Here is a 72089-nt window from a genome sequence, read left to right as displayed (position 1 = left end):
CAGTTTCTCTTCGAAAATCCTTCCATGTCTATTATGCATACACACCCCCACATCTCATTTCTCTCTCTCTCTCTCCATGTATACATATGAATTATTTTTCCAAAACCAATAAGTAGTTAACATAATATCATTGAGTTTCATCTTATAAACTAGTTTGACAAACATCTTGACATTTGCTCCCAATTCTAGGGTCTGTCTTGATATATCTGTGAGATAGCGCTTGTCTCCTCAATCTCCTGTGTTTTCTCTAACTTATAAACTCTCCTTGTCATCTCCTGTTACTAAGTTTTTCCAGCACATCATGCTCTTCTCTTGTGTTCCATGTATACTCCAATTATGCTTAGAAAAATTCTGTAAACTAATTTATGAAAAAAAGTGAATAATCAATACAAATTAATATGGTACCTCTTAAGGGGACTATCTCTTTTCAAATGGGAGAAAATCCTCAAGTTCTATGCAGCTCTGATGTTTACACGTCAGAAATGTGGTACTTTAAAATATGTAAATGAGAGCAAGATTCTGGTAGCCATCCTAATGGGTTGTTAGGATATCCTAGGAATCTTATCATGGTTATGTCTCCAAAATCATGATATTGTCTACTGTTAGCCTTATTTTATACCCTTTTGATGAATATACTCAATCTAAATGCTTAAATATTGTCCAATAGTTTCTACCAGTAAAAATTAGCTAGTTTCTATAGTTCCTGTAATGTGCAAGCTATATCCTTCTAGAAGAGGGATTGTACTTCCCTTTTGGTTGTTAATTCTGTCCTTATACACTATGATGGTTAATATGAGTGTCAACTTGATTGGATTGGTGGATGCAAAGTATTGTTCCTGCGTGTGTCTGGGAGGTAGTCGCCAAAGGAGATTAACATTTGAGTCTGTGGACTGGGAGAGGCAGACCCACCTTCAATCTGGGTGGGCACCATCTAATCAGCTGCCAGCATAAAAGCAGGAATGGAAAGAGCAGACTGGTTGAGTCTTCTGACCTCATCTTTCTCCCGTGTTGGATGCTTCCTGCCCTCAAACATCACACTCCAAGTTCTACAGCTTTTGGAGGCTTGGACCTACACCAGCGGTTCGCCAGGGGCTCTCAGGCCTTCAGGCACAGACTGAAGGCTGCACTGGGGGTTTTCCTACTTTTGAGGTTCTGAGACTCAGACTGACTTCCTTGCTCCTCAATTGGCAGACGGCCTACTGTGGGACTTCACTTCGTGATATGTGAGTCGATACTCCTTAATAAACTCCTTTTCATTTATACGTCTATTAGCCCTGTCACTCTAAGGAACCGTGACTAATATGCTTATCCTAGAAGCAATGAGGAAAGGCAGGAAAAGTTCTTTAATGAAAATAAGCTCCATCTTATTAAATGTCTGTTTCAGGTGAAGTCATTTCAAGGTCACCATTCAAGAAGAGGCTTATTTTCTCTAACAAAGGAATGAGGGGCAGCTTCTGCTGAAACAATATATTTAGTGAAATTGAGAATTCAAATCTGTTAGATTTATCCAATCATATTCTTCATCATAGATTTTAGGTTTCTACTCTTCTAAAAACTCACACTGACAAATGGGAGTTTTTGAAATTGCACACTTAATCACATCATGCAGTCTTACAGTCTTAAAATTTGATTCTGTCCTGATATTGCAGTGTCTAAAAATTGAATGGAAGCTACTCACAGTACACCATGAAATGGCATTTGATACCCAGATATTGGAGGTAGTGGCTGTTGAGAATCCCTTAATGGATTTAGATTCCATCCTGTACGTCAGCCAAATTACTATTAACAGTTTTGGTTCTATTCCTTTCCAGTGATTATACCCACCATATCTACCATCAGTAATGGAGCCCTTGATTGCTGTCAGAACCAGTAATTCAGACCCGTACTGTCATCCTGAGTTATGCTTTCTAGGGTCATATCTAACATCAGTGGTCTTAACTTGAATTTCCCCAGAAAGCTGAGCCTGAGGAAAGGTGTATGTACTAGCACTGTATATACTGTATGTATACACTGTATATACCTACTGTATAAGGGAATACAATCCTGGCCTGAGTGAGGGGAAAGGGGAGACAGGGAAGGAAAGAAAAACAGACAACATATTGCTACTATGTTTTTTTTCTTTTTTCTTTTTTTGAGACGGAGTCTCGCTCTGTTGCCCAGGCTGGAGTGCAGTGGCGCGATCTCGGCTCACTGCAAGCTCCGCCTCCCGGGTTCCCGCCATTCTCCTGCCTCAGCCTCCCGAGTAGCTGGGACTACAGGAGCCACCACCTCGCCCGGCTAACTTTTTTGTATTTTTAGTAGAGATGGGGTTTCACCCCATTAGCCAGGATGGTCTCGATCTCCTGACCTCGTGGTTCCCCCGCCTCGGCCTCCCAAAGTGCTGGGATTACAGGCGTGACCCACCACGCCTGGCCGGTACTACGTTTTTAATTGGCCACTGCATGATGTGAAATCACTCTGACTGCTTTCAGAGCTGTCTTGCAAGCTGGTATATAACTGTTGCCTGAGACAATCAACCCAAAGGGGATGGAGAGGTTTCTTTCCTGAGTCTTTTTTCTCTTTATTCAAAGGTTTGCCTCATGATACATTAATTCCTCTGCACTGCTGGCTTGTGAATGCATGGTGCCCGGTGGTTCCCATGTTTAACATCTCAGCCTTGACAGGGAGATCCCAGAAAATAAGGCAAGGGATGTGCAGTATGAGTATGAGAAAAAGTGTGCTGTCAATCTAGACCTGCAGAAAGTTGGACAGAGTCCATGTAAAACTTTGCTGTACAATGTTGACTGGAGTTGGAACCAGTCGCCAAAGGTTCTTTGATCTTAGGTTCTTTGAATCTAAGAGAATTAAGAACTTCATAGGACGTGTCTGATACATTCCTCGAGACCCCTCAAATGGCTCAAGTTACTTAGTAACTGCTTCTGCCTACTTTTCTTATAGCCAAATAATTTGGACTTAAATAGGTATGGATGCATATATATTCATTATGCTTTGTTATAAGACATATGTTATAAGATATATGTATATATGTACATATATATTTACATATATGCATGTATATCTTGAAAGTAGGAATATTTTTGACCTTTACTATAGGTAACTTTGTAGGAATTATTAAGGAATATAAGATTTAATTTTTTAATTAAGTTTCATAATAGAACTCACTACCCTCTGTCACTACCAGTTTGCTTGTTTTGTCCACGACTTCTTTCAGATGCTATTCTGTGTAAGCATAGGCACACTAATTCTGCCATTAGTCTTTGTTTCAGCTCTTTTATTTCATATCATTTTTTTTCTCTTTTGTCTAATAATGAAAAAATAAAAAACCTGATACCCAAAGAAAACAGGTGATTTTTCTATTTCTGTACAGAAAATGCCTAAACCAGGAGTCGATCCCAAGCCTCTTGAATTCTTCCCAAACACAGTGTGAAAATATTACCAAGATCACTGGAAAGGTCATGTTATTGCAAAGGTCATGCTGACAACTAAGAATATCTGTTCAAACACAGATACAATGAGTATATCATATGTAGTCTAAATATCAAATTTCAGATCAGTTCACTGGGTGGCCTTGGATCAACCTAGTTCTTCCCTCTTTCTTGCTTGCAGTTTTCAAGAATGACTGTAAAATATGCTAGAGTACAACATTCTGAAATAAGGAGGAAGTGACTGGAATAGCCTCAGGGTCTGTTCCAGTCCCTCCTAGAAAGAATGTCCTTCATTGCTTTAATTCCATTCATCATACAACCCCAGAATGTAAAACCCAACATGGGGCTGGGTGCGGTGGCTCACGCCAGTAATCCCAGCACTTTGGGAGGCTGAGACGGGTGGATCACTTGAGGTCAGAAGTTCAAGACCAGCCTAGCCAACATAGTGAAACTTCGTCTCTACTAAAAAAAAAAACCAAAAAACAAAAATCAGCCGGGCATGGTGGCAGGCACCTGTAATCCCAGCTACTTGGGAAGTTGAGGCAGGAGAACCACTTTAACCTGGGAGGCGGAAGTTGCAGTGAGCCGAGATTGCACCACTACACTCCAGCATGGGCAACAGAGTGAGACTCTATTTAAAAAAAAAAAAAGAGATCCTAGCGTGGGATACTGTCCAGGGTCCTTCAGCTTTGGTGCAAGTGGAGCACATGCACATGAGACTCCACCTGCCCCAGAAGCTTTCCTGATCCTTGTGGTACTGGCTCATCATGAATCCTAGGCTTCTGATTCTCCTTGCTGTCTCTCAGTAAATACTGAGCCCACATCATGTAAACTGTTGTGCATTTCAGTGTTCTGTCTCACTGGACTCAGGCAAGTAGTAAAATTGCAGCCTAAGATGCAGTGAGTTGAAGTAGTAATGACTGTACTGCACAGTTACCCTGCTTCACACAAATGGATTTCCTTTCTTCAGAATCTAGAATTGAGATATGGACTGTAGAATGGAGAATGCGTGTGTGCACGTATGTATGTGTGTGTGTTTACATTATGTTATTATCTATGTATTATTAAGTTATTCTTTATAACTAGGTATTATTTAATTATTATTGATTGATATTAAATCTTTAAATAATCCACATATTTGCACCTACTTAGTGTTGAGGTACTGACTCAAAAAGAAGGTGACTGCATTCCCAGTAAATATGTAGGGAAGACTGTAAACTCTAGCACCACAGAGTCTGTAGTGAGACCATCAGAAATCTATACATGTTCCCCATAAACTATATTTTTAAATATAATGAGAGAAAGTGAAGCATCACAGAAGACAAGATAAATTGGAATTTCTCCCGAGCAAAGGGTCCTTCTCTCTTTGATCTGTATGTATGGTTTGATAAACTCTGAATAGCTACTGAAGAACAGCAGTCATGTTGGGGCCAGAAATATGTCTGTGAATGAGATCTTAAAATTCCATTTGTGATTTGAATAGACTCGTGTCAATCAATGTTCTTACACATATGCATTCAGAAAAATTAAGGAAGAAAATCTCTCTTGGTGGTGGCTCTAATTCTCTTCCCACCATAAACACTAATAGAAACCTACATATCTGTCTATAGTATTTGATTAGAATAGAAACTAAAAAAAAAGTATTGTTTTGCTAACATATAAGAAATTAAAAATCCATGTACATAGGTCAGTTTATCCTTCTACTTGTTCTCCTAGATATTTATATAATCAGCTTATCTGAACTTTTTCATCTGTTTCTGAAACTGTTATATAAAATGAGATGAGTATAGTATTATACTTTCTAGCTGTCAATATAAATCTTAAGACATAAAAAGTAACAGTAAAAATGTAAATTAAATATAATAAAATATAAATTAAATATTTCCACTGTTAAAGACAGTGCCAACATTTATCATGAATTATATCTACATGATGTAATGAATTAAATCTATATTTATCATGAATTACATCTACATGAATTACATCTATCATGAATTATATCTACATCAAATGTTATATTTTCAGAGAGAAGACTACTGAATATTGTACCAGTTATTTTTAAATTTTAAACATTTCATAATTTAATTGTTGGATTTTCTTTATGACCCAAATAATCTCCCTTACCTTAATAACTTCGCTTATATATTTATTCTTGATTCTTATTTGAACTCCACTATACTTATGATTTGCCCATGACTGTCTCCCTAATACTTATGAATGGCTCCTATAATGCTCTAGGGAGCCATGTTCTTACATTTAAATAACGTTGCTTAGGAAAAAAACACAACTTCATAAAACCGATCCCAATAATTTCCTTCTCTTGCTTTCGCATAGAACCGCAGAGAGAAGTTCTCACAGAGTTGCAAAATTTGACCAGGAATTTTTGTTAGATTTTTTGTTTTTACTGATGACTCACCAAATGAATAAATTTACCAAACCCTGGGTTTATAATTGAAATAAAGGTGACTAGAACAACATATGCAGAAGCCGTATATCTATATCATTTTTCTTTGCTCTGAATTTGACCAGGCAAATACAGTACTCTTGGGAAATCCACTTTATACACCTGCAAAATTGTGTTGAGTAAATTTGTATTCCAAAGAAACTAAGACAGTTTATACATTGGCTAAGCCAAAAGCCCTGCTGGGAGAATTTAGCTGTTTTGCTTGGGCTATACCTGGCCATCTGTTATTGATCTTTACCACACTGAGTCATCCACATGGGCTCTGGCTATTGAGAGAATTACCTCACTAAATACTCAGGGCTATTGATAGAATTACTTCATTAAATACTCAGTTTTCATTCCAGTTTTTAGATACATACTGTATAAGGAATAAAAAACAGGTTTTATTATTGGTTAGTGTTGATATTCTATGTCTATAAAATTATTCAATCATATTAAAAGTCTGTGTTTTGAATTCATGTGCATGTGTGTATGTGTATATAAGTATTATGTGTGTGTGTGTGTATGTGTGTGTGTATGAAGATGTGGATGTGGTGGTTAAATATTTTTAAAATAATATTTATTTATTTGTACAGTTTTTAATAGTTGGAAAACACCATCTAAAAAAAGCAAACAATTAGCAAATTGTTTATGAAAATAGACTTTTGTCACAATCTGCTCTGAACTTTGCTGAAGTTTCAAATAATAAATGCTTCAAAATTAAAAAAATTTGGAGCAAGTATAATTTTTTATTATCAAGGATACTTGAAGATAATCTAAATTTCTCATTTATTTTCTTTGTAATGAAAAAAGTCTTTCTAGATCATCCATAATAATAATGTTTAGGTAGAATATTAGCCTAAAGCTAAGTAACCAACTTGTCTGTGAAAATCAAAAGCAGAAATAGAACAGAAATAAGTTCACAGACTATCAAAAATACATTTGTAAATTGTTAAATTATCTTCATCAACAAAAGTTTGAAGTTAATCATACTGATATTAAACACTTATTTTTAACATTGAATGTGTACCAAAGTAAGAAATTAAATTTTCTATGTTTGTAAAATTCTCAAATTGTCATACAAAATTATATTATTAGTACTATTATAACAAACTCAAGAAAATTATTTTACTGTGTGGACTATAGGCAACATGATGCTGTATATATACATATATATGTATGTATATGGAAATTCTGCCTTATTTTCTTGATCATATGATAAACATCTAGCTCGGTGCTCAGGAAAATATTATTTTTGAATACACTGAATTATCTGAATAAATGAATGGAAAGAACAAAAACAGAAACAGTTTTGATGTTATATTTCAATGATCTGCACAATTGTAAAGGAGTTATCCACCCACACTGGCATTTTCCATGTGTAGAGACTGTCCTCCCACGTTTGCCAAGAGTCAATGATAAAAAGGAATCAATAGAAGCCTGAAGGTGGATGGTGACACTTCACGACAAATTATTCTCATGGTCTCATTATCATATCCAGTCATTGCCATGGTGCCAACTCTTGCTTTTAAACACATTTTTATTTTCTCCTGCAATTCAGATAATAGATTTTATGTGGAATTTTGAAAAATGATTTATTAAATTGGAAAGTAGTTACCAATTTGAGACAACGTACCAATGAAAACCAGATATAGTTGCTTTAACAGCTTTATTTCTCTGAAAATATGCAGGGATTCCAAAGTCATTTTTAAAGTCTTCAAGGGCATTTTCAACATGAAGAAACTTTTTCAGTATTAGGATGTCATATTTTCTGTTAATTAAAGCTCAGAATGTTGAATTTACAAAAGTTGAGAGACTATCTGATCAAAAGGGTTTTTATAGTACAGCTGACACAGTTCAAATATTCCTCTTCTTTTGCAATGTGGCATTTTTTTTTTTTAAGGCTTAAGCTCACTGTGGCTCTTCTGAAAAATAATGTGGAAGAAAGCATAATGCATTTACGAAAAATGTTCACTCTGTATCGGTAAGAATGAAATGATCTGATGTTCTTGATATAACTGCCTATGATAAATTAGCCAGACTTCACAATATGCTTATTCCTTTGAATTACAGTTATTATATGCAGATTTCCAGTACTTTCAAAGATTAAATGCATTGTAGATAGATTAAAAAGTTATAATCGGCATTCTCAAGAGTATTTCGTAAGATTTCAAAAGCTCACAGTTAAACTCAATGTTTTAATTTATAAAATAAGTCATTGTATAGGGCTTAAAATATTTAATATATAGTAAAAACATGTCAAATTGATTGATAAATATGGGAAACCTATGTATAGGAATGCCATGTATTGCACCCATGTAATTAATTTTATTTATTAAAAAAAACTACTTAGATCATTGTGCTAAACCACCAATGTGCTATTTGACCATTATCTTGAAAGAAAATGATTCTCTGTTGGTGCCATTTTAAAAATAAACAGATATGTACACACATTCTTTTACAGGGTGGACTACTGAAAGACAGAAATGAGGAAAAAAATTGTGCATGACTTTGATTTCAATAAACAGGATGAACCAAGTTTATTAAGATGATTTATATAAATTATCAAATCTTATAATAAAACTTTAGTATATATTTAATGGGACTTTTCCAAAGCAACAAATTAGAGAAGTGTATTTTAAATATGAATAATATAGAGACATTTTAAAGGGAAACATTTCTTTAAATTCCTTAAATATATCTGTAGTTTTCCCAGGTGTCCATAGGTTTCAATTTGTATATATTGACTGAAGAGACTAAAGTCTGATTTTATGTAATATTCTTGCAAATGAAAACTCAGCCAAAAATGTGAAGTTTTGCCTTTATATTGATCAAATGACAACAAAAGTGTAAGTACAGTGTAAGTACAGTGCCCTAGGAAGTAAAATACAGAGTCATTTATAAATGGGGACTCATCTGACACCAATATTGTTCTTGTGAATTTTAGAGTGAGATAGACCCCACAGATTCTACATTCTCCTTCTTGCCTTGTAATAAGATATTAGGTGTTCTTTATTCACCATGAGTGAAACATGTTGTATTAGTCTGTTTTCACACTGACTATAAAAAAATACCTGAGACTCAGAAATTCGTAATGAAAATAGGTTTAATTGGATCACAGTTCTTTAGGCTGTACAGGAAGCATAGCAACATCTGTTTGGCTTTTGGGGAGGCCTCAGGAGGTTTCCAATCGTGGTGGAAAGCCAAGTGTGAGCTTGCATATCACATGGCAAAAGCAGGAGCATGGAAGAGCAAGGGAGGAGATGCAGCACACTTTTAAATCATTCAGATCTCATGATAACTCACTCACTATTGCCAGAACAGTACCACATGGGATGGTGCTAAAACATTCATGAGCAACCCGCCCCCATAATCCAATCACCTCCCACCAACGTCGGGGATTGCATTTCAATATGAAATTTGGGCAGAGACACACATCCAAACTATATCACATATTTTACCTATTAAAGACATGTGGGAAAATGTACATGTGTGTGTTGGCTTCTGCCTTTACAATGTGCTGTTTTAAATATTGACAGTGATGTATGGGTAAAAATTGAGCTTCAAGATCAATGAAAACATGGGGCATAGGTAAGAGTGATGACATTTGTCAACTTGTTATTACAGGGAATATGATGGGTCAGAGAAGAGGCAGAGCAATGGAGAAACAAGTGTATGGAGAGGAGTGGAAATCAAATAGTGAGCATCTCATATTATGTGCATGTGATAAATCTATGAAATAGGTAGAATCTTCACTTCAAAGAAACAGTAACTAAAATTCATGAAGATTAAACCATTCATCTAATCTTCAAATGTAATATTAGAAATGAAATAGTATTTTAACTTCTTATTTGACTCCATTGAACTAATCAACTATGCAGATTAATTTAAAAATAAACAAACAACAACAGAACCTACCTTTATATTGGCATTGCTTTCCTACTCTAGATACATTTTCCATTTTTAATAGCAGTAAACAACAGGTTTTAGTTTTATTTCTTTTTTTTTTTTTTTTTTTTTGAGAGGGAGTCTCGCTCTGTCGCCCAGGCTGGAGTGCAGTGGCCGGATCTCAGCTCACTGCAAGCTCCACCTCCCGGGTTCACATCATTCTCCTGCCTCATCCTCCTGAGTAGCTGGGACTGCAGACGCCGCCACCTCGCCCGGCTAGTTTTTTGAATTTTTTAGTAGAGACGGGGTTTCACCATGTTAGCCAGGATGGTCTTGATCTCCTGACCTCGTGATCCGCCCGTCTCGGCCTCCCAAAGTGCTGGGATTACAGGCTTGAGCCACCGCGCCCGGACTTTAGTCTTATTTCTTATGTCACTCTAATTTCCTCCTTCATCCAATTTCCCCCTTCATCCAATGTAAAAATGTAAAAGTATACTAATTATCATCATCTTAAAACATGACATATTTTGAATTGTGGATGTGGGAAAGTAATTAGTTTGACAACCACAGCAATAATAAAGCGATCATCTATAAGAGATACAAATGCTGAAAAGATGTGCACTATATGTTTCTCAAAGATCTATATGCCTAAACCCTCAGGAAATAGAAATACAAATGCAGATATCATTAAATTATTATTACAGATATTTATTCTCCAGTTCTGTCAAAGTTAGATTCTTCTATATGTTCCCATGAAGAAAATGCATAAACACAAACTATCAACAAATACAATTTCATATCCCTACTAAAAAGAATATGCTAACTAAAACCAAAATATAACAATTATTTAACAACATATGTATTTGATAGAAATAACTTAGGAATTGGAGCACTCTTATTGAGGACTTGTTTTGCCGCCACTTCACACCGCAATGTCACAGTCCAGAAGGAATCTGGAGGCTTGCCGCTGGAAACAGGGAAGGTGGAAAGCCTATAAATTACTCGTAATTATCAAAAAGAGAATGCATAAAGTGACTTTCACACTCTGGGGTATAAAACTCATCAATAAGTACCATTAGACGTCCTCTCACAGTTATAATTCACTCACTTGATTTTGCAGCGTTCTCAATACACCCAGTTTCCGTGGCTTACCTGTTTCTCTCTCATTATTCCTATTATTCCTCTTCCATTGACTCCTCAATTGGCACATTTCCACACTCCCCATTATACTTACAAATAATCTCATTAAAAGAGTTCAGCTCACAGAAGAGCACTTGTTTCACCAAGCATGGAACTGACATTAAAATCACGGCCCCATGGGCCATATTCAAGAGTTTCAGTAGAAATATACCCTCACTTCAGATTGCTGCTCTGTGGCTAAGTAGATAGCCACATTACTGAGATCAATTATTGATTGGCCAAGCCAGACAACAACAGCTTAAAACACGATGAGAGCGTGAAAGGAATACGCCCAGTGAGCTGGCCATTGACTGAAATATCAAGTGCCTCTTATATAAAAGTGCTAAAATTTATAATCTAACAGAAATAGTATTTCATATGCTGATTACCTGGGGATATTTATTTAGCATAATATCAAAGAAGTGTACAATCTTTGAGACTGTGGGGACCACAAAGTCCCTGTTAGCCACATAGCCAAGGAATTAAAAGATGAAATATTTCATATTTAAATTTTCATTTCCCATTTGTGATTTTGTTTACTATTTCATTTTGATCCATGTTCTCATCTCACTTTTCAATATCAAGGGAAATTGGATACACTTGTAAAATGATGATTTTTAGTTTGAAATGAAAAACACACCCACAAAAACCCTTGGTTGAACATCAGCTAACTATACATCGAAGAAGCAGACACCCACATCTTTTCATTCAACTACCTCCTTCCCACAGAATTAGTGCTACCTGCCTGCTTAGATAATAGGCTGGCACACTTTTCATAAGCATCTTTCAAGAGTGGTGGGAGATAAGGGAGAAAATCAAAAGTCAGAGGTGGAGAAGGAAAGGTTTCTCCATAGAAGTGGGGAATTGCATAAGAAGGTCAAGAGAGTAATTACTGGTTCAACATTAAATATACCTTCATAGGTATTCTGCCTATGTTAGTGGCAGAAAGGTAACATGAACAGTTCCGGCATACTAATTTTATTTTTGTCCTGCCTACCACATTTCTAAAATTACATAAAAGTACATTTGGTTTAACAGAATGCCTGCTGCCTAATACTAAACCTTTTTCCATCCTGAAAAACAGAATTTACGCTTTCATTATTTTGGAAGACAAGTAACCCTTTTTACAATCTGAAGGTTACTTGAGCTTTAAAATACAATGATATGCCTTTCTAGGAAAAGGTGACATAGTAATAAAATTATTCCACCATTTAACCATGCAAAAACAGCTAACATACTAGACCAGCTTCAGCAATCACTTTCTCAGTAATGAAAGTGGAGAGATCTATTATCCTTCTGTACAAACACATCTGGTTATCTTGAAAAAGTCTGGAAATTACATGAGTACCTTAAGCAACATTTAAGATCACTCCTATGTTTCGTCAAGCAGGCAATGCTAATTTATGGGCATCTTCTTTGAAAATCAGTCAGACAATTAAGAAAAGATCTTGAAAAAAGGTAATTATGGATCTTATTAAAACTTATTTATTCATAAAAAGCGATATAAAAGTAGGCCAACAACTGAACATAAGTGAGTTTTCAAACAAGATTGAGCTCTTTTAGTTCTGTGATCCATGAATGTTTTAATTGACCTTGTTTATAAGGTTTAAATAATGTATAATAAATTAAAGTTATATTTAGATATATCTAAATAACATTAAACCTACAAAACTTTACAGAATACCTTACAATTGTCCAACTCAAAGAATTTAGTTATATTTTGATGAGAAAAAATGATGCTTCTCTTTTCTTTAACGAAAGTTTTGTAATTTTTAATAAAATCGTGTTTTGCTTTTTTACAGGAGTGATGTAACTTCCAGAGTATTTATTAATGAATGAATTTGTGACTTTTACAGCACTACCCATGTAGTTGTGTTTACCATTGCCTGTAATTATTGTTAAGACTTTTCTTAATGTTTGCTTGGGAAAATACAATACTTTTGAGCACATTTCTCTTCCAGATGACAAAGTGAATTTTTTTTTTTCCTCTGAGAGAGCACACCATATGACAGGAAACCTCAGGTGTAATTAGAACAAATAATAGTTTGAATCCTAATAGATATAGGCGTTCATTGTAACCAATGCCTTTCAAAATCCAGATTAAAAACATTCTAGGAAACTGCATTTTCTAGAATATAAAACAGGGAGCTTTTAAAACAAATTTATGTTACTAGAATAATAAAGTTTTTCGATTGCTTCTAAGTTATATCGTTTTCACTAAATCATGTAGTTTCACCTGTACTTTTTTTGTATAGTATAAATATTACAAAGTAAAGTTATATTTTATTGACACTAAGTGAATGATTTCAAAAAGTACTAAATCAGGAGTACACTCAGCCTTGGAATTATTAAGCAATATCCATCACGAGCACAATTAAGGAGCAGGATGTCAGCATAAACCACGGGAGACAGGCAAGTGTGTGCTAATGCAAGGCACCAGCAGCGCCATGGTGGCTTGTGAACGGCCCCACCCAGCTTGGTGGGGTGAGCTATTACGGCCTGCAGCGCAGCCTGTGTGCTGGCCTGCTTTTGTGCTATGCATTTGTCTTTCAAATAGGTAACTTCGGTTCTCCAAAACATGTGTTTCTCTGGCTATCCCAGGAGCAGGGATGGAACTTTTGTTACAGAGGTAATAAACAAGCTCATAACAACTCTAAAGGAGGGTGTTAATGGAAGAATATGTTATTATATAATCATGAGATATATATTTTAAAATATTATGTTTATGTTAAATTATTATTTTTAAAGTTCAAATATAAGCCTATGAATTATTTCCTTATAATTAATTACTTTTTGTAAAAATTCTAAAACACACAAGTTTGTTCAGAGTCTTGGATTATGAAGCTGCTTTATTTTGGGGGCACAGTCAGGGATATTTACTGTTTTGGAGTAATGCCTGTCTCACTTCACCCATGCAATTTCCACTCTTGCTCTATTCCTTTGGAATTTCTCTAATAAACTTCAATAAATTATGTAGTTAAAAATAGGAATTAGAAATAGAGTAGAAATAAAGAAAGAAGTAATTTCAGTTTTAGGCCCTGCATATTTAGCATGGATAAATTTATCAAACAATATTTTTATTTTGAAAAAAGGAAAATAAAATAAAATCAGTATTAGTATGTAATTGATAATTTATTTGTGATAATTTGTTAACTTTTTGGACAAATTGCATTCCACAAAAACTTATCGGGAGAGGCCATTCTATCATTTTTATATTAAATGTTATGTAAGCTGCTTGCTTTATACAATTACATTTTACCTTTGAAGAATGTATTTTCTTCCTAATTTTCTAAGAATATGGGCAATATATATAAATAGGTCATCAAATTTACTCATAACATTAATATATTAATAACCCCATCATATTTATATATTACTATCCTAAACTCTATTGTGTGTAATAGTCTTTGTTTTTAAATATTTGGTTAATTAGTCTATATTTAATTTTATGGTAAATGATAATATTTGATATCAAAGTTTTATCTTTTCATAAAGTAAAATGTAGCACTTAATTTTCTGTGCTCTGTATCAATTTATATTAAATAAGATTTAGCCATGACTTGAAAGTTGGAAAGAATGCAGTTTTAAAATGTAGGTCTTGCATTTTCACATTTATTCTCTGACATATGTTTTCAGTTTTATCCTTAGTTATCGGTAGATTCAGATATTGAGTGAACTTTCGTAGCATACATATGTCCCAGAAAATGTTCCATTGATTTTACTTTTTCAGACATCTCAACAGAAAGTAAAGCATTAACAGCAAACTTAAACTCCAAAATAGAAAAAAAGTAATAGAAACATATGTGTTTATGAAGCATTTAAAAAACAAGAAATATCTGTTGCATTCTCCCTGCTATCACTAATAATTATCCTTATTATGTAATTTAATACAAGGAATTGAAATCTGAACAAGACATTTCAGTTTTAAGCCCTGGACGATCAGTTTGTTTGCCAGTCTTCTTAGAGAACAACAACGAAAAAGACAGCAGTTTGAATCCTCTACTGGATGATCTATGAAATGTAGCACCAGATGTCCTATTGTAATATCTGGAACCATGTATGCTTTTGAGTATTTAGGACTAGATAGCATTGTTATGGCCAGCTATAATTTTAAAGTATTCAACAAGCTAATTGTTAGATCGGTGAATAACAGATTTAAGTTGTGGTTTATTTGCAATTTAACTTAAAACTTATATCTGTTGCATTCTACCTTCAATCATAGAGTGACAAATATATTTTTGTAAAATATGTAAAATATAAACATTATCTTCTCTTTGTTTTTAAGTATGTATGTATATGTCTGTATCTACCAAAAAGTATGTGAATACAGAAAATATTAGAATAGCATATATGTCTATAATAAATACAAACATATGTCAGAATTAAAAACATGCATGTATATCACATATTATATACTCACATCTGATATATATTGAGGGCTGTGATCACATCCCAATTATATTAAAATGTAAGCAATGTAATCTTTGATAAGTTATTTATTAATACTTTCCTCATGTATACATGGTATAATAATGAACTTATCTCACGAGATTTTTGTGAGCATTAAAATGCTTAATATAGGCAATTTTTTACAGAGCAACTAGTCCTGCTGGTCATTACTTTCAATTTTTTTCTGTTATATTTACTATACTCTAATTACTCTGTTAGGTATAATAAGTAATTCAATAAAACCATTAATATACTCTAATTACTAAAATTACCAATATACTATAATTAAAAGTAATACATTTAGCTAAATACACTTATTTACTAATTTTCTTTTGTTTAACATTTACAAAACATTCTTCACTCTGGTACTGAAATGATTAAAATGATATAAATTTATAAATTAGCTATGATTAGTCATGGCTGAAAACACACACCAAAATGATATCCATGTTACTTATTTATTTGAATAGAAGATGATGGCTCCTTTTACATAAGATTTTCAATGATTACTACAATAACCCACACTAGTTCTGACATTTGTAAGTAAAAAGATGATCCATCCTTTCCAACCAAGCACTTTAGCTAAACGGCAGGATCTATTGAGTTTGTTATTTTAAACAATAGTCACAATACGGAAATGTGAATTTAAGATAATCATATTTCTTAAAAATATATTTCTTGATTTTTCAAAGTATAGGTCAAGTTCTAAATCAAATATTCAAAATATAAACATATAGAATAATAATTCCTTTTTTCGATAAGCTCTATACTTATTACTATATATACCATATATTACTATATAATATTATTATAATACTATACAATATAGAACTTTATTACTTAAAGTAATAAATACTTTAATACTTTAAGTACTTTAAGTACACTTAAAGTACATTGATTTTTTTAAACTAAGCACACTTAAAGTACTTAAAGTTTTAATTTATTACTTTAAGTAATAAAGTTCTATACTTTATTATATAGTAATATATGATCTTAAAATTTATTATCTTCATCAAGAACTTCAGTGTAGCTATGATTTAAAATTCTTGAAACAACAAATAAAACTATTTAATGGGATATCTACTGTACAGAAATATAAAGTGCCATTTATTTGAATCATCACATTATTCTAATAATTCAAAATTCTAAAAATACCTTCAAAATATTGTTCTTGCAAGCCAGTAATTCTTCTATGTTCTTATAGACTGGAAATGTAGTAAATAAATATATCTCAAAAATATCATCAGATCATCTGACCATATTTTAATGTATACACCCAAATAGTAAGAAATCTGTGGCCGGGCGTGGTGGCTCACGCCTGTAATCCCAGCACTTTCGGAGGCTGAAGCGGGCGGATCACAAGGTCAGGAGATCGAGACCATCCTGGCTAACACAGTGAAACCCCGTCTCTACTAAAAATACAGAAAGTTAGCCGGGTGTGGTGGCAGACGCCTGCAGTCCCAGCTACTTGGAAGGCTGAGGCGTTCCTTGACCTGAAGTCATGTCTTGAGGAAAAAGTATTGCTAGAAATGCTAGGCTGTTGTAATAGGTTTGCCTTACAAGAAGCATAGACTTTTCCAGACTACCTCCTATGTTTGGGGCTTGAGTAAGTAACTACGTGATACTTTTGTGAAATCAGGAGAGGACTGGGGCATGTCTGGGTCCCAGCTACTCAGAAGGCTGAGGGAGGAGAATTGCTTGAACCTGGGAGGCGAAGGTTGCAGTGAGCCGAGATCCCGCCACTGCACTCCAGCCTGGGTGACAGAGCGAGACTCCGTCTCAAAAAAAAAAAAAAAAAAAGAAAAAAAAAAAAGAAAAAAAAAAAAGAAGGTAAAAGGGATAGGCATTATGTAGAAAATAAAGAATGTTCAAAAGCTTTACCACATGAAGCCCTTAAACTCATATATAATGATATGTAATTTTTTAAAATTTTGTTTTAACTATTACAATAGGAAAGTTCAAAAGTTTAATAATAATGTTAGCACAGTTGAGAGGAGGTTCATACATGCTTACATGTTGAAATTAGTGCAGCTTCGTCAGATGGCAAAAGTTTAAACTAGTTTACATTAGTGCAGTTTTATCAGATGGCAAATCACCAATATCTTTCTAAATTAAAACTGCTTTTGTCAGAATTTTCACTTTTAGAAATTTTAGGTTTGGAGGAAGATTCACACCTTTAATTTACATTTAAACTTTTTGAAATCTTTAGAATACACAGGAATCTCTTTGGTGAATTAAAAAGAAAAAACAGCTTTAAAAATGCATATCCCTTCTAGAAAAATCAAATGCAGGTACAGAAAGGCAACACAAGCATTTGGAAATGAAACAGTGCCTGGTATTAATTTTTTTTATTTTGGATGGTAGAAGAACAGGTTAATGAATGAAAAAACGATGCATAACAGAGATAAAGGCAGGTTTATTATGTATTTTGGATCATGTTATCCCTAAAATGGTGTATCTACTATTTTAATAAATTTTATGTGATGTCAATTTATCCATGTCAATCAAGTGTATTCAGAAGAAAATATTTATGGCTAAGTTATATTGTAGCCAATAGATATGTCATAAATTATTTCATGGCTTTGAGTTGAAAAATAAACTTTGCCAAATATTATTCCAGATAGATTATGCAAGTCTGAAATTCCAGTAGCTACATACAAATGACTCTGCAAGGTAGTATAAATGTCTTTTCTGAAAAGGGTTATTGTGCGTATTTGACAAAAATTAATCGACTCATTCAAGAACCATAAGGATGAAATAATAACGTTTTCTATTGATATGAGCAGGTGATAGATCTCTCTGTCTCTCTCTGTCTCTCTCTCACACACACACACACAAACACACACACACGCAGAGAGAGAGAGAGAGAGAGAGAGAATATTAACACCAGAGTAACTTGAGTCAAGTATGAATTAACATTGAGCATTTTGAAATCATGTAAGAGTAGTGGTGAATTGAAAATATTCCCCAGGGTCAATGAAATGAAATCAGAACACACGTTATTTAATGTAGTCCCATAACATTTGGACACGCTCTAGAGAAGATATAAACACTTCTTCAAATTCTCATTTGTCTGGTAATATTGACTAGTTTCATTGCCATTTTAATAAGACAACTGAAGCTACTTTTTTCAATGACCTTCTCTACAATGTGCATGAAAGATTATTGCATCTGAGCACTGGGAGGGCATTTTAAGTAAATTTAGATCTTGGCTTTGCTAAATATGCAAGTATCCTACGATTTCTGACTGCTGTACATGTATTTTTCTCAAGTATATGTGATTTTGAATGGACTTTCTCTGCAATTTATCTAATGTACTAACATTGACCATAAACTCAATGTATTTTAACAACAGTCTAGTGTCTAATAAAAAAGAAATCAAATATGGGATTGTGTCAGTGTATCATAATATCTAGTGCCTTGCATTTATGCAGTTATTTAGAAATATTTTAATTTATTTCATTCTAAAATATATCATGTTTAATACATGAGTGAGACTTATAGGGAAGGTAAAAATAACACAATCATTGATGAGGTACAAAATCTCAACAATATTAGACAACTAGTCTCATTTCAAACAGCTAAAAACAAGCATCAACTGTCATACCTCTGTGCTCTGACACTTAATATTACTTTTCTTTTAAACAATGAATTTACTTGGTTTACCTGTGCTTGAAACTTTTCATTGTCTTTAGAGTAATAATAATAATTTTTATTGTTATTGTAACCAGAACAACATCTAATAGACTGCTTCCATCATGATGTACAACGGTCTTTATAATCTGCTTTCTGACTGTTCATCTTTATAGTTTATTATTCCTACCCATTTTCCAGTAATGCTCTGTTCTGCAACTGTATTCAGCAACTGATAATAAAATTTCATATCTCTTCAGGCTTATACAGGCTGCTACCTCCCTCAGAATCAACGCTTGTTTCAAACTTTTTAAACTGTGTATGTTAGTCATTTCATAGATGTCATTTATCATGACATCTAATAGAAAATCTGCTTTGAACTCTCATAGCAAATTCTAAATTTGGATCACTACCGTTTTCCCAATAACACATTATGGAATCTACTAATATTTGGAGAGCATTGGAATTCATTAAATCTTGATTTTAATCACCTCTATATTTATTCGATAAGCTAATAAATCTAGAGTTTCATGGCTCCTTCTTTACAGCGAAACTTTTCAGGGAACTGTAGGGAGTTTAGAAATGTGTTCACATGCTATTTTAAAATAATATCCGATAGAGAAGAAATACCTATTAAGCTGAGCCCTGTATTCTGCATGCTGCTTTTCCTCTTGGAGAATTTGCCAACTCATATCTTATAAAGCCATAGAGGAGACAGCTATCAACACGCAGAGTATTCCATAGGAGTAACCAGAGTCGCATGGAAATAGAAAGTGGCACTCCAGGCTCTCTAGGAAGCTAGGACATAAAGACCCAAGAGCTTGAATTAAAAAAAAAAAAAAAAAAAGAAGCAGAGGTGAGAACCAGGTACTTTGCTTTTCTATGTAGACATCTGCTGTTTGTTAAGCTTTGCAGGATGTGAGGTAAAGAAGCCAAATAAAAAGTAAAAGAAGAAAAAGTAAAAGAAGAAAAAGTAAAAGAAAAAAAAATAAAGAGGAATATTTAGCAGACATATGTTGCTAAGGGGACTAATATTGGAGTTCAGAACTCTGAAAAGAGAGTGGTTTTGAATACAAACAAATAAATGAATAAATAAATAAATAAAATTTAAAAATAAAATACAAAATTGAGTATGGATTCCATAAGGAGATATTTAAGGAGTGCAAAATAAACTAGAGATAGCCCAAACGTTGTAAGATTGAAATTCAGAAATGAGTCATTGGAATGTGATGGCCCGCCCCTTTGCTCCTAGGGAGAAGATATAATTGAGAGAATGTTTACATTTGAATTTTCCTCATGCACAATATCTTGCATTCATTAAAAACTTTCGAGATTAATGAGTAATGCCAAACAAAAGATCAAGGTATAAAACAGAAAATGGCCAGGCGCGGTGGCTCATGCCTGTAATCCTAGCACTTTGGGAGGCCGAGGTGGATACATTGCCTGAGCTCAGGAGTACCAGACCAGTCTGGGCAACATGAAACCCCATCTCTACTAAAACACACAAAAAATTAGCCGGGCATGGTGGTGGACACCTGTAGTCCCAGCTACTCTGGAGGCTGAGGCATGAGAATGGCTTGAACCCAGGAGGCAGAAGTTGCAGTGAGCTGAGATCTCCCCAGTGCACTCCAGCCTGTACGACAGAGAAAGACTGTGTCACAAAACAAACAAACAAACAAAAACACGGAAAATAAAGCCAAACCAAAATTTGTCCAAGATATTGGAGTTATAAAAAGCAGAGTTAACACTCATAGTGTTTGCATTATTCAAAATAGTGATAAAATGGAGATTATTACCACAGAACAGAAATAAATAGAAAAAAATCAAATGGAAATTCCAGAGCTAAAAAAAGAAAATAGATCTAAAAATCAAATGATCATCTCAGATGAAAATTTCGTTATACCGAAAGTTACAACAACAGTAACCAGAGAGAAGTACAAAAAGAAAAAAAAGAATGAAAATACAGAAAAAAGCATAAAATCAAGTTACCAGCCTTGGCAAACAGAACATAATTCCACTGGGCTACTCAGCAACACGCAGTAAAATGAAACTTTCTTTGGAGCTGCTCCACTTAACAAAGACTCTCAGTGACGTTGGACCACCCTTCCAAAGAATTTTTAAATTATTTCATGAAGAGAATGTGCATTAACCCCTCTCAGTGGAACGTGGTCAGCCATTGAGTTGATGTGATGAATCCGTTCTAGCAATCCTAGTTCTCTGAATCTTTTTCCTTCTCATTCAATGTTCTGTGAAGACATGCAGTAGAATGGTCAGATAAATTGTATGGAAAGATTTTACTAGCCAGACTTACCGTTTTCAAATTCTTATGGGACACTTTTCTAAAACTCAGGGAACTTATTTAATAACCTCAGTGAAACTCAGTTTTCTCACCTGTATAAAAGATAAAATAATATAACCCACAGGATAGCAGTTTGGGAAGGGCAGAAGAAGCTGATACCTGCAAATTGATAAGAAAAATTACTCACACATTGTACGCTCTGAATACTTCTGGGTTACTTTTATTATCTCTTAATCTACATTCCTAGGCACAATGTTTGGAATCTAAATATTTTAATAATGTAAAGACATATTCAGCACTTATTACACAGAGGCATTTTTCTAACTCTTCGCTATATTAACACATTTATGTCTCACAACCATTCTGCAAAGTGGATAACCCAAGCGTTCCTTTCCATAGCCCATGGCAATGAAAATAATGGAAAACATAAGAAGAGGGAAGGGTCAGAAACGGTGCTCAATGTGTTTTTGTGGGAGTTGAACAATGAGAACACATGGACCCAGGGAGGGGAACATCATACGCCAGGGCTTGTCGGGGGAGGGAGAGCGTTAGGACAAATATCTAATGCAACTGGGGCTTAAAACCTAGATGATGAGTTGATGGTTGCAGCAAACCACCATGGCACATGTGTACCTATGTAACAAACCTGCACGTTCTGTACATGTATCCCTGAGCTTATAGTAAAATAAAATTTTAAAAGTGAATGTAATGGAATTAATCTTTTCTTTACTAGTTAATTTGCCTCTGAATGATCATAAAAGAAGAGTCTATCGTTATTTGGAAAGATAAATGCACTGGTAAGAAGAGTGAATAGGTTCAATATTGTGGACCGACGGATTTAAATTTGTTCATGATACTGAGAAGCCACTTCTTATTACATGCACTTTTGCCAGTTGAACAATAGCATCATTTCTCAATAAGACAGATTGTGATGTATAAATACAATAAAGGAATGTTAGAGGTAATGGACATATGTACAGAGATGATTCTAAAAGTTCACATGGAGAGATAAAAAATGTAAACAACTGGGAAAAAAAAAGAAAGGCAAATCTTGTGCTATCATGTTAACCTCATAATAATAGCATTCTAATGTATCTGCACCATGAGTGACTCCAGTGCTGGGCTGACACTGACTTTTCTCATCTTATGAGAGCCAATTTGGGGTATTTCTTCACTTTTTGGAATAACTCCAGAGACATCAGTTTGGTAGCATACATTTGGTCTTGGAGAAGTATTTCCAATAAATGGAACATGGCAAAATTCAAGAAATTCTACATTATAATGCAAATGATAAAGCATTTACCAGCATACTACTGATTATAACATTTGATGATTTAGAAAATATAGATATATATTTATCTCTGAGTGTATTCAATAATAGTCATATGGAGCAAAACAAACAAATGGCACAAAAGGAAATCTTCACTCTACACTTGTATTGCAGGATACACAACGATTTGTTTTCAAACTGTTATGAAAGTTAGATATTCATAAAAATTTGTCAGGTGGACGCAGTGGCTCATGCCTGTAATCCCAGCACTTTGGGAGGCGGGTGGATCAACTAAAGTCAGAAGTCAAAGAACAACCTGGCCAACATGGTGAAACCCTGTCTCTATGAAAAATACAAAAACAAACACAAATACAAAAATAAAAACAAATAGCCGGGCATGGGGGTGGGCAACTGCAGTCCCAGCTACCCTGGAGGCTGAGACAGGAGAATCACTTGAACCTGGGGGATGAAGGTTGGCAGTGAGCAGAGATTGCACCACTGCACTGCAGCCTAGGTGACAGAGCAAGACTGTTTCAGTTAAAAATAAATAAATAAATAAATAAATAAATAAATAAATAAATAAAATGTTGTGATTGTTAAACACTGCTTCAATTCTAAACCCAATTTATTAACATTAGAAATTTGCTTCTACATAGGCTAGAATGGCTAAATAATTCCTAAATTTTCTTATTAGGAATTTGCTTCAACATAGGCTAGATAGCTTAGAAAGGCCTAAAAGAGACCACATTTTATTTGTATTTCAAAGATTTTGTGTTCCAGTTATATATATATATATATATATATTTTTTTTTTTAATAATCTATCCCATATTTTGTTCAGTTTGGAGAATTCATCTCTCCATGTAAATGAGTCCATTAAAAAAATTGGCAAGTGCTCCTCAATGTTTCAAAATACAATTGAATACAAAGTCCTCTGAAACTTCTCCCAGCTTCAGCTAATTCCACTTCTGTTTGCGACCTCGCCGAGTCTTGTAATATTCAAAATAAGAGCAGAAATCTACCCTAAAAGCACACTAAGCAATAGAATGCTGTCGAAGGTGTGGAAGTTACTCTCAGACAAATTAATTTATGATTCAAATATGCAGCATTTGCTGTTGGTCTAGAGAAATTAAGAAGGTCTGTGTTTCAAGGAATAAGGCCAGTAAAGAGGTAATATTTAATCGCAAATAATAATATGAGACCTGAGAGGGCAGAAACAGGGGAAGATACTTATGTAAGAGACTCATAAGCTTATAAAAGACTCACCCTTTACTTATTTATGATCCTATTCCACCCAAATATTACATGACAATTTCAGCATTAAGATGTGAAACCACCATGTGGCTATATAGAGCAAATGGTTCCCAAGTGACTTGAAAGTATTAATACCTTTTCCAAAAGAATAAGTGCGTGTCGTCAAAGGTGCACTGAACTTTTACTCAGGGAGTTCATTCCTGGAAGATTCTGATTACTCAAAAGAAATATGGGGCCAAGTCATGATGGTTTTGGAGAGCAGCCTAGTCTAAAACTGATCATTAAAAAAAACCGGTAATACTATTTAAGATGAGAGTGAAGGGCTCATCTTAATACCAATATATGCTGGGTAAAACTATTATCCAAAGAAAGATTGCAGTAATATGCAGAGAATCAGTTGATGGTAAACTCAAATAATAAAATAGTAAAACAATGTTAAAGCGCATTGAAAGGAAGTGCTTTGTTCTTGTGTTCAAAGGGTGACTAGACAAATCTTACCAAATTACATAGCATAAAAATAATAGCATAGTATTTAAGATGTATATGTTTATTAATATCTCACAAAATATAGCAAACAATTTAGGAATAACAGTTAAGTTGAATATAAGCTAGAATATGAGCATCACCAGTACTTTACTTTGATACAGTAAAATATAACAAAATAAGCTAAAAAATAGATTCACATCTTTTCCTGAGTAGTATACTTTCAATTTCCCTGGGACTGTGACTGCTTTTCTGTGAAAGGAAGTAACATCTCTTCTATCTCATTCTAAGGAAAAGGGATTATTTGATGCCATAAGAGTTAGAAATCAATCTTGGATAAGATCACTGTACAAATGAATACCTTAATTTTTTTCTAGGTGGAGCTGAGTGAGAGTTTCAGCGTGGATTTTAGACTTTACAAAGCAATATAAGCACAGGTAGATTAGTCTCATCCGGACTTCGGTATTGTGAAATTTCTCCTCATAGGCATATCCTTTTTCTTCCAATAGTTTTTATGCCAGACCAGGGCATGGTCTTTACAAAGGAATTTGTTACTTGATATATAATGTTTTCATTTATCTTCATAAGAAATCTGTATGGTTTACAAGTAATAGTTTGTAAACTTCCCCAAATTTCTGAAATAAACAAAGCTTTCTATTCATATCCAAAGAGCTAAGTTAAATATTACTTGAATATATTGCATATAATGCAGTTAAATATACCTAAAATCAATGGTGAAAAGAAAATCTATCACCTGGATGAAACAATCAGTTGGACTAAAAATAGGCAACTTAAAAAAATCCTTTACTCTTAGGATACTTATCCCAATTCTCTCTTGCCTTGAAGCCTTCTGATCAATTTAACTGAAACCAGTTACTGGAATTTAAAAAAAAATTATTGTTGCTTAACGGGAGCTGGGGGGGATTTATTCTTTCTCTTTGTGGCAATGTATTTTCTCTTTGTTTGAAAATGAAGTCTTTCAACCTGAAAGTATAAAGTGAGTAAAGAGATTTTGAAACTGACCAGCACTGCTTAGGTCTCTCTCAGATAAAAGGATTTATGATATTGTTATTAGCTAGTAAATGAAGGTCTAATCCACTAGAGTGAAATGTCAAAGTTGATGGAAAAAAGGGTCTTGACAAAAGACCATCTCACAGGGTTCCTGATGGATACTTGAACCCATCCTGTGTTCATACACCCTGTGGTTATTACCACTTGGCATGTGCTTTCAATTCCTATGTTGCTCCCTATAATGAGAACTGTAACCACTTAAATTGCACTGAAGAAACTCCTGGAAGTGTATTTCCTTAAGCAAGAAATAAATCAATGACAATAACAATTCCTGGGATAAGTAATATTTGGGATAGCTAATTTAACCTCTTTCGGTTTGCCTGTTTAGCCTCTGCAGAATAGGTAGGGATCCTGGAGAATACCATTGGACTGTCATACACTTAACCACATGATGAACTCAATAATAGTTGTTCCTACAGTGTAGTTTACTTACTGAAGAAAATCAACATACATTTGTCAATAGACATGAAACTGACAGTTTGGAAACTTTTCTTTGGTCTGTACCAATGGGTTGTGAACACAGAAAGCAACATGTTTTCAGCTGGCAAGTGTAACAATACCCTTCTATGTTTTACTTCATTGTTATATAACCTCTCTACTCTATGTTATAATTTTACTACCAAATCCCAAGATAATCTCAATGTCCCAAAGGGCAACACCTTTGTCCACTATATTGACGATGCAATTCTAATAAGAAAGGGTAGGCAAAAAGTAGATACACCCTAGATTTCCAGGAAAAACATATGCTTACAAGAAAATCAAAGATAAATTTGTAAAATGTCTTTGTGCTACTACATAATGATGTTCCCTAGGTTGCACTATTTGCAGACTGGCAAGAGACACCTTCCAAATTGAAAAGCAAGTTGTTTTTAAGAAATAGGTTCAACACTGATAGTAACTTTAGGTTTCTGAATGCAAACTGCATCACACCTACTATGTCATCTGCTACATGGGTTTATCATTTAATCTGTAGCATAAAGATGTCTGTCAGGAGCTCAGTTGAGAAGGGAGAGAGAAAGAAATAAGTTGTCAGGTGTTGGAGTAACTGATTAATGCAAGACAAAAATGAAAGAGTTAAGATTTAAATCAGTGACTGCGATGGTTTGGCAAAAGTCTAAATCCAGAGAACGAGCCTCCTCTCCTTGGAACAGTGTTGCAGTGGAGAGCAAGGAATGAGTGGAGACAGGTGGGCTGTCTCATTGTTGAGGGAGCCCAGAACAAAAGTCTCTGGTAGTTTTATTAACCCTGAAGTGGAAGGAAGGAGAAAGGATGAGAGGGAAAGACTTGCCATGGAAAAATACTGGGTATTAAGTCAGAATGGGGAAAAGAGTCTTTTAAGATTTTTCTTTCCTGGCCAGGCGTGGTGGCTCACGCCTGTAATCCCAGCACTTTGGGAGGCCGAGGCCAGCGGATTGCCTGAGCTCAGCAGTTTGAGACCACCCTGGGCAACATGGTGAAACTCCATTTCTACTAAAATGCAAAAAGAAAAAAAAAACCAGCCGGGCGTGGTGGTGCGCATCTACAGTCCCAGCTACTCTGGAGGGTGAGGCACGAGAATCGCTTGAGCCCCAGAGGTGAAGGTTGCAGTGAGCCAAGATCGCACCACTGCCCAGGCGACAGTGCGAAACTCCGTCTAAAAGAAAAAAAAAAAAAACATTGTTCTTTCCTTTCCCCTTACAAAGGGCTCAGCAGAGGCACCTGAAGAGGACCTCAGCTCAAGGCCTCAGATAGGGAGGAACAGGGTCGTGTAAGAGCATGGCTGGCCAGGGGATCCTGAGTCCCTGAGTACATCTCCCTTCAGAGACAGCAGCGTACTGACTGTGCACAGAACACGGAGTGTGCACGGAGCACTGCCTTTCGTGTGAGGCCTGCCAGGAAATACCTTTGCAGACTGTTAGGAGACCCCTTCCAAATTGAAAAGCAAGTTGCTTTCAAAAAATAGGTACAGCATTAATAGTTTACTGTAGACTCTTGTAGATCTATAGGCAGGACTGAATAATCACCTGTAAGTTTTAAACCAGGATCCAGACTCCTCAATATCTAAAAGATGTTCATTTTAAGACAAAGTAAATTAATGGTACATCCCCATCACCAACCTAATTATCTGTTCTGTTCCCTTAGTTTCAATAACAAAGCATGTTTAGAGCCCCTTTATATTTTCTTAGTTCTTTATACTTGCAAGTTCTCTTATTTCTCATTTCTTGCATGACATGCACTAAGCCATGTTGTATCACTGGAAAATGTCCATCCATCTCTAAGACCAGGCCTCAGTGTTACCTATTCCAGGCAGCAATTCCTGACGTTACTAAAAAAAGTTAAGTAGGTCACTCTCTGTTTTCCCTAAATGCCTTATCATAATGCTTCAAAACTTATAGACTGCCTTACTGTAGTTGCTCAAAAATATTTCTATGTGGTTCAAGCAAGGAAAAACAAAATTACAGTATAGGATGTGAAAGTTGAAAGCAATATAATATCAAGCCATTTCTAGTTTAAAATAAGATAGAATTAAAAGAAATACAATAATATAGTCTATAAAAACAAAACCTAAACAAAGTAATGCTGTATTAGTCAGTAACTAGGTTATACAGCAATAAAATATAAACCTTGGAATCTCCATGGCTTAACCCTATTAAGTTCTATTTCTTGCTGATCATCAGGATGTATCCATGAGTCTCTATTTTCTTCATATATAGTTACAGGATTCTTCAAAGCAGGAGAAAATAAAGCTGTAAGATCACATACTAGGTATTAAATGCCTTTGTCTGGAAGTGATGCATTTTTTCCCAGTGTCCACTGGCCAGAACTGATCACATGATTCTAAGTCTAAGGGGCATGGAAAATGGAGGAAGGGAAGAGAGCATATGGAAATTTCACAGAAGTAAAAGTTTCTGTCACACACTTGTTCATATCAGTCCAAATTTTTTTCTAATACTAATAAACTAAATCACTTGTTTATATTAAATTAAATTTTATAATGTCATTCATTAAATAAAAGAGACATTATAGAATTATAAAAGCAAATATGTTAGAATTATAAAGTAATTGGGAATTTCAGATTTAAAATTAAGAGAGAGAAAGGCGTTGGTAACATAGCATTTAAGATTTTCATTTAGTTCCCACCAGTAGTTTCAATGAAATGCTCTCATTTGTACAAGCTAAAGTGTTGGAACCTTTATAATACAGACTATCATATAACAAAAGCAATATTGGTAGCTCGGATTATCCAAGGTATGAATCAAACTGTATAATTCCAGGGAATAATTAAAGGACACAGTACCATTTGTTTAGGAAAATCCAAAAGTAAAATGGATATGAGTATGTGTCAACTTTGTTACTTACTAGGAGCTTGACCAGACAAGTAACTCAGCTCTCTAAGCTACATTCTTGCCATGTCAACTCTCACATAACTGCAAATTACATCAAACTGTATATGGTGTACAGAGTCTTTCTGAATAATGAATACTTTAATGCTTGTAACTCACCGTAGCACAATATATGATGCTATTTATTTTATTGAGGATAAAAAATATTTAAAATTCCATCTTTAATAGCTTTAAGACAAAGTCAAACGAAAACAGTTAAAGGAATCTACAATAAACACGTGATCAAGTAAGAAATAGTTGTTGCTTCTCACCACCAAAATAATGATAAATATATTGGAATTAAAGTTAAAGAGGTGAGAATGTCACTAGTAAACAAATCCTAAAACTTCAGCAGCAGTAATCCATTCTTAGCTTGTTCAGTCTTTGGAATACTAATATAAGTAAGTTAGTTTTAAAACAATGGTACAGGCTCTTAAAACAAAATATTCAGTGTTAAAATTTGATATATTTATTTTTATAATACCTCAACTGAAAATGTGTCATACTGTATTTGAGTTTGAAACTGTTTAAAATGATTTGATGAAACCATATTCTTTAAGTTAAAATAGGACATAAGAATATCATCTTAGTAGGCTATTATGGGTTCTTTCTTTGAGAGGGTCAGTGGATACTCAGGTGCATGTAACATGTGTATCTCTCTGATCTAAGAACAGCACTTTTATTTTAACCGAACACACAACTTTTATAATAAGCTGCAAATAAAATATTAGAACCTATTAAAGTAACATGGAAATCAGCTCACATTGAAAACACGTTAGAGCTTAAGTTTTTAATATGCAGATATATAAATAAACAAAATGCTTTTTAAGTTTGTCTGTGACACATTCACTGCACATTTATTTTCTCATATGATAAAAAAATCTTCATTTCTATGATGTAAAATTTTGGTCATGCTTATACGAGCATATATTGGCATCAACCAAAATATTAACTTTAGCTTTGATTTAAACTATTTGCCAAATCACTGTTCTTTCCTTAAAACATAGAGCTGTTTGCTTTTAACTTTAAAGTCTTTTCAAATATTCTAATTTATATACAAAGAAAAGGTTAGAATATGCAGTGAACTAGTTCAGCCAGACTCATTTGAGTTTGAAGTCTAATATTAGCCTGAGCTGATGTGGTTACTATGCTGGGTCAGTGAGTTTTCACTTGGGACCAGGATCTTGCAGCTATACTAAAGCTGATTTGTATCTCCTTCCAAACTGTTTCCAATACATTTTTACCGATACGTTTTAGGAAAGGGATATAGCATTTTATGATAACTATTTAAAATTTGCCTTGATAATTAGAAAGGCAATAAAATAAAGATTCATTTATTTGGTTGTTGGGCAAAATTCAAGAATAACTGTCCACATTGATAAGAAACTAAGTTTCATAGTATCAAGAAATATGTTTACAAAAACATCAAAATGTAGAGTTTTGAGGTTGATAGAATCTTAGTCCATCTACTTCCCTATTATGATAATACTGGAATAAAGAGTACACGAGAGTGGCTAAAATTAGAAAGCCTCTGAGGTTTATTTGCTTTGCCTTCAAATGCTGGAGTGCTAAAAGATTGTACTTTTCAGGCAGAAGTTATGTGGTTGTGTCTCTGACAATAGCAATGTTCAGAGGAAAATCCCAAGAGACTTTTGGTTTTGCAGAAGTTTCATTGCCAGTTGGCTGATAATTGGGCAGTCATCTTATACACGGGATGGGACAAAATTTGGGTGTCAAAGACCCTAGACAACTTAATGTTGGTCTGCAGTTTTAGAAATAAACAGTCATCTTCATTCACCACCTGTATGACACCTAATAGAAGATTGTTTGGGGGATCTTGAGTTTGGTTTCAGAATAGATGTCTTTGTGAGAGGGATTTTAGTCTGCTTTTTATCGAACTTCTTATATTCAACTGGTGGTTCCAAGAAGAAATTCTTAAAACAAAAGAAAAATGGTGAAGTTTATTTAACATATGTAATCATCATAAGAATAAAATTATTTAGATTAATAACAGAAACTTCAAATATATGTATATATCTACATATACTTAAAATATTATAATAGATGATTTTGTGAAAAAATAATTTTTCGTTGCCAAACTATTTTTGTTTGTTTGTTTGTTTTTTGAGATGGAGTCTCCCTCTGTCGCCCAGGCTGGAGTGCAGTGGCGCCATCTCGGCTCACTGCAAGCTCCACCTCCAGGGTTCCCGCCATTCTCCTGCCTCAGCCTCCCGAGTAGCTGGGACCACAGGCGCCGCCACCACGCCAGGTTAATTTTTTGTATTTTTTAGTAGAGACGGGGTTTCACTGTGTTAGCCAGGAAGGTCTCGATCTCCTGACCCCGTAATCCGCCCATCTCGGCTCCCAAAGTCCTGGGATTACAGGCTTGAGCCACTGCGCCCGGCCGCCAAACTAGTTTTACATAAAAATACAACTATATAATCTTTCAGTTTTACTTGGAAGGAGAAATTATTTATCATTGAACACTTGAGAATTTTTAGTTTACCAAACATTGTCATCCGCCAAAATCAATTCAATTTTACATTTTAGCATTAAGCTGGGTTAAATTTCAGCTGATAAAATTTGTATTCACACAGTTAAAATCTCATTATCTTTTGAAATGATAAACTATAGTTATTGGGAGTAAAAATATAACTTACAAATTAAAATACCAAAATATATAGTTTATTATCTTAAAAGCAGTATTCTGAACCTTAAAAAATATTCTTACTGCCTATATTAATAAGATCAAGCGTTAATGTCATAACTAAAGTAAAACAGAAATATCTAGTATACTATGCATTTATGGAGTATTCTATCATAATTTAATGAATCCAACTTCTATAAAGTTTTTCATGTACAGTTAAAAGTACAGTAGCCTCGACCCAGCATGGTGGCTCACGCCTGTAATCCCAGCACTTGGGAGTCCGAGACAGGCAGATCACGAGGTCAGGAGATCGAGACCATCCTGGCCAACACGGTGAAACCCTGTCTCTACTAAAAATAAAAGTAAAAAAAAAAAAAACAAAAAAACAAAAACTTAGCCGGGCGTGGTGGTGGCGCCTGTAGTCCCAGCTACACGGGAGGCTGAGGCAGGAGAATGGCGGGAACCCGGGAGGCGGAGCTTGCAGTGAGCCGAGATGGCGCCACTGCACTCCAGCCTGGGCGACAGAGCCAGACGCCATCTCAAAAAAAAAACACCTCAATACATTATACTCTAGGTAGCTATACATTTGTTAATTTTGTTAATAAATTAATATTGAAAAACTGTATTTCTAGGTCACACAAATGAATTCACAGAGAACACACTAATACTCATGTGTTCAAAACTTGGAAATGTTACACCAAAATTGTCACACTAAAGAATGGAAGAAAAAAATAAATTTTATAAAACACAGCTTTTTTATTAAAAAGTGATTGAGAAAGAAACCTCAAGCTCTAGTTATTTCACTAAGCAAGCAGTGTAAAATTTTTTACTGCTTGATTACATTTTGAATCTTTCTCATCTTGTATTTTAAACATGTTAATACATGACTTTTATTCAAAATCATAAAAAATGCCTTTGGAATAGCAGCACGATCTAGTGAAAGTAGATAAAAGAGTAAAACAATTTTGTTTTCTAGACCTCAAGTCTAGTTCCTAATAGCCATATTTACTCAACAAGATATATATTTACTCAAAAAGCTATTCCAAGTGTAATTTCTAGCTTGTGAACTAGGATTAACCTGACTGAACTATACATCCTAATCAACAAGAAGATTCTTTGTATGCCATAAATGAATAATATCTACTGTTTACACATGAATACCTGTAAGTGCCCCACCCCTTTCAGATGCATTTAAGAGAGAAGAGTGAAACAAACATCCATCTTTTCCAAAAAGGGACCAGAGTAGGTTTCTAAAAATTAAATATAGGGGTGTTTTAGAAATAAAAACAGAAAGTCACGTATCAAATCAAACAAGAAATTCCAACAACAGGAAATGTTCAAACCTATGCTATCCATCTAAGGAAGCAAAGTAAGGTATATTAATAAAAGTTCAAGGTGAAATTATATGGTAGACAGGCTCAGAAAAGAAGAAACTCCAAGAAAGAGAATCGTTCAAATGGGAAGTAGCTTCCAGCAATTCTAGAAATATATTACAGATGTCAAAGGTAATGGCCACCAGGTTGAGATGTTTAAGAACCACAGAAGTATATTTTAAAAACTTTAGTGGTGAATAGTGTCTATTTGTATGTATTTCAGTGTCTACAATATAAAAACAAATATTGACTGTCTTCATAAAAATAAACTTCCAATTTAAAAAATCCTCAAATATGATAAAAGATAAGTTAACAGATATATATTTAAAGTACACACAGTAAATAAGCTTCAAACATGAGATTTTAAAATTAAAATCGTATTTATTATAATTCAATACTTAAGACATTGTCACATATTTCTTAACACTAAAAATGACATGTGTTTTTGTATTAAAGCAGCTGCTTCTTAATAAAATAATAAATTAAGAATTACCATAAATAATCCTTTGGGTATATACCCAGTAATGGGATCGCTGGGTCAAATGGTATTTCTAGTTCTAGATCCTTGAGGAATTGCCACAGTGTCTTCCACAATGGTATAATTAATTTACACTCCCATCAACAGTGTAAAAGCATTCCTATTTTTCCACATGCTCTCCAGCATCTATTGTTTCCTGACTTTTTAATGGTTGCCATTGTAACTGGTATGAGATGGTATCTCATTGTGGTTTTGATTTGCATTTCTCTGATGACCCCCTGGTCATCAGGACATGGATGAAGCTTGGAAACCATCGTTCTAAGCAAACTATCACAAGGATAGAAAACCAAACACTGCATGTTCTCACTCATTGGTGGGAATTGAGCAATGAGATCACTTGTAACAGGGAGGGGAACATCACACACCGGGGCCTGTCGGGGGTCGGGGGCTGGGGGAGATAGCATTAGGATAAATAACTAATGTAAATGATGAGCTGATGGGTGCAGCAAACCAACATGGCACATGTATACCTATGTAACAAACCTGTACCTTGTGCGCAGGTACCCTAGAACTTAAAGTATAATAATAATAAAAAAGATTTACCGTAAATAAAAGCTTTTGGAACCAGACAGAATCTATTTCTTAAGAATGTATTTTATCTACAACCAAAGCTTTTTAGCTAAAATATAAGGTATAAATTAAACTTCAAAGTATAACAAAAAACACAAAATGAAATATGAACTAGGTCTTTCCATAAGAAGAATAAATCAAAGTTGATATCATTTATCTACAGTTTTCCAAAATGGCATGAGTTCTCAATTTATTATAATACATGAATTACATTTGAAATAACTTTTCCAAAGTTATATTTTAAATGTAATTTCACAGAAAATAACTAAATGCCTAAGACTACTTAAACAACTGCAAAATTAATTGTAGTTATTCATTTACTTTAAGAGTAAGATTAAATTTATCCTGCAATATTCATGGATTGTTAAAAAAGCATGCTTGACAAATTAAATTGTGTTTTCATTTTTGCTTTTGCTCATGCTTTGGTGATTCTGGATATTCACAAAAGACTTCATATTTATAAACAGCTTATGACCTCCCTAGACAACTGAATTAAAGAAGTAGGGAAACGTAAAGGTATTACAATTCATTAGAGCAAACATTTGCCGAGGTTGAAAAGTAAACACTAGACTTTAAATAGATGGTGTATTTTAGATATATTTAAATACTTAACAACTGAGCCTGCATTCCCACTGCATTTAGCAGGCAAGCACTCAAACCATGTTTGTAATGCGATATCCTCCAACTTAATGTCCTTTATACTTACCAATACTAGAGTTCAAATAAATTGAAAATGAAATTTTATGTCCAGGTACCTATGTGTCACATTTTTACTATATAAGACCTTAGCATACAAAAGGGTGAGAAGATATACTTTATTACTAAGAAATCTTTTTAATAGAGCACATGTGCCTCACAGCAGATGGTGCAAGAGAGATACTGACATTTCTGCATTTCTGTATCCAATTTTATCTGATCAGTTTATATAATTTTCTCCTTAGAAAAACAAAATAATAACATTTTCTCTCTTTTTTTCACTGTTGTTAATTCCTTACTTTAAATCTCCACTGCCTTATCCTCAGAATGTACTCCTTTTTCACTGGTTCTCATGCAGATTATTATTTTTCAGGCACTGCCCGTTGGAGTAATGGGTGAAGGGTGAAGGAAAATAGCCCTTCTTGGTCAGTCTTCTATACCACAGTAAGGAAATAAAGTTTTGAAAAATCGAGATGAAAAGCCTTTCAGAATACCTTTGTGCTTTATTACATTAAAACAAGTCAATTTCTTTCTTTGACTTTATTAAAATTCCTGTTAAAGACTGAATGTATGTGTTCCCCTAAAATGTGTATGTCAAAACCTAATCCTCCATGTGATGGTATTTGGAAATGAAACTTTGGGGACGTGATTAATTCATACAGGTGGATTCCTCATGAATTGGGTTAGTGCTCTTTATGAAAGTGGTCAAAGAGTCATCCCTCATTCTTTGCCATGTGAGGACACAGTGAAAACACGGCCGTCTATGAAACAGAAAGAGTGCTCTGACCAGATGCTGAGTCTGACAGTGCCTTATTTTTGGATTTCCTAGCCTCCAGGACTATGAAAAATACATTTATCTCATTTATAAGTCACCCAGTTTATCCTGTGTTTGCTATAGCAGCCCAAAACTACAAAGACAACCTCTCCCACAAACACAGATACACACTTTAAAATATGTATATATAACATATAATTTTAAAAATATATATGTGTGTGTATATATATATATGTGTGTGTGTATGTGTGTGTATATATTATTTTCAATAATTTCTGGAAAAGTACCAAGCTAATTGCTGCATGTTGTAGCCAAGAGTGGTGGTAGGGGATGCAGTAGATAAATTATTGTCAAATAATTTCCTTATTGAAATTTTAGGTCTTTAAAAAAAAATGGTATCACTTAAAACTAACTGCACTCCTGCAAAAAGAGTAGATTTAGAGTTTACTACAGTGTTCACTCAACAAGGAGCATAAAACCACAATGCAAATTTTTTCCCAAACCATGTGTAGTTTATATTAAGTCAATACAACTGTCAGTTATATTTCTCAGTATCTACAATTAGGTTGCCTGAAATTGAAAGCTAAGAGCTCCCTGTGCCCTGAGTTATCCATCTCCCATATGTGAAGTCATTCTTTTGACCATATATTTTGATACTTGAGTCATCAGGGTTGAATGATGTAGACTAAAAATTATTGCTTGGAGAAAAACACCCACTTCCCTGGTGAAATTTTATATGCCAAACCAGCTCTAAGATTTGGAAATTTCATCATCTCTTTGAAGAAATATCTTGTGTCTCAGTTTCCTTTTGCTCATGTTTCTTCTCCCAGTAGTTCCCCACTACCAAAGTGAACTGGCCACTTCTTTTATTTTGTTGTAACATTCAATATTCTGGTTTGAGGTGATATGTTTCATTCTAGTTCTCTAGTATTTTAAAATGTTGGCTGGATGTACTACCTTGTCACTCCGCTACCTTTCTATAGCGATATTTAAACTGAAAGCTATTCTAATAGATCCATTATGTAATGTTAGAGTCCTTTGCCATTGACTAGTAGAATTTCTCCCAGTTCCGGCCGGGCGCGGTGGCTCAAGCCTGTAATCCCAGCACTTTGGGAGGCCGAGACGGGCGGATCACGAGATCAGGAGATGGAGACCATTCTGGCTAACACGGTGAAACCCCGTCTCTACTAAAAAATACAAAAAAAAAAAAAACTAGCCGGGCGAGGTGGCGGCGCCTGTAGTCCCAGCTACTCGGGAGGCTGAGGCAGGAGAATGGCGTAAACCCGGGAGGCGGAGCTTGCAGTGAGCTGAGATCGGCCACTGCACTCCAGCCTGGGCGACAGAGAGAGACTCCATCTTAAAAAAAAAAAGAAAAGAATTTCTCCCAGTTCCTTATCAAGACTTGAATACCAATCTAATTGCCATCCACTATTTTGAGTATCAGAGTGTTCATTTTTCCACACATGTGAGAGGCAACAGCAGCTAAGCAATATTCCAGAAGGACATTTTCTGTCAGTTTTATTAGGCTCCTGGTTTGGCAAGTTGTACAAGAAGTATGGCAGTGACATCTGTTTGGCTTCTGGTGGGGGCCTCCAGTGCTTCTTCTCATGGCAGAAGGTGAAAGGGAGCCAGAGTACAGAAATCACATGGGGAAAGAAAAAAACAAGAGAGAGAGGGGAGAGAAGTTCCAGAATTTTTTTAATAACCAGCTCTCACATGAACACATAGAAAGAGAATTCACTCACCACCTGACTTATGGAGAACTTATTCTATTCATGAAGTATCCAACTCCATGATCCAAAGACCTACCATTAGGCTCTGCCTCCAACAGTGGGGACAAAATTCAACATAACATTTCAATGGGACAAACATCTGGACTATAGCAACTAGTTTGGGGCTATATCATTCTAAAGACAAAAGTAAGTGTGTGCTATGTTTAGAAGTTTCCTGGGCTGGTTTGCTACACATATCTTTTAATGAATTCATAAAGATTACTCTGGTTTAAACGTTGCATTGAAGAAACCATGTTTCAAATTTAGAGTTCATATAGATTACAGCTTTCCCAGGATACTTCTGGGATTTTTTTTTTAATTGTTCCATCATAATCATTAATTGTAATAGTTCCTAGAGTTTAGTTTGAGTGCTAGATTACCTGATCACTAAATTGCTCTAGGATTTATTCACTCTCTCAAATGTCCCAAGTTTCACACATCACCATAAGCACAACTAACTGCTTCCACTGCACAATTATATGGCTACAATTCTCTGTACAAGACCCCTCCATTAATGAACTCTCACTTGTATTCAGACAAAACTATATTCAGATAAAGCTGTAAGGTCTGTGGGGAACTGATTTCTTCTCACTGGAAGGACCACATATTTCTTTGCATGAATCTCTGAAGCAATACACCTTTTTTCTGATTTTTTTTTTGTGTGTGTGAGGTCTGAGCTAATTTGCCATATCCAAGTGGAGATGTTTACTAAATCCTTTCTTTGAAAGGAGTTCCTAGGAAATAACCTCTAGTTGTCAGCCATGCCCTTCCTTGAGAAATGTACCTGATATGATTTGGCTGTGTCCCCACTCAAATCTCATCTTTAATTCCCACATGATGTGGAAGAGACCATGATGTGGAAGTAACTGGATCATGGGGGCAGATCTTTCCTGTGCTTTTCTCATGATAGTGAGTAAGACTCACAAGATCTGATGGTTACTATAATGGGAAGTTTTCCTGCACAAGCTCTTTTTGCTTGCGGCCATCCATTTAAGGCATGACTTGCTCCTCCTTGGCTTCCACCATGATTGTGAGGCTTCCCCAGCCATGTGGAACTGTAAGTCCAATTAAACCTCTTTTTTTTTTTTTTGGACGATTGCCCAGTCTCGGGTGTATCTTTATCAGCAACGTGAAAATGGACTAATACAGTAAATTGGTACCAGTAGAGTGGGGCATTGCTAAAAAGATACCCAAAAATGTGGAAGTGACTTTGGAATTAGGTAACAGGCAGAGGTTGGAACAATTTGGAGGACTCAGAAGAAGACAGGAAAATGTAGGACAGTTTGGAATGTCCTAGAGACTTGTTGAATGACTTTGAAAAAAATGGCTAATAGTGATATGGACAATAAGGTCCAGGCTGAGGTGGCCTCAGATGGAGAATAGGGACTTGTTGGGAACTAGAGCAGAGGTGACTCCCATTATGTTTTAGCAGAGACTGGAAGCATTTTTCCCCTGCCCTAGAGATTTGTGGAACTTTGAACTTGAAAGAGATGATTTAGGGTATCTGGCGGAAGAAATTTCTAAGCAGTAAAGCACTCAAGAAGTGACTTGGGTGTTGTTAAAGGCATTCAGTTTTAAAAGGGAAACAGAGCATAAAAGTTTGGAAAATTTGCAGCCTGACAATGTGATAGAAAAGAAAATCCCATTTTCTGAGGTGAAATTCAAGCCAGCTGCAGAAATTTGCATAAGTAACTAGAAGCCCAGTCTTAATCCTCAAGACAATGGGGAAAATGTCTCCAGAGCATGTCAGAGGTCTTCACAGCAGCCCCTCCCATCACAGACCCAGAAATGTAGGAGAAAAAAATGGTTCTGTGAGCCAAGGTCAGGGTCCCCATGCTATGCTCAGCTTAGGGTCTTGGTGCCCTGCATCCCAGCCACTCCAGCCGTGACTAAAAGGGGCCAAGGTACAGCTCGGGCCATGGTTTCAGAGGGTGCAAGCCCCAAGCCTTGGCAGCTTCCACGTGGTGTTGAGCCTGTGGGTACACAATAGTCAAGAATTGAGGTTTGGGAACCTAGATCTGTGGAGATGCCTTGATGTCCAGGCAAAAGTTTGCTGCAGGGGCAGGGTTCTCATGGAGAACCTCTGACAGGGCAGTGAGGAAGGGAAATGTGGGGTTGGAGCCACCACACAGAGTCCCTACTGGAGCACTGCCTAGTGGAGCTGTGAGAAGTGGGTCACTGTCCTCCAGATCCCAGAATCGTAGATCCACCTACAGCTTGCACTGTGTGCCTGGAGAAGCCACAGACACTCAACACCAACCCATGCAAGCAGCTGGGAGGGAGGCTCTATCCTCCAGAACCACAATGGTGGAACTGCCTAAAATCATGGGTACCCTCCTCTTGCATCAGCTTGACCTGGATGTGAGACATGGAGTCAAAGGAGATCATTTTGGAGCTTTAAGATTTGACTGTCCTGCTGGATTTTGGACTTGTGTGGGACATGTAACCCCTTTGTTTTGGCCAATGACTCCCATTTGGAATGGCTATGTTTATCCAATGCCTGTACCCCCATTGTCTCTAGGAAGTAACTAACTTACTTTTGATTTTACAGGCTCACAGGCAGAAGAGGCTTGTCTTGTCTCAGATGGGACTTTGGACTGTATGGACTTTTGAGTTAATGCTGAAATGAGTTAAGACTTTGGGTGACTGTTGGGAAGGCATGATTGGTTTTGAAATGTGAGGACATGAGGTATGGAAGGGACCAGGGCTGGAGAGATATAGTTTGGCTGTGTCCCCATCCAAATCTCATCTTTAATTCCCATTTGTTGTGGGAGTGACCCAGTGGAAGGTAATTGAATCACAGGGGCAAGTCTTTCCCATGCTGTTCTCGTGATAGTGAGCAAGTCTCTTGAGATCTGATGGGTTATTATACAGGGGAGTTTTCCTGAACAACCTCTCTTTGCTTGCTACCATCTATGTAAGACGTGACTTGCTCCTCCTTGCCTTCTACCATGATTGTGAGACTTCCCTAGTCACGTGGAACTGTAACTCCAGTTAAAGTTCTTTGTTTTGTAAATTGCCCAGTCTCAGGTATGTCTTTATCAGGAGCATGAAAAGGGAGGAATACAGTACCCTTTTGACATCCGAGAGCACTCACCACCCCCTTGTGCATATTGTGTTCCTGGTTTACTGGTGCATTCTGTGTCAGAAATAAAATATGACTCTACTACTCCTCTATGACTAATATTTAATATAGATCTTTAATCTGTTAAAGGAATGTCAACAACTCTCCTACAGCACTCAAAGCTATAATGAGAAGAATGTTGCTCTTTGCATTTTAAACATTTTACTCTCTTCAACTCTTAAAAAAAAATACTCAGTTTTGAATCTATTCACATTACCATTGTATTCTACAACTATTAGAGAAATGAGAAAAGATCCCTTTCCCCCTCTCAAGGCAGGCAATTGGGGTGTGGCTTGTTTTTTCGGTACCCCGCTGCTCAAACCTCTAGGGGGAGCATACAAACGGGCAGGCTCTGGGGCTCTTACCCCATGTCAGCGTCTAGGGGTGAATGTTTATAGCTCCTGAAGCCCCAGTGAGTGTGTGTTATAGGGTGCAGTTTTAGTTTTGCCAACCATAACTGGCTCGTGTTAATCAGCTCAATTAGACCCCCTGCCTTATTGCAAGAACAGAGGACTTTCTGTATCCCAGGGTTCCTTGCCTTGGTGTACTAAAAGAATAGGATCACACATGGCCTTGCAGAATGAGTGCAAGGTTTTATTAAGTGGAAGTAGCTCTCAGTAGATGGGGGAGCCAGAAGGGAGACAGAGTGGGAACATGGTATTCCCCTGGTATCAAGCCACTTAGCAGCCGGACTGTCCTCTGACCGCCCAGGCCAAATATTTTGTCATTCCTCTGGTCAATGGCCTGTTGGCCTGCCAGCATCTGTCAGTGTGCTCTTAAGGCTGATGCATTCCTCTTGATGTCCAGCCTCTTGTGTCTTCTTCAATAGTGTGTTCCTCTCAATGTCCAGCTGCTATGTGTGTGCGCGCTAGGGTCTTGAGGTTTTCATAGACACAGGATAGGGGTGTGGTGGGCCAGGGTGGTCTTGGGAAATGCAACATTTGGGCCCAAAGACAAGAGTACCTGTAGTCACCTAGGTCTGTGGGTATAGGCCTGGGGTGGAGCCCTCACCAGGGACCCTCCCTTCTCCTCCCAGCATTTCCCTGCCCTGATTCTGTATCACTAGCAGTTGCCTTTTCACAAGTGAAGCGTAGTTTAGCAAGTAACGGCAGTTGTAGAATTACACCTCTCATTCAATAAAATTTAAACACACTGTGTCTTTTTTTGGTAGATTAGAAATACTGGAAAAGTTGATAGCCTCATAGTCAAACTTGGATGCATCTCTTCACTAAAAAGTTTATTATGTTTTACTCAACCTCACCAAATAAATTTTTTATCTTTTCAAACATTTTTAATGGTTCCATAAGGGATTAGGAATAATGATCATAATAGAGCAACCAAGTTATTATCTCAAGTTATTAATAGTGCTATACAGGCATCGTGTGTGAAGAAAAGTATTACCAAGACTTATTGTTTAAAACCAAAATCCACTCTTAAAAAGAGGTAAAAGTTATGAAAATAAATGAATTAAGCAAATTAAGTTGTTTATATGTAAGAAAGTAAAATAGGTAACATTTATTTTAGCAGTGAAAATATATAGAAAAAAATGTGGTAGTTAAGAATAGTTAAAACTGAAAAGTCTTAAAATGAATGTGTAAAGTTCTCTTGAAGATTAGGGCAGTGTAAAGAGAACATTCTAGATATATGAGCTTGGATTCTAATAGGTATCAAATTCTGAAAATGTTGTGTTAATGTTTTCCACTTGGACGAAGAATGGGTTAATCCTTTTATTTTATTATTTTACGGATATTTTTGGTAAAACAAAAGTCTTTACTTCATGGAAAAATCGAGAAGTTAATTCCAAGGAAATTGATTATATGCTGGAAATCTCTCTGATGTAATCCATACACACTTTAAGAAAATTATAAATTGATAAATCATGAGATCCACCTGTAATATCAAATGAAAAATTTAGAATAAGTTTCATAACGTTGGAAAGAACAGTTGTTCAACCTCTCAAATTGATTCAAAAATGAATTCAACACCTAACTATGCTTTACTGCAGCTTTCACCTATCTTGATTTGAGAGAAGTTAGTCACATAAATTTTAATATGCTTGATTTATCTTAGAATAATACAATAGCATTAAAAAAAAGTATGCTAACTTAAATAAAAATTCAAGAAAAAATAATTCCCTATTTAATAAATGGTGTTGGGAAAACTGGCTAGCCATATGCAGAAAGCTGAAGCTGGATCCTTTCCTTACACCTTATACAGAAATTAACTCAAAATGGACTAAAGACTTAAACGTAGAACCTAAATAAAAACCCAGAAGATAACCAAGGCAATACCATTCAGGACATAGGCACAGGCAAAGACTTCATGACTAAAACACCAAAAGCAATGATGACAAAAGTCAAAATTGACAAATGGGAGCTAATTAAACTAAAAAGCTTCTGCACAGCAAATCATCAGAGTGAACAGGCAACCTACAGGATGGGAGAAAATTTTTGGGATCTATCCATCTGACAAAGGGCTAATATCCAGAATCTACAAAGAATTTAAACAAATTTACAAGAGAAAAACAACCCCATCAAAAAGTGGGTGAAGGATATGAACAGACACTTTTAAAAAGAAGACATTTATGCAGCCAACAAACACATGGAAAAAAAGCTCATCATCACTGGTCATTAGAGAAATGCAAATCAAAACCGCAATGAGACACCATCTCATGCCAGCTGGAATGGCCATTATTAAAAAGCCAGGAAACAACAGATGCTGGATAGGATGTGGAGAAATAGGAACACTTAAGACTTGGGACCAACCCTAATGCCCATCAATGATAGAATGAATAAAGAAAATGTGGCACATATACACCATGGAATATTATGCAGTCATAAAAACTGATGGGTTCATATCCTTTGCAGGGTCATGGATGACATGGGAAACCATCATTCTCAGAAAACTAACACAAGAACAGAAAACCAAACACTTCATGTTCTCACTCATAAGTGAGTGAGAACACATGGACACAGGGAGGGGAACATCACACATTGGTACCTAATGGGGAGCTATGGGAGGGATAACATTAGGAGAAATACCTAATGTAGTGATGGATTGATGGGTGCAGCAAACCACCATGGGCATGTGTATACCTTTGTAACAAACCTGTACATTCTGCACATGTACCCCAGAACTTAAAGTATAATAAAAAAATGAAGTTTCAAATTAAAGGAAGATTCAACAACTTCAGGAGAATAGATATGATTCAAAACTTCTCATTTGAAATAAAATGACTAAATTCATTTTAGGATGTTATTGCATCTGTTGAGCTGGGCAGGATAAGACATTGACATTGTTAAATTTGCTTAGCAGAGAGAGTTATTGTGACTTCAACCACGGCATATAACTCTATCTGTCAAAACTTTGTTAAACTTTCTGCAATGAAAGCAGAAACATAAGAACATGTCTGAATACAAATTAGCTGTGTTCTATTTTTCCCTAACCTGATCATTTCTGTTAACTTTTAGTAAATTGTAAGGAAAACAAAAAACCCAGGAAGACCAGCGTCTTAGTCCATTTTCTGCTGCTGTAACAGACTATCACAGAGTAGGTAATTTATGAACAATAAAAACGTAATTGGCTCCTGGTTCTAGAGGTCGAGAAGTCCAAAAGTGTGGCACTGCCCATTAAGGGCCATTGTGCTTTGTCATCCCATGTTGGACAGCAGAAGAGAAGGAAAGCATGAGAGAGAAGGGGAGAAAGAATGCCAAATTCACTTTTACGACAACACATTCTTAAAATAGCAACATTAATATACTTATAAGGGTGGAACATTCAAAGACTAATCACCCCTTAATGACTTTGTGTTTTAATCCTATCACAATATCAATTAAAATTCAATATGAGTTTGGGAGGATGTTTTAAACCACAGCAAAATGCAAATATAATATTCTCTTTTATCTAATTTCTATGAGTTAATAATCATGTAATAAAAGAAATATAAGTGATACAATAGGTTTTTACATTATATGCACTAATTGTTGCCTATTAAAAATGGAAAACTTTGCATGGTGAAATTTGGTTAATTCTAGTTTCAGTACACTAAAATAAATACAACGACCAAGTACTTTTCACTTGTTTTCAATATGTGAATATGCATAACACAAAAATGAATAAATGTTATTTGAAATGTGTGTAAAATTTAAAATATATGTCTTTCCACTTAATTGCAAATCCAAATATATAGACCTAGTAGAGTTTTATCATAATTCAAGTCAATGTAAACTTATTAAGAACCCATTGTGTACCAGAATCTAGCTATATGTGTTCAACAAGCATTGATCTTTATTTCTCAGAATTATATGGAGAAATATATGACTTCAAACGTAGGTAGAGAGACCCAGAAAATGAATAATTGACATTGTAAAGACTACATATCAGTTATGTGACAGTGCTACTCATCCAATCTAAGATCTCCAACATGGCAACTGGAAATGTGACACCATCATTCTACAAGTACCTACCACCAAGGCTTTCAGGTACTTGCCTCATTTACAACTGAAATACTTTCTATTTCTATCATAATTCCTATGTAAGTCAAGTTTTCACACTATTAACATATGAAATCCGTTAAAAATATCCATTGAATTACTAACGTCATTCTGTAATCTTAACATCCCAGTAATATGAAAAATAAATATCTTTGATTTAGATAATTTTGTGTTCCTCATTGAATATTAAGTGTCTAGCAAAAGCTTAAGGGTTCACTTTCTCTGTACTATCCATAATGATAAAGCATGTTTTTAAGTACCTCTAGCTTTTGGATCTAACAAAAGATTTTAAGTATCCAATGTATTATGATTACTCTTGTATTTATATTTATAATTGCTATTGTCATGGTAAAAAACAAACACATTTATCTAACTCTCTAAATATCCCTTTTGTCCTTCTCTGCTCTATTTTATACATGTTCCTATTATTTCATTCATCACATAATACTAAAATCCAGTTAAAGAGGTGTCTGTCTCCTCCATTAACCTCTGAGATCCTCGAGGACAGAATCGGTGCCTGTTTCATGTTTGGATCCCCATACTTCACATCGAAATAGAGCTGTGCTCAACAGATTAATGAACTATTAAGTTCATAAGACTATGAGAATTTAATGTGGCTAATATGTTGAAGTTAAATGAAGTCTGACTGTTGCCGGTTGTAGAACTCTAATGGGACTTTCTGATGGATTTGTTATCCTTGCCAATCATCTGTCACTCAAGTGAGTGACATTTTACTGTCCTAAAGTTGGGAATGAAAATCATACCAGTGTTATTTGATGCTCCTGTTGTTTTCATAGATGATGCTGTTAAAACAAAACAAAACAAAACAAAATAAAACTAGCTACATCAGTTTAGAGTCAGGCATTCTTACCTTTAACATTTGAAACCATTGCTAATTTTTATTATCTGTATATTTTCATAGATATTTTCATTAGAAACTTGATTCTGAAGAACTAACCTACCTTACCCAACATATTCACTTTGATACATCATAACCTAATTACTTACAAAGATTTGAGTTAAAATTAGATTTCTCTACTGACTAGTAGGGAAACATTTAAGTCTCAGTGGAGACTTATACATCAGAGTGGGTCTAACTTTTCAGTAGTCATCAGATATAATGATTCTGCTTATAATTTGCCTCCAGTCAGTAAAAGGGAAAGTGTAAATATATATAAGGGAATTAAACCAACTCCTTTATTTTTCTAAATATTGATCTATGAAAAGGATTTCAGAATTATCAACTGTTGATCTAAATTAAAAAAGAAATTGATTTTAATTGCTAGAATAACTACATTATATGTAAAAATATTTTATGAAATTAAAATTGCTATTAAGATATTTTATAGATTTTTTAGGGCAGTGTTTCTCATGTACAGATTTGTCTACTACATAATAATAACTCTACCCATAGGCAAGTGAATACATTGGATAAAATTATATGAAACTACTATCTATCATATTCAATGATTTGTTATTGAATTACTACTTATCTGAATTTAAAAATTGAATTACAATAGCATTGAAATAAACAACCAAAACACATACACACACACTCACATACACACACACAGAGCAAACAGGAACAAAGATAGCATTAGTTATGTTGTCACTGAATACACAATTTTCCTCATTTTGAAAAATAAAAGTTGCCTTGTTCTAATTAAAATTCTTAGGGATTAGGTCATAGAGCTGCTTCATAAAGAAAGAATACATATTATAAATTAGCATTTTATCATTAAGATGAAAATCCCTTGAGAGATATGACTGGGAGCATTATGTGGATAGAAACTGAACTTGTGCTATATTTACACTCAGGAAGAACATATCTTTATTCTTCTAAATAGATCTTTGTTAAAAAATAATTGCCTATAATGACTTAGAATTAAACAGTTACATAACAACCTCTCTCATGGTTTAGAATATTTAAATTTATTGCAAATATATTATTTATTCTCTTGATAGACCTTATAATTATATTCATGGATGTTTATTTTCTGCCCTATGGTCTAGGAAGAGAGTTAAGAGTTAGGAAAAAAATACACCTTTATCGCCTTCTGGGAACTTCAAATTATCCTGAAAATCTTCACTATGATGATTTTCTTTAGGGTAAAGAATGTTTCCCAAGATTACTTCCATTACTTAGCTAATGCAAATTGAAATCCTAGGTTTGTTTAGAATATATTATTTTGATTTTTAAGAATAAAAATGAAATAAATGAGCATTTTAAACATTACCATGGTCAAACACTGATAATACCTGAAATCTGATCTATTTTCTTGTATTTGGAAATATTTTCACTTGCAACTTTGTAATTTGTATTATCATAGGGTATATACACACTGTCATAGAACAAGTATACAGAAACAATGCTAAAAATGTCAAATTTAAAACATGAGAGCATTAGAACACATTCTTCAAATAAATCAAGGAGTTCCATCAGTAGATATACGGAAATTGTGCTCTTTAAATGTTACTTAATATTTTTTTGGTGATTAGGTTTTCTAAAAATGCTATTCAAGTAATAATAAAAACAGTGTAAATTCTAGTTCATCTACATAAGTTTAGCTGCAATATCATTCTAATCAACTCACACATGGAAATTAAATTAAATCCATTTTGATTTATGCCTGAGGTGTCTCAATCTGAACATTTCATCAAACTAATCAAACTAATTCACATCTAATGTTATGAAGATAATTGATGCAATGCAAAGCAATAAAAAACAAATTTCAGTAAGTCATGCAGCTAATTTCTCTAACTATATACTTTAAATCAATGGAAGTATAATGTGCATGTATGTGTGTATGTGTGTGTGTGTGTGTGTCTGTGTGTGTGTGCGCTTAACTATATTTACATTAATCATCAACACTTCTATGGTACCTTAAGGAAAAAAACACCCAGGACTCCTCATTTTAATTCAACATTTTTCAGTTATAATTTAAAAAAAAAAACAACACATAGTCAATGAAATTAGACACTCAAGTCGGGCAAACAAACTTTCCTTTTTTGTTTCTCATTTGTTTGTCTTATCAGCAAAGATGAATAAACCTGGGTAGTAGTCACGTAAGTTTTCTCTGCTTTTTATTTTGTAAATAGAGATAATACTTTTCTTCAACTTCTAAATGTATAATTACTTCATATTAAATATGTTCTTATAAATTTAAAATTAAAAATAAAATGCTTAAAAATACTGCTTAAATAGCCAAAAAATACTATAGGACTTATTACAAAAATAGTTTCCTTGGCATACATGGTTATTCTTGATTTGTCAGACTAAAGAAATTTTAACTTTTAAATTTTTCCTATGTCATTTACTTATTTTTATCTGTCTAATGTGCTCAAAATGTTAACTTCTCCTTATTTTAAATTGTTTAATGCTATCTAGTGATAGAATTTATAGGAGAAGAAAATTTAGGTATCCTATGATATCACCTCACAATACCACTGCAAATACTCTCTCTTTTATTTTTCCAATACCTTTACAGTAGAAACTCTGTGTGAAACAACTTTCAGTATTTTTATTATTATTGTACAAATATTGTAAATAATAAAGTCACTTACGACTCCATTTCCTGAATTGCATAATGTTCTCTTTTACTCAATTAATAATTTACTTGTTCTTTAAAAAATGCTTTCTTTTATATGACACTGATTAATTTGAAAATTTCTGTAGAGTTAGAAAATTAGAACACTTCTCTGCTAAGAGAAAAGAGAAAAAACACACATTAAATAATTCACCAATTCCATGTTTCTTCTTAGTGACAACTGTCCTGTATCTCTTTGAGTTGGTTAAATTTTCTGCCCACAGATCTCACAGATTGCTTTCTTCGTTTTTTTTTACCTTTTTTTTGTTGAAGACTGTTTTGCTACAGCTTTTCAAAAATGATTCTCAGGAACTAAAATTGCTGGGCCCTTGAATGTATAACAATGCCTTTATTCATTATAATGGTTATCTGATTATTGTTAGATTATAAAGTTTTAGATGGAAAGTCATTTTACTTTGGAATTCCAAACTTGTGATAGTTATCACTCATTATGTTAAGAGGTTTACATACTTGCTTTTAATTGTAATTTACAACTAAATCCATATTCCAGTGAATAGGTGGCTGTAGTAGCATAAGCAGAAAGAGAAACATTTTAGCTTTATAATCTTATCAGCTCACTAATGAGACTTCATTTTTTGCTAAAACTTTCAAAATAGGAAGTAATAGACCCTCCACAAAGATAAGAAAATATAGGAAAATTATCAAAGATATTAGTGAAATAAAATAAAAATATAGTGGAAAAGAGTTAACATTGCATATCTAAAAAATATTTTTACTCAAAATAATGTATTTTATTCCTCTCAAAACAAAATCCATCATGCTTCAAATAGACCTCAAGGTTAGTATAACCTGGCTTTTACTTTTCTTTCTAGCCACATCTTACCAGGACGCTGAGTTTATTTTTCTGTAGACGCCCACAGACTTTTCTTAACTTTTGACTCCATGATCTCCTTTGGTACTTTTGAACCTTAGTTACGCTTTATTACACTGGGAGATACTTTTTTTTTTTTTTTTTTTGAGATGAAGTCTCTGTCTGTCGCCCAGGCTGGAGTGCAGCAGCGAGATCTAAGTTCACTGAAACCTCTGCCTCCTGGATTCAAGCGATTCTCCTGCCACAGCCTCCTGAGTAGCTGGAATTACAGGTGCCTGCCACCATGCCCAGCTAATTTTTGTATTTTTATTAGAGATAGGGTTTCTCCATGTTGGGTAGGGTGGTCTCGAACTCCTGACCTTGGGTGATCCACCCGTCTCGGCCTCCCAAAGTGCTGGAATTATAGGCATGAGCCACTGTGCCCGGCCTGGATATTTTCTTATGGAGACTCATATGTCTAGTTTGAGCCTTTTGATTTGTAAGCATTTCTATATAGCTACATTTAAATTAATGGAAAAGTATTTGATCTCCTCCTTTTCCGAAAGGGATTCTCTGTTTTGTCGCATACTGTATGCCCATTTTCCTCTACAGTGCTGATACATTATAGAAATTAAAAGCTTATTTTTTATCTCTGTGACTTTTGAAACATAGACACACACACACAGACACACACACGTATATATACACATGCATGGGCACAGAGAGTTCCTATCTCAATTGAAGCTGTTGAATTTCTATTCCGTCTAAGACTTGTTAGATGGGTTATTTGTTTGCCTTTAGTGGTTTTTTTCTTAAATCACTAGATGGTAAATCTAAGAGTTCAGATTAAGTGCCATCAGTATTTACTACAATCCCTCACACATAACACAAGCTCTTTAAATGTTAGTGATAAAAATGAAGAAATTCAGGGCCACATTATAGAGGCAAGGGAAGTGTAATTTGGAATATGCTTTTATGAGACTGTCATTATGGTGGCATTTTTAGTGTTGGTGCTGTTGGTGGTTGTGTTGGAGGTGGTGCTAGTAGTTTTCATACTGTTAGTTATTTTTGATGATGGTGGCGGATGTATTGGAGGTAAGTGCAGAGGTGGTTATCCGGGGAGAGTGGTGTTGGAGGTGGAGACAGTACATCTTTCAACTTTGTGTGTTCCTTTCAGTCCTCAGTCATTATTTTGCTGACTTTGCTTTCTGGTTTTCTGATCTTTCTCATGTCATTTATATTGTTTGTCTTTTTCTATTAATGTGTTTCTTTGTATATTCTTTTGCCCGTCTGATTTATTTCTTCTTTTCATTCTTTTATATTACTTTGACCTGTTCTTTGAATTCAAATTTAATCATGAGGCTCCTATATATATATATATATATATATATATATATATATATATATGTACTTTTTTGGTTTTAATGAGAAATAATGCATTGTATGAAATTGTTATTGCTGCTTTAAAATATATCTCTTGTCTATCAGTGAAAGCACAGCAGGATTTAATGCCATTTGCTAATTTATTTTTATCTATTTAAATGTTTCCTAGGATTCATTAGAAAATTCCCTTTGAATTTTATTGTCAATCCAGACAAGAAAGCACACTGAGGCTCTCAAAGCCTATTTTTCTGCTTCCTGGGTCTGTTCCTGCTTCCAAAATTAATCATAAGAAAGCCAGATGTGCAGTTACAGAACAGAAAGCATACAAAATTCAAGATGGCTGAACAAAATGCAAGATGACTTTCATAATTTTCTGACCATTGGATGAAGAAACATATAAAACTGTACATTACCTGTACACATTCATTATGATGTATATGATAAGTTATATTTTTGTAAATATTATTTTGTTATTCAAATAAAACTAATCTGATTTTCTTATCTAACTTGAAAATTATCAAGCCAAATAAGTAAAAGGGATAGATAAAAATGTTAGAGTTATTTTTGCTGAAACAGATTTATCTTGGAATTCAAAGCGAGGGAAGAAAAAAGACATTTTAAAACTCTGACCATTTTGCATCATTTAAATTTTATCTTATAAAGGGAAGAAAATGAAATTAAAGAATGAACATATGATAGAATTATATTTTAAAAATCGTCACTCTCTGCACCAAAATGCCAGACAATTCATAAAGGTCACTTGTTTTCTAACTACGGTTTTGTGAATTCAATGAAATTCTATCAGATTAAACAAAAAAGATACGGCTGGAGAGAGAGAAATAAGTCAAACAGAAGACAGTTGAAGTTTGCAAATATCTTGAGACTAGTTCTTTTAGCTAGGGAATAGAAATCTCAAATGTAGATTTCATTATTTGTTTTCTAAAAAAAAAGTGTCTTTCTAACAAACTACATTTCAGACTTTAAGCAATTGATTATATATTTTGTTTACAGGATGATCTAACTTGATTTCAGTGATTTCAACTTAATGTAAAATAATTAAATATATGATATGTGTTTATATGATTAAATTGATCTCTCAAATTGGAACAAAAATAGCAAAACTTTGAAGCTGTCTTTGTTGGAGTCAGAAAGTTTGATGCGTATACTGAAAATCTTTAACATAGATTCAGTAGATATTTTAACAGGTCATAAGAATATTTAGTTTGGTGGAGAACGCTTAATTTGTTGAACATGCTTTAGTCAGATTACACAATACATGTTTTCAAACAATGAGAAAATCTCCTTGACTAAATAGTACAGGTGTTTGACTATTTCTTTTTCCTACAAAATCTACTTGGAGACCAAGATTCCTTCCATCCTGTGGCTGTATATCTCATTATGACCTTGACACATAATGTATCATGCCAAAGAGTAAAATTCTATTTCATTCACCTTTGTGATGTATTTATTTCCGCAAGTATGCACTTGTTTGTAACATATAATTATCATATATCTCATAACTTTATACAAATAGCAGGATGCAAATTTTATTTCTCTTATCTTCCTTAAAAGTTCTCTACATAAGAAATAGTATATTACATCAGGTCTCTTTCTTATTATTAATAAAGAAATAAAAATAACCATGAGAAAAGATGACAACTTTAAACATAAAACAGAATAACTAGTGTTAACTTACAAATTAGATTAAATTTTGTATAAACTTAATAGCATATTATGATGAAGACTACATCCTAGTTCAAGTTATTAAAATAAGTGTTCAGTTATAATATTTGGCTAAAGGAATTATTATTTTAACAATTTATGCTTGCACTGACATAAGGAAAATTAAAATAAAATGTCTTATTATTATCTTTGTATCACTCTAGAAAAAATGTAACATTCAGGTAAGAATAAAGTTGACTTTATCTTTTGAATGTAAGACACATTTTAATAAATATGATTGTGGTAAAAAATTATAAGGCTTTTAGCAAATTTATGTGTTAAAACTAAGTAATTGTTTTGGTATCAGTATTAATAAATTATCACTTACCTAGTAACTTCTAAACACAATGTATGTGACCTTAAATAAAATACTGAATTTGTGTATGTCTAAGCCAGTTCCTTATCTATAAATGTGAATATTTTTAGTACCAATGTAAAAGAATTATTGAGACTGCTTTATTAATTAATTAATTTATTTATTTATTTATTCATTTATTTATTTGAGACAGAGTTTTGCCCTTGTTGCCTAGACTGGAGGGCAATAGCAAGATCTCGACTCACTGCGACCTTCCCATTCCCAGGTTCAAGCGATTCTCCTGCTTCAGACTCCCGAGTAGCTGGGATTATAGGAGCCTGCCCCAATGTCTGGCTATTTTTTTTGTATTTTTAGTAGAGACAGGGTTTCACCATCTAACAACACAATTGCACTTTTGATTTATCGCTCTTTATTTTTTGTCGTACTAATTTTTTTCATCGTTTATGCTTACATGTTTTTCTATGTAGTAATCATTAATTTTATAAAAGTAAACAACAGTTCTACTACTTGCCTTAAAACAATGTGTTTTAATGTTCAAGAACAGCAGTTCTATTCTCTCCTCTACCCCATCCCAAAGTCCTCCACCTGGAATCTACAGGCCTCTAACTTCTAATTGGATTGTTTGCTCATCGGATCTGTAACACCGAAATCCAAATGTGGTTTCTTTATACAATCATTTCGGGATCCCCAATTACACATATTCTGCATAGATCCACTGTCACGTGCAGCCCTTGGTTTAATCTCATTTGTATTATATTCTTCTTTGCTGGAGCACATCTTTCATTATGCTTGTCAAAAAAGCCAGAGATTTATAAGCTACCAATTAAAAATACAAACATACATGTAAGAGCACATATAAAACGGAATCATAAAACATTATAAAGATGGGGAAAAAGAATGCACACAATATGTTAATGACCCTCATTGTGAAATTCAACAGAAATGCTCCATATATACTATTTTAAAATTTTAGGGGGTACAAGTCCAATTTTTAAAGGTATAATATATTTCATATTATCTAGGTATAATCTAATGATTATCACTTTAAAAAACTTCAAATATCTTACAAAATAGTCAAACTTTGTTAGATTATGTATAATAATAATTTTATATATTTTTTTAAATAAAAAGCTTTATTTTATTTTATGTCATCGAAATTCAGTTGATAATATTTTTCCTTACTCTTTGCTCAGGAAGTGATAAATGTTTTATTAAAGGATTCTTTGAGGTTTGTATTCTTCATCTCTAAATTAATGAAAATAATGACATTTTTAGAATTCTATATTTTTTAAAGTAAATATACAGATATAAATGGCTAGAATTTATTGAGTGCACCCAAGGCTGAAGCATGTTACTATAACGTTGTCCTGTGTTAATAATGCAATCCGTCTGGGCGCAGTGGCTCACGCCTATAATCTCAGCACTTTGGGAGGCCGAGGCTGGTGGACCACCTGAGGTCAGGAGTTCCAGACCGGACTGGCTAACATGGTGAAACCCCAGCTCTACTAAAAATACAAAAAATTAGCCAGGCCGGGTGGCGGCGCCTGTAGTCCCAGCTACTCGGGAGGCCGGGGCAGGAGAATGGCGGGAACCCGGGAGGCGGAGCTTGCAGTGAGCAGAGATCGCGCCACTGCACTCCAGCCTGGGCGACAGAGTGAGACTCAAAAAAAAAAAAAAAAAAAAAAAAAAAAAAAAAGATTTAAATGTAAGATATCAAACTATAAGAATCTTAGAAAAAAACTTGGAAAATACCCTTCTTGACATTGACCTTGGCAAAGAATTTTTGGCTAAGTTCCCAAAAGTATTGCAACAAAAACAAAAATTGACAAGGGAGACCTGGTTAAACTTCAGAGTTTCTGCACAGCAAAAGAAACTATCAATACAGACAACTCACAGAATGGGAGATGATATTCACAAACCATGCATCTCACAAAGGTTTAATATGCAGAATCAGTAGGGAACTTAAACAAATCAACAAGCAAAAAATAAAATAAAATAAAATAAAATAAAAAATGGACAAAGGACATGAACAGCCACTTCTCAAAAAAAAAAAAAAAAAAAAAAAAGCAGAGAAGCGGCCAACAACATGAAAAAATGCTCATCACTATTCATTAGAGTAATTCAGGTTAAAACCACAATGAGTTATCTCACACCAGTCAGAATGGCTATTATTATAAAGTCAAAAAACAACAGACACTAGTGAGAGTGCTAAAAAAGGGGAATGCTTGTACAGTGTTGGTAGGAATGTAAGTTAGTTCAACCACTATGGAAAACAGCTTGGAGATTTCTCAAAGAACTTAAAAGGGAGCTGCCATTTGACCCAGCAATCTCATTACTGCATATATAAACAAATGAAAATAGATAATTAAACCCAAAAGACACATGCATTTGCATGTTCATCGCCATGCTGTTTACAACAGCAAAGACATGAAGTCAACCTAGGTGCCCATCAGTGGTGGACTGAGTAAAGAAAACGTGGTACATCTACAACACGGAATACTATGCAGCCATAAAAAAGAATAAAATTATGTCCTTCACAGCAACATGGATGGAGCTGGAGCCCATAATCCTAGGTGAATTCATGAAGGAACAGAAAACCAAATACTACACATTCTCACAAGTGGGATCTAAACATTGAGCACACATGGCCATAAACATGGGAACAAAAGATACTGTGGCTACTAGAGGAGGAAGTGAAGGAGAGGGGTGTGGATTGAAAAGCTACCTGTTGAGTACTATGCTCACAACGTGGGATTAATATACTCATGCAACAAGCCTGCACATGTATCCCCTGTATTTAAAATAAAAGTTGAATTAAAAACTAAAATTTTATTTATAAAAATGTACAATTTAAAATACAAAAAGATATTTTTAAAAGAAAATTTCAGTTAGATAAGAGAAATAAGTTAAAGAGACATATTGTGCAACATGTGTCGCTGTAGTTAATGTATTGTACATACTCTAGAAAATTGCTAAGAGGGCAGATTTTAAATGTTCTCACTACAAAAATTACAATTATGTGAGGTAATGCATATGTTAATTAGCTCTATTTAGCCATTCCACAGTGTATGCATATTTCCAAACATGTTATACATGATAAATATATTCAATTTATATTTGTCAATCAAAAAACTTAAAAGTAACCCAAAAAAAGTTACGTTTTAAGCAAGCAACTCTTTTTCTGAACATACGCCATTATGTTCCACATCAGAGTTGCATTATGTAATGTGTCTCCTATCAAACACATGCACAGAAGTTTTGTTCATGTATCCCGCTTCAAAATAATATTTTCTTATTTGTTTTGGAGATATTTTCTTCACTAGCAGTTATAGTTATTGTATACATTGATTGAAATAACATCATATGTCTAGCAAAAGAGTGGTCAGATTTACATTTTATTTCATAAAGATTTGAAAATATCTAAACATAAACATGCTTGTATGAATGCATATACATCAACTATTTATTCAATTTTCAGACAGTTCAAAGTGCACCTGTGTATTTTCAGACTGTAGTTTGGAGCTACAATCTCAAATCTAAGAATCTGAGAGAAAAATTTGCACTCATCAGAAAATTGTATATTTCTACTCTCTTAGAATATATTACTTTTGAATTATAGTTAACATTTTCCTCACTTGCTTCTCAGCATTTTAGAGTTTCTCTTTTGGTATACCCAAATCCTATGAAGGCATTGAAGATAAAATTTTCTTTAAAATATAGATAGTTATAATCTATTTTAATCCCAGCTAGTAAATGTCCTAATTAGTAATACTTAAGACAAATCACTATACTTTTCTAGTAATATGGAAATGACTCATAAATAAGCAATACTAGTTTCATTATCATTGCAAAAAGAGAGACAATAAACATCAGTAACAACATCTATGCTCTTTTTTCACAGAAACAAAATCCTTTAAGGAGGCAATCGGTTAGGAAATGTTATGTAAACCATGCCACCATCTGCATGACTATATTAAAGACAAACTGAACAAATTCAAATGTATGTGTGTCAAATACAAAACTTGGCTGAAGGTAGATGCATAAAAAGTCAGCATTTTCAAAACAAAACAATATACAAAGTATGGTTTTGATCCTTATATTTTAGTGATGAGATTGATTAATATGATAATATATAAATGATGGTTTACATTAGCCTCAAGCTATTTGGTTGATATATCTAGAAGGAATATAATAGAAAATAGAGTATATAATGCCTGAAAATTATTACTAGATTTCTAGTCCATGTAAGTTTTAAACAGTTTCTCCATTATTTTCCCCTTTTTGGGATGCAGTTTCTTACTAATGCATGCATAATTAAATAACATTCTAGGCCGCTGAACTTTACAACACAACAGAGATATGCAATTATATTTGGGTAATTCACTTTGAGAAATTGCTGGCATGTGTTATAATTCTATCATTTAAACCTTCATCCTTTAATTTCTTCTGTTGATAATTTCAATTATTGTATATTGCCAATAAGTCACTGATGACTATGCCAGTGAGATTTTGTTATAGATGTTAGTCAGAGAAGCAAATTAGCTTAAATAATGTATTGTGCAAAGGCAGCAAATTTCTGTAACACCAAGCATAGGCATTTACTATTAACCTTAAATGTAGATTATTTGGGTGTATTATTTGAGAAGATAATTTGTGTCAGGTGTCTTGTTCAACTTAGTGCAATCAAATTTGTGCATTATTCAAAGATATGTTCAAGCCTTCTCTCTGTGTCTCTCCCTCTTTTTCTTCCTCACTCACATTAGTTTTACTTTGTTTTGTTTTGCAGTTTAATATATTTATAAGTTATAAATATATTGCTGTAACCAAATGCTTTGTAGAGTTTTCTGTAACACCTGATTAATTTATAAAGCAATTACAGTGACTTTTTCACAATTTCCCATTGTTCTATCTGTATTTCCCCTAGTGACCACTCATATCCAGTTCCAAACTGATTATCTTTATATTTTCTCTGAGATTTGCCCAATGTGATGTGCCAGATTTCAATTCTTAGAGAACTCTACACATAGCCTTAAGAAATTCTTATCAACTATGCTCTATGCCTTTTAAAAATACAAAAACCACTCTGTCCTGTATCATCTGGTTTTGGATAGTATAATGCAGGTATGCGCTTTGTCTCTTAAGTATGTTATTCGTGACCCTTATTAGAGTTTTATGTATTTGAGATTGAAATCTCCAAACCAATTTACTGTTTTATATTTCATTTGAACCATATGGTAGGTACCTCACATAAAGCTAATCATTTTGTCACGTCAATTTAGCAATCCCATTCAATTGATATTTATTTACTCATTGATGATTGTCTACTTATTTTGTGTCAGACACTGCATTTGGGGGATAGGTATGTTTGTCTGTAATGTCATGAAGTTCTACTAAGGCTCTTAGCAGCAAGTAGCAATTGATTACTGTGGTGGCATATGAAAGAGCGTTTTTAAAATTTTATGTATAATAAAGTCTATGCTTAACAAAAAATGACTGCTATGTGGATTGCATTTTTAATTTTTTTACTTCTATTGTGTTTGTTATCCTAGTCTGTTCAGGAAGCTATAAAAAAGATTATAAACAGCAGAAATTTATTTCTCACAGTTTTGGAGGCCGGGAAGTTCAAGATCAAGGGACTGGCAAATTTAGTTTCTGGTTAGGGTCCCCTCCCTGTTTCATAAATGACTATCTCCTCAATGTCCCCACATGGTGGAAGGGGCAAGGGGCAAGTCCAGGCTCTCCTGGACTGTTTTTATAAGGTTACTAATCCCATTCATGAGGGCCTCACCCTCATGACCTAATCACCTAACAAAGGCCCTAAGGTCCATCTCCTTAGGGTTAGGATTTCAGCACATGAATTTGGGTGTTGGACATAAATATTTTGTCTATAGCAGCCATCAATTAAAATTGATGCTATTAATGTATATAAAAATTATAAACAGGATTATTAAAAACTAGTCAGAAATGTTGACTTGTGGGAATATATAATAATTCACACACACACACACCCAATTTAATCTGTGAAATGATGGAATCTTGAGTAGCACTCAATTGGCAGACTTCCCTCATTCAAAAGCCAGGTGAACTATAAAAATACCTTGCAGACTCACGACAAGCAAGTAAAAAACATACAGAAGAGAAAGGCAAAGTTCAGAATGTCAAAAAGAAGTAACAATAAAGAAATCCAATTTTGATGAAAATTAGCAGAGACAACAGAAATATACCAAGATTGCATTTGATAAGAAAATTTTCTTAAAATCTGTGAAAATAGAAACAGACACGGCTAGAGGTAGCGATATTAAATTGATAGCGAGGGACTATAAACAGCAAAATGAAAAATCGTGTTATATAGACATGTATTTTATATCAAATTGCAGGTGACGTGATGGTTAATCTTAGGTGACAACTTGACTAGGCCACAGTACCCAAATCTTTGGTCAAACAATGTGAATATTTCTGTAAAGGCAGTTTTCAGATGAGGCCAACAGTTAAATCAGTAGACTTCTAATAAAGCAAGCTGCCTTCCATAATGTGAGTGGGCATCAACCGTTCAGTTGAAGACCTCAAGAGGAAACAGATTGAGAGCCCCAGAGAAAGAAGAAACTTTGTCTCCAGATTGTCTTCCTACTTGAGCTGCAGCACTAACTCTTCCTGGCATCTCCAGCCTACTGGCCTGCCCTGCCAATTTTGGACTTTACCAGTCTCCACAGTTCTGTGAGCCACTTTCTTAAAAGAAATATCTTGTAGAATTTGGATGTGCATCTGGTAGAATTTCCATGTTCTCACTTGTAAGTGGGAGCTAAGTAATGAGAACACAAGGACACATAGAGGGGAGCAACACACACTGGGACCTACCAGAGGTGGAGAGTGGGAGGAAAGAGAGGAACAGGAAAAATAACTAATGGATACTAAGCATAACACCTGGCTGGAAAAATAATCTGTACAGCAAACCCCCATGACAGGGATTTATCTACATAACAAACCTGCACATGTACCCCTGAACTTAAAATAAATGTTAACAAAACGTTAACAAAAACCTTCCTGCTTCTCTCTCTTCCTTCCTCACACATATATGGGTGTGCATGTGTGTGTGCATGTGTGCATGTATGTGTGTGTCTATACATACATGCAAACACACATATAATGAAAAAAAATTTCATGTCTATATGCAATGGACTGAATGTTTGTGCTCACCCAAAATGTGTATGTTGAAATCCTGACCCCAACATGATGATATTTAGAGCTGCGGCATTTGTAACATGATTAGGTCGTGAAGGCACAGAGCTAACGAATGGATTTAGTGCCCTTTTACAACAGACCACAGACAGCTTTTTTCCACTATGTGAGGATGTAATGAGAAGTTAGCAGTCTGCATCCTGGAAGATGAGCTCTCACCAGAGCTCTCACCAGAACTTGAGCATGCTGGTACCCTGATGTCAGACTTCCAGCCTCCAGAACTCTAAGAAATAAATTTCTGTTGTTTATAAGCCAACCAGTATATGGCATTTTATCCCAAACTGACTAAGACAATATATCTACACACACACACACACACACACACACACACACACACACACACACCACACAGGTCTGTGGATCTCTGGCTAACAGTGACAAAATCAAATAATGATGCAAAGTAAAAGTTCCATACAAAAACTATGTAGTTAGAAATAGGGACTGAGATGACCGCTAATGAAGCATTATGGAACTGTACTGTCATTTTGCACTTTATTGCTCCTTATTATGTAGCTGCAAAATGAAATTAACTATATTTTTAGTGACTGATTTAGTAATTTCTAGGGTGTGCTACACATTGGAATATTAGTCTGGTTGCTCTCTATTTCCCTCCCCTTTTATGTGGAAATTTTTCTGATAGAATATAAACATATACCACATATACTTATATATATGTGGTATATATATACATACATATGTCTATAAACTTATGAATGTGCATACACACACATACACCCACATGCACACACACACAGATCAAAAGGATCACCACTAGAGAGTATTTGTTCATGGAACCTGTTTCTAATATAACAAAAATAGAGAGGACTGGGTATGGGGAAGTAAAGCAAGAGGAATGAGGAGCAATTGCATAAAGAGAAGAGAAGGCCAGTGTGGAGAATCATATTGCAGGAGACCTAGATGGAATTTGGAATCACATTCCCCATCTATCCAAAAGTCCTATTCTCTATACAATTTGCCCATTTAACAGACCTGGATTCTTGTAAACCACCCTGTAGGAGTAGGAGCCTTAACGTCACTAGTACAAATGGTAACATGAAGAGAGAAATTGCCACACTGATTTGGATCCATATGAACCACTGGAGAATTTCTTAGTGAGTGGTTGTGATGCTAAAACTGTAGATACTAGTATATAAAAACCTTTTAGTATCATTAAAGAGTTAAGAAATGCACCTCTGACTGTCTTATAGAATGGATCCTGGCCCTAAGGGATCGTAAGTCTCAAACCTAGTCATGATACTTCTGTTTATAATGAGCTGACCAAGCAGTGCCATGTTTAAAATGCTGCTTAGAGAGATGTGCTTAGCAGGTCTTCACCATTATGTTATTTTCACAGTGGTTATATACTCAACAGTTTAGGACTCAGGAAGTTAATGGGTGGAGGGCATTCCTTGCATAAAATTCTGTGTTCAACATTAACATGATCAAATTTATTCACTGGACTTACACATATGTAATGTAGAATAATTCCATGACACCAAAGGAGAGCATGGAAGATTCAACATACATCTACTCCTGTGTCATCACACACTTTGTGCTATTCTTTTTTTTTTTTTTTTTTTTTTTTTTTTTGAGATGGAGTCTTGCTTAGTCGCCCAGGCTGGAGTGCAGTGGCGTGATCTCGGCTCACTGCAAGCTCCGCCTCCCGGGTTCCCGCCATTGTCCTGCCTCAGCCTCCCGAGTAGCTGGGACTACAGGCGCCGCCACCACACCCGGCTGATTTTTTGTATTTTTAGTAGAGACGGGGTTTCACCGTGTTAGTCAGGATGGTCTCGATCTTCTGACCTCGTGATCCGCCCGTCTCGGAAGGATACTAATTTTACACTCAACACAGATTTTCTGAGCTCGGCCTTACATGACCACCTAATGGATTTCCTTGTCAACGGAGGGGTGGCCAACACTTTTCGGGATAAGTTGATGGAGCTCAGCACAGCCCTGGAGCAGCAGGAGTACATGACTTCTCTTGAAAACCTCAGAAGTTCTGTCAAGAGCCCCTAGAACAGACAGACACTGAAAGCCGTAGTTTTATGGCAGGATTTGGCTGGTGAACAAATCCTACCCTGAAGCCAGGCACATGTGCTTTAAAATGATTGTCATCCTAATACCACCGGAAATAATAGCAAATTTACATTATTTCGTTTGTGCTCCCATTTATTATCATTTGTTCTTTTCCTATACAAATCTATTATTTCTAGATTTTTATATAACATGTTAGACAATAAAATGGGTTTGTCTCCTCAAAAACAAAAAGAAAAATAAGTATGTCTGAAATTTTGTGGCAAAATTACAAACAATTAATTCAACTCAAATGCTTTCTGTATTAAGTGTGGTAGGTATCTCTTAAATATATTCACATGTAGAACTATGCCAGTAGGTATACATTTATATATATGTATGTGTTATAAAATCACTATTAGAATGGAAAAAAATTAAGGTAATAATATAATAAGCCTATAAAATAATTATGCTTACAATCTTTAATGTAGTAAAAAATATCCTGGAAAATTTAGGATATTTGTGTGTATTTTGTGTGTGTGTGTGTGTGTGTGTGTGTGTGTGTGTTTGTAAACTGAATCTGATTTGCAGAGAAAGTTGAACTAGTCTTAATGTATTTTTTCTTTCTAGTAAGAGTGAGCAAGGTGAAAGGGTTGATAATGTACTCAATCACTGAGTCGTTGAAGGCATTCATTTCTTCCTCTTCTTTCTATCCTTTCCCTTTGTTTTTATTGTGTGTTGAGTTAATAAAACTTTACTATAATCAATGATAAAGAATAGAGAAAAAAATATAACTTGCCCACTTTTTTTTGCCAAAAACCATGTTCACAGAATTGACATCTAAGTTTTTAGTTGAAATTAAGCTTTCTTAATATTTATTATTGCAATATCCTCACTTGTGTTTTTTTTCAATTAATAGATGTCACACTACACAATTGAATATACTATGTAATAATAATAAAAATTACAATAGCAACTATAATCTTCATTCTACATGGTTAGGAAGACACAGGCATTATATGTTTATTTTCAACGTCAGCCATTAAATATCCAGAAACTGGAAATGTTATTAAACATTATCAATTACAGTTCTGGAGACTGGGATAAACATGGTTATTAAACCAAATAGAGGTTTTGACTTAGATATTCACAAGCATGTATCATTAATTAATATAAAAGAAAGCCAGGATTATCTGAAGTGTAAACTCTTCCACATCCTCTGTTTAATCTATTTGTTGCCTTCAAAAGAACTTGAGAAATATGTGATCAATTTACTTTTATCCTTCATAAATACTTTAATGCAGGGTTGACTGTTAAGCAGGAAGATATGCATTCAACCCCATCATGAATCTGACGCAGTAAATACTCTGAGAACCTCTTTCTCGATGAAGCAAATTAATTTCTCCAAGACAGCAGGTAATTTAGTTAATATCTTTTCTGCCTTTGCACACAACACTCTTCTCTCTGGAAACATTTGCATTTACCTTGCAGAAGGAAATTGCTCATCTCCAGAAACTTTTACTCAACAGATTCATCATGCATTCATACACCAGATCCATCTTAGTTTTGGATTTACACGTCCTCGAAAACAAATATTTATGCCATATATTTCCAAACTTTCTGAATATTTCATATACTTTTGGCTCAAAACACCTTAGCAATTATCAGAATGAATTCATTATTGTACTATAAATATGCAGATATTCACTTTATTTTCAAATTGAATGAACTGTACATTATACTTAGCTGTCAAATTTCCATTTTAGGAAACTCAATAAGGAAACCAGAAGATGCCATTAATGTACTTTAAAGAGTAAAAACAAAAATTAGTATAAAATGCTCTCCTGACATTGATTCCACTGAGAAGACTTTAAAAGAAAATGAGCAGTAGAATATGTTCTAACAAGAGACATAAATTGTTATTTGTTTTACTTAACACAGCCCTGCAATCCACCAGTTTATGAAGAAGTACAGTTATATTCTCAATACCAGAGTTTGATGTCATTGATTAACTAATATACCTGTTAACATGTAAATCAGCAGTAACTTAAGCAACACTATAATAAAAAGAGTACTATGAGCACATTAGGTAAGCAGTACAATTTAAGTTACTAAGGCTCTCTAAATATTGTGATTTGGAGAAAAATATAAATGATAGTATTTTCTGCATTACGCAACAGGAAAAAAAAAGAATCACATAACAAACTACTTGTGAACATAATATATTGGAAAGTATGTTGTGAGAAATTTTCACCAAAAATATTTTATTTTTAAACTCATTGATTGATACACATACATTGCACATCAACATTATAGGGAAATAGAAGAGATAAGTAAGTGGAAGGAACTTGTTGAAAAATAAAGCTTGAGAACTGCTTACAAATCATAGTGAGTTTCAGATTGTGACATTTCATTGTTAATGGCACTAAAACATTAAGAATTCTGTTGTAACAATATTCTTCTGTCTTCCAATTAAATGACATCATATATAAAAGCTTTAAGCAAAGTAGTTCCAGGAAATCAAGTATTTCTCTCTGACCAGACAAGTTTAAAGATTTCTAACTTCTAACTTCATCTCTAAGAGGATTTTACTCTCCAGCTTTGCATTTGACTATCTGCAATTTGCAAATGGTATATAACCTATATTTTCACTAATGTATTGAAGGAAAGAGGACAGATACACTTCTGTTCCTAGCTATAATGCTATAATTATTTCCATGTTATCCTAAAATATAAACCTCTGAGTAACTGTCAGCTTTCCTCTACTTTTTACATATTAATCAAATGACACTTCTTTTTTGCTTTGTTTCAAAATACAGACTAGGGTACAGGTAGTGTGTGTGGTAGAGTGAGGGGGAAAGCAAATAAGAATGTGGAAAAGAAATGTCAGATGCAGGAGAGTAGAAAAAGAGGTGTGAGATTGAATTTTCTCAGGCAGGTTTTAAGGACTCAATTCATCCAGGAAATCTGAGAATCACATGCCTCCCAGAATTGTCTGCTTAAAGAAGATGATCTGGGACATTTGTCCCTAGGCTCCCATTCTCCTTTGGTTCTTGTAGGGAGGAAGGTAAGCTATGAACTCAGTTATACCTCCTAACTGCACTTCACAAAGAGCAAAAAAATGGACATCATACACTCAAATTTTTATGCTGAAAACAGATTTGCCTAAAGATGAGATGCTGAAAAATTAAAGGATCTGCCACACATAGTCCCGCTTTTCATAGTAGTCTGTAAATAAGAACAGACAACACCATCGTCTCTTGCTGCCCCACATCCCTTTATTAAATATGCCTCACACATTATTTAAGACATATCATGAATCAGGGTTTCGGATGAAAGAGGTCTTACGATCTAACCTTAGCATACTCTCATTTTATTTTTACTTTGTGCATAGGAGGAAGAGAGACAGAGAAAGTGACTAAGATGAAAAGAAAGTGTACTTTCTAGAAAATGGTTTTAAATATGAATTAAAATCTTTTGTAAAATTTTTATTTATTTATTATTATTTTTTTCTTTTTGAGCCAGAGTCTCACTGCGTCACCCAGGCTGGAGTGCAATGGCTCGATCTTGGCTTACTGCAACCTCTGCTTTCCAGGTTCAAGCAATTCTCCTGCCTCCATCTCCTGAGTAGCTGGGACTAAAGGTGCGTGCCGCCATGCCCAGCTAATTTTTGTATTTTTGGTAGAGACAGGGTTTCACCATGTTGGCCAGGATGCTCTTGATTTCTTGACCTCATGATCCGCCCACCTTGGACTTCCAAAGTGCTAGGATTACAGGCATTAGTGAATTAAAACTTTAAGTGATAAAGTCGGCTTTAGGAGGGGAATTTCTGGCATTTCTAAGAGAAAGGAAAGCACATTTTTGTTGTTGTTGTTGTTGTTTTAGAGATTCAAGACAAATATTTCTTCTGCCCATTAATTAATTATCTCTTTGACCTATTCAAATACTTCAAGACTATTCATAAGAAAGGGCATTTTTAACAATTCATATCACTGTAAGTCTAATCAAAAATTTTGCAAATAATTATGACAGATTCATATTTAACTTCTATTTTTTCAGTATTGTTATATCAAATATTTATACATAATGCTAAGGAAACCACCTGAAAGGCATGGGTTATTTATATGTAAGGATTCACTGTTTAATATGCCTAGTAAATTAAATATAAAGACTGAAGTTGATTTAGACTGAAAGGAATCTTGGTAATTTTTCAAATCATTTTCAAAATTACTAAGTACTACTGTAGCATAATGTTATGAAAACATAAATGCTTTCAGTGGGTAAAGTTGAAGTATATTTTAATGTCATTATGAATAAAGCTTATGTGAACATTCTAACACATATTGTAGATATTTATTTAGTTTTGTTGAGAATTTACCTATGAGTGAAATGCTTAGGTCATGAAATGAGCACAGGATCAATTTTAGTAGATGGTAACTCCTTTAGTTTGAATGTTTGTTTTCTCCAGAACTCATGTTGACATGTAATTGCCGTTGTAACAGTATATTAGCGGGTGGGACCTTTAAGAGGCGATAAGGCCATGAGAGATCCACCCTCATAAATGGATTAACGTCAGGATAAAAAGTGCTTTCAGGAGTGAGCTGACAAAAGTTTTGTATGGATGTAACTTTTCAACTCATTTGAGTGACTATTTAAGAATGTAACTGCTGGATCATTTCATAAGAGCGTTTCATTTTGTAGAAACTGCCAACCTGTCTTCCAAAGTAGCTGCACCATTTTCTTTCTTTTTTTTTTTTTAAATTTATTTATTATTATTATACTTTAAGTTGTAGGGTACATGTGCATAATGTGCAGGTTTGTTACATATGTATACTTGTGCCATGTTGGTGTGCTGCACCCATCAACTCGTCATTTACATCAGGTATAACTCCCAATGCAATCCCTCCCCCCTACCCCCTCCCCATGATAGGCCCCGGTGTGTGATGTTCCCCTTCCCGAGTCCAAGTGATCTCATTGTTCAGTTCCCACCTATGAGTGAGAACATGCAGTGTTTGGTTTTCTGTTCTTGTGATAGTTTGCTAAGAATGATGGTTTCCAGCTGCATCCATGTCCCTACAAAGGACACAAACTCATCCTTTTTTATGGCTGCATAGTATTCCATGGTGTATATGTGCCACATTTTCTTAATCCAATCTGTCACTGATGGACATTTGGGTTGATTCCAAGTCTTTGCTATTGTGAATAGTGCTGCAATAAACATACGTGTGCATGTGTCTTTATAGCAGCATAATTTATAATCCTTTGGGTATATACCCAGTAATGGGATGGCTGGGTCATATGGTACATCTAGTTCTAGATCCTTGAGGAATCGCCACACTGTTTTCCATAATGGTTGAACTAGTTTACAATCCCACCAACAGTGTAAAAGTGCTCCTATTTCTCCACATCCTCTCCAGCCCCTGTTGTTTCCTGACTTTTTAATGATCGCCATTCTAACTGGTGTGAGATGGTATCTCATTGTGGTTTTGATTTGCATTTCTCTGATGGCCAGTGATGATGAGCATTTTTTCATGTGTCTGTTGGCTGTATGAATATCTTCTTTTGAGAAATGTCTGTTCATATCCTTTGCCCACTTTTTGATGGGGTTGCTTGTTTTTTTCTTGTAAATTTGTTTGAGTTCTTTGTAGGTTCTGGATATTAGCCCTTTGTCAGATGAGTAGATTGCAAAAATTTTCTCCCATTCTGTAGGTTGCCTGTTCACTCTGATGGTAGTTTCTTTTGCTGTGCAGAAGCTCTTTAGTTTAATGAGATCCCATTTGTCAATTTTGGCTTTTGTTGCCGTTGCTTTTGGTGTTTTAGACATGAAGTCTTTGCCCATGCCTATGTCCTGAATGGTACTACCTAGGTTTTCCTCTAGGATTTTTATGGTATTAGGTCTAACATTTAAGTCTCTAATCCATCGTGAATTAATTTTCATATAAGGAGTAAGGAAAGGATCCAGTTTCAGCTTTCTACTTATGGCTAGCCAATTTTCCCAGCACCATTTATTAAATAGGGAATCCTTTCCCCATTTCTTGTTTCTCTCAGGTTTGTCAAAGATCAGATGGTTGTAGATGTGTGGTATTATTTCTGAGGACTCTGTTCTGTTCCATTGGTCTATATCTCTGTTTTGGTACCAGTACCATGCTGTTTTGGTTACTGTAGCCTTGTAGTATAGTTTGAAGTCAGGTAGCGTGATGCCTCCAGCTTTGTTCTTTTGACTTAGGATTGTCTTGGAGATGCTGGCTCTTTTTTGGTTCCATATGAACTTTAAAGCAGTTTTTTCCAATTCTGTGAAGAAACTCATTGGTAGCTTGATGGGGATGGCATTGAATCTATAAATTACCTTGGGCAGTATGGCCATTTTCACAATATTGATTCTTCCTATCCATGAGCATGGTATGTTCTTCCATTTGTTTGTGTCCTCTTTTATTTCACTGAGCAGTGGTTTGTAGTTCTCCTTGAAGAGGTCCTTTACATCCCTTGTAAGTTGGATTCCTAGGTATTTTATTCTCTTTGAAGCAATTGTGAATGGAAGTTCATTCCTGATTTGGCTCTCTGTTTGTCTGTTACTGGTGTATAAGAATGCTTGTGATTTTTGCACATTAATTTTGTATCCTGAGACTTTGCTGAAGTTGCTTATCAGCTTAAGGAGATTTTGGGCTGAGATGATGGGGTTTTCTAAATATACAATCATGTCATCTGCAAACAGGGACAGTTTGACTTCTTCTTTTCCTAACTGAATACCCTTGATTTCTTTTTCTTGCCTAATTGCCCTAGCCAGAACTTCCAACACTGTGTTGAATAGGAGTGGTGAGAGAGGGCATCCCTGTCTTGTGCCAGTTTTCAAAGGGAATTTTTCCAGTTTTTGCCCATTCAGTATGATATTGGCTGTGGGTTTGTCATAAATAGCTCTTATTATTTTGAGGTACGTTCCATCAATACCGAATTTATTGAGCGTTTTTAGCATGAAGGGCTGTTGAATTTTGTCAAAAGCCTTTTCTGCATCAATTGAGATAATCATGTGCTTCTTGTCTTTGGTTCTGTTTATATGCTGGATTATGTTTATTGATTTGCAAATGTTGAACCAGCCTTGCATCCCAGGGATGAAGCCCACTTGATCATGGTGGATAAGTTTTTGATGTGTTGCTGAATCCAGTTTGCCAGTATTTTATTGAGGATTTTTGCATCGATGTTCATCAGGGATATTGGTCTAAAATTCTCTTTTTTTGTTGTGTCTCTGCCAGGCTTTGGTATCAGGATGATGTTGGCCTCATAAAATGAGTTAGGGAGGATTCCCTCTTTTTCTATTGATTGGAATAGTTTCAGAAGGAATGGTACCAACTCCTCCTTGTACCTCTGGTAGAATTCAGCTGTGAATCCATCTGGTCCTGGACTTTTTTTGGTTGGTAGGCTATTAATTATTGCCTCAATTTCAGAGCCTGCTATTGGTCTATTCAGGGATTCAACTTCTTCCTGGTTTAGTCTTGGAAGAGTGTAAGTGTCCAGGAAATTATCCATTTCTTCTAGATTTTCCAGTTTATTTGCGTAGAGGTGTTTATAGTATTCTCTGATGGTAGTTTGTATTTCTGTGGGGTCGGTGGTGATATCCCCTTTATCATTTTTAATTGCGTCGATTTGATTCTTCTCTCTTTTCTTCTTTATTAGTCTTGCTAGTGGTCTGTCAATTTTGTTGATCTTTTCAAAAAACCAACTCCTGGATTCATTGATTTTTTGGAGAGTTTTTTGTGTCCCTATCTCCTTCAGTTGTGCTCTGATCTTAGTTATTTCTTGCCTTCTGCTAGCTTTCGAATGTGTTTGCTCTTGCTTCTCTAGTTCTTTTAATTGCGATGTTAGAGTGTCAATTTTAGATCTTTCCTGCTTTCTCTTGTGGGCATTTAGTGCTATAAATTTCCCTCTACACACTGCTTTAAATGTGTCCCAGAGATTCTGGTATGTTGTATCTTTGTTCTCATTGGTTTCAAAGAACATCTTTATTTCTGCCTTCATTTCGTTATGTACCCAGTAGTCATTCAGGAGCAGGTTGTTCAGTTTCCATGTAGTTGAGCGGTTTTGATTGAGTTTCTTAGTCCTGAGTTCTAGTTTGATTGCACTGTGGTCTGAGAGACAGTTTGTTATAATTTCTGTTCTTGTACATTTGCTGAGGAGTGCTTTACTTACAATTACATGGTCAATTTTGGAGTAAGTACGATGTGGTGCTGAGAAGAATGTAGATTCTGTTGATTTGGGGTGGAGAGTTCTATAGATGTCTATTAGGTCTGCTTGCTGCAGAGATGAGTTCAATTCCTGGATATCCTTGTTAACTTTCTGTCTCGTTGATCTGTCTAATGTTGACAGTGGAGTGTTGAAGTCTCCCATTATTATTGTATGGGAGTCTAAGTCTCTTTGTAAGTCTCTAAGGACTTGCTTGATGAATCTGGGTGCTCCTGTATTGGGTGCATATATATTTAGGATAGTTAGCTCTTCCTGTTGAATTGATCCCTTTACCATTATGTAATGGCCTTCTTTGTCTCTTTTGATCTTTGATGGTTTAAAGTCTGTTTTATCAGAGACTAGTATTGCAACCCCCGCTTTTTTTTGTTCTCCATTTGCTTGGTAAATCTTCCTCCATCCCTTTATTTTGAGCCTATGTATGTCTCTGCATGTGAGATGGGTCTCCTGAATACAGCAGACTGATGGGTCTTGACTCTTTATCCAGTTTGCCAGTCTGTGTCTTTTAATTGGAGCATTTAGTCCATTTACATTTAAGGTTAAGATTGTTATGTGTGAACTTGATCCTGCCATTATGTTATTAACTGGTTATTTTGCTCGTTAGTTGATGCAGTTTCTTCCTAGCCTCGATGGTCTTTACATTTTGGCATGTTTTTGCAATGGCTGGTACCGGTTGTTCCTTTCCATGTTTAGTGCTTCCTTCAGGGTCTCTTGTAAGGCAGGCCTAGTGGTGACAAAATCTCTAAGCATTTGCTTATCTGTAAAGGATTTTATTTCTCCTTCACTTATGAAACTTAGTTTGGCTGGATATGAAATTCTGGGTTTAAAATTCTTTTCTTTAAGAATGTTGAATATTGGCCCCCACTCTCTTCTGGCTTGGAGAGTTTCTGCCGAGAGATCTGCTGTTAGTCTGATGGGCTTCCCTTTGTGGGTAACCCGACCTTTCTCTCTGGCTGCCCTTAAGATTTTTTCCTTCATTTCAACTTTGGTGAATCTGGCAATTATGTGTCTTGGAGTTGCTCTTCTCGAGGAGTATCTTTGTGGAGTTCTCTGTATTTCCTGGATTTGAATGTTGGCCTGCCCTACTAGGTTGGGGAAGTTCTCCTGGATGATATCCTGAAGAGTGTTTTCCAACTTGGTTCCATTTTCCCCCTCACTTTCAGGCACCCCAATCAGACGTAGATTTGGTCTTTTTACATAATCCCATACTTCTTGCAGGCTTTGTTCATTTGTTTTTCTTCTTTTTTCTTTTGGTTTTTCTTCTCGCTTCATTTCATTCATTTGATCCTCAATCGCAGATACTCTTTCTTCCAGTTGATCGAGTCGGTTACTGAAGCTTGTGCATTTGTCACGTATTTCTCGTGTCATGGTTTTCATCTCTTTCATTTCGTTTATGACCTTCTCTGCATTAATTACTCTAGCCATCAATTCTTCCACTTTTTTTTCAAGATTTTTAGTTTCTTTGCGCTGGGTATGTAATTCCTCCTTTAGCTCTGAGAAATTTGATGGACTGAAGCCTTCTTCTCTCATCTCATCAAAGTCATTCTCCATCCAGCTTTGATCCGTTGCTGGCGATGAGCTGCGCTCCTTTGCCGGGGGAGATGCGCTCTTATTTTTTGAATTTCCAGCTTTTCTGCCCTGCTTTTTCCCCATCTTTGTGGTTTTATCTGCCTCTGGTCTTTGATGATGGTGATGTACTGATGGGGTTTTGGTGTAGGTGTCCTTCCTGCTTGATAGTTTTCCTTCTAACAGTCAGGACCCTCAGCTGTAGGTCTGTTGGAGATTGCTTGAGTCCACTCCAGACCCTGTTTGCCTGGTTATTAGCAGCAGAGGCTGCAGAAGATAGAATATTTCTGAACAGCGAGTGTACCTGTCTGATTCTTGCTTTGGAAGCTTCCTCTCAGGGGTGTATTCCACCCTGTGAGGTGTGGGGTGTCAGACTGCCCCTAGTGGGGGATGTCTCCCAGTTAGGCTACTCAGGGGTCAGGGACCCACTTGAGCAGGGAGTCTGTCCCTTCTCAGATCTCAACCTCCGTGTTGGGAGAT

The 72089-nt window shown here is 35.0% G+C and overlaps 1 long non-coding RNA gene across 1 annotated transcript; it reads right to left on the bottom strand.

Annotated features, from left to right (window-relative positions):
- Positions 1-30281: 30281 nt before the first annotated feature.
- On the bottom strand, positions 30282-53158 carry LOC139362978 (uncharacterized). The gene is made up of 3 exons (XR_011622719.1): positions 53074-53158; positions 45508-45546; positions 30282-30689 (listed from the first exon to the last, which is right to left on the bottom strand). It is a non-coding gene; the product is annotated as an uncharacterized lncRNA (long non-coding RNA).
- Between the last annotated feature and the right edge of the window lie 18931 nt (positions 53159-72089).

This window comes from Macaca nemestrina, chromosome 4 (genome assembly GCF_043159975.1).
Source record: "Macaca nemestrina isolate mMacNem1 chromosome 4, mMacNem.hap1, whole genome shotgun sequence".
Taxonomy (NCBI): Eukaryota; Metazoa; Chordata; class Mammalia; order Primates; family Cercopithecidae; genus Macaca; species Macaca nemestrina.
This window is presented reverse-complemented; position numbering and strand designations above follow the sequence as displayed.